We start from the raw sequence: 72,089 nt of genomic DNA on the forward strand, positions 1-72,089 counted from the left end.
TGTGGTCCAATCGTGAGACTCCATGGAGTACCAATATTTATCATCTCATATCGAGATAGTAGATTTACTTCACGCTTTTGGCAATCGCTTCAGAAAGCTATGGGAACACAACTAGACATGAGCACTGCCTACCACCCACAAACCGATGGTCAAAGTGAGCGAACCATTCAAACGCTTGAAGATATGCTTCGCGCATGCGTGATAGACTTTGGAAGGTCGTGGGATACCCACTTGCCTTTAATTGAGTTTTCGCACAACAACAATTATCACTCAAGCATCAAAGTTGCTCCTTTTGAAGCATTATATGGGCGTAAATGTAGATCACCGTTGTGTTGGGCTGAGGTAGGTGACACTCAGCTAGCCAGAGGATAGACACCAAACAATGCATTAACAGGACCAGAAATCATACGTGAAACGACAAAGAAGATAATTCAAATCAGAGCTTGACTACAAGCATCATGAGATCGACAGAAGAGCTACGTTGATAAACGGCAAAAGCCCTTGGAATTCCGAGTCGGGGATCGGGTGTTGTTAAAAGTCTCTCCCTGGAAATGGGTGATTCGTTTTGGAAAATGGGGAAAACTAAACCCACGATACATTGGACCCTTCGAGATTCTTTCCCGAATCGGTCCAGTGCCTTATAGACTGCAGCTACCTGCTGAACTCAGCAGTGTACACCCCGTGTTCCATGTTTCCAATTTGAAGAAGTGCCTATCCAATGAAACTCTCGTCATTCCATTGGAAGAAATCGAAATCAATGAGAATCTCCTATTCGTCGAAGAACCGGTTGAAATCATGGACAGGGAAGTGAAACGTACTAAACAAAGTCGCATTCCGATTATGAAAGTTCGGTGGAACGCGAAATGTGGACCGGAATTCACATGGGAACACGAAGACCAGATGAAGTAGAAATACCATCACCTATTCCAGCATTCTCAAATCTAGCTTTAAAAAGAATTTCAAGACGAAATTCCCTCTAACGGGGGGATGATGTCACAACTAGGAATTCTGATGCTTTGTAAACACTTAACAAGGATAACATTGTAACTAAAACTTGAAAGCGTGTATGATGCTTATTCAATGACAACAAAATTTCCATTAAACACTCTATACAAACATTCAAATAGTCAACAAAAGGTTGGAAATCCTAGAAATCCCGGTTTAAGTCCATTATGGACTAGGATTTCCTTATTGGGCCTAATGGACCAATAAGCTTCCAATTTGACTGTTTTGGGCTTAGGACCCTTAAATGGGACCTAATTGGACCTATTTGCATGAAACTTAACATTTTGGGCCATAATGGATCTAAAATGGATTAGTTTACCTATAATGGGCCTTATTGGGCCATAACAAATCTAATTAGCCCTAATGGGTCATAAATCTGTTCTTTTATACAAGATTGGGCCGTAAGCTACCCTAAGGGCCCAATAGGCCAAAAACCATCAAATTGGACTTCATATTATCGGACTCAAGCACTAAAGGCCCAAACCACCTCTCTCCTTTCTCCCGCTTGGTCTAACATGTATATAAAAAAAAGGAAAGGAAATGGAGGTTGACTTTGGAGGTACTACCTCCATATTACACAACAAATAATAAGACAATTGTATCTCATACTTCCATGCAAGATTATATGATCCAACATGCATCAAGGTTTCTCTCTCTCCTCTATTCTTGATATCTCGGCCGAGAGCCACAACCCACACACATAAACTTCTTCAAACATCTTCCTTAATCACTCTTAAGTATTCTCTTCCTTCTCCCTCCAAAAATCTTGAAGTGTTGCTTGTGTATCAAGGGGATTTCCACAAGAACATCATCATTTCTTCGTAATTTATACATATCCAAGAATTATATAACTCTTTTCTCATGTTGGATCACTTCTCTTAAACATTTTTGGTAATCATACTCCTAGAATTATCTCAAGTTCGAGATCTACTCAAAGGTGTTGCTAGGACCAAAAACCTCTTCATCTTTTCTTCAAAAACCGAACCCACAAACCCAATCTGAGTTCATACCCCTCTATTTTCGGTTTTCACATGTTTTATGGGGGAGAATACAAGTAAAAGGTGTAGATCTATGTGCATTTGTATGTTATGTGTGATTTCTTGTGTTTATGTGGTAAATATGTGCCAAAAATGAAAGATATTTCGAGATCTATAGTTCAAGGAGGAAAAATATGTGATCTAGGATGTATTACACTTAACAAGTTAAGAAAAACTACCATATAAGGTTTATAATAAGCATGTTACAACATAAAACTCATTATTGGACTATTTTTGTCAAATAAAAAAAAGTTGGGGAAAAAGTTGTCATTTAGAGTTTTTACAAGGATCAAAAAGGTCAAAACATTCAAAATAGAAGTTTTTATAAACACCATGCTTTTTAAAGGACTAAAAATGTAAATTTTAGCCTAATGGGCTAAAATTTTGGGCTTTTCGGCCCATAGGCCCAAATTTGCGAAAAATATGGTTTTAAGGGGGCTGAAATGGTAAATTTCTCAAAATAGTGGGTAGAAAAGTAAATAAATCTATTTCAGGGGTTAAAATGACCCTATTTGCAAAAAGGATTAAAAATGTAAAGTTTTTAGATTTTGGGTCAAATTTGTAAAAGTTGCGAAACGTTTGGATTATAAATGAAAATCTTTTTACTAAAGGGTCTGAAACTGCCAAAAAGTAAACATTGGGCTGAAAACATTATTTAAATAAGTCTTTGGGTCAAAATGTCAAGAAAATGGTTTAAGGACCTAAAATATCATTTTTTATAAAATGGGACTAAAATGGTCATTTTTATTAAAGAAGGGCTGAATAGGTCAAACCAATATTTTTGAGTCAATTATTTTATTATTAAGATATATGGTTCAAAAATACCAAATTATAACTTATGAATTTAGAATGAAAAATATACATATACTTTCATAAATTTAAATATTGTTATAAAACAATCGACAAACTTTGTGCCTTTGCGATTCAACAATTGTTCAAACAGAATTCCCGACATTTATACTATACAAAACAAGTAAACATTCAAATTGTTGGGCTTGAAAGATTTTAATCATGCTTATTGGGCCTTCGTGACCCATTAACATGACTTTTGGGCCTAACATAAATAATACATGTTTATTGGGCCTCCTGTGACCCAATTACATGCTTAAGGGACCCTCAATGACTTTTACATGCTATTAGGCCTCAGTGGCCCATTAGCATTGCTAGTAAGGTCCAAATAAATCATATGCGAAATAGGCCAATGCATCCTCCGTATACTCGACAGCCTAAAATAACAAACGTGATTAGTAGGACCTCGTGGTCCTCTTCTCCTCGTCTGTTAGGCTTACCTTCTATTCAAGTAAACAAAAATCAGGTCGTTAATCAAGGTTAATCAAATTCATTTGGATTAAGTGTGTAATAACGGACGACACCAATAAGTGTCAGTCGTAGTCTGAAGTTATAATCAAAGTCTCCTGGAGCGAGAGCGAGAGTTTGTGTATAGAGCTAAATGATGGGTTTTAGCCATATAAACTTTCCTATGTGCGCATGCAAAACCCTAATGCTTGGATCTAGGCTTTCTAATTAAACATGCTTTGAATCCAAGACTTCTAATGACTATTTAGGAATAAGAACAATGATAAACCAGATCTAGAATCATACTTTTGAATTCCTTGTTGATCTTGTTGTCTTGGAGCTTCTAGAGTCGCAATTGTCACTCCTCTAATGGCTTACAAACACCAAATAGAAAGGAGGATGATTTAGGAGAGAGGAGAGGGGAGGAATTCAGCCAGGGCTTCTCTACTTTAGGTGAAGGACCGAATTCCTTATGCCATAGGGTCTATTTATACTTGTAGACTCCTTAAGTGTTACAACCTAAACCCTAATTGGATAATCTTCTCTTAAAGCTATCCAAATCCATTCCTTAGATAACCCCTTGGACGATTTGAAGCTATCCTAGCTTCTAGAATCCGTCCAATACATATCTATATGGATTTACAGTCTAAAGTTTAACTATCAAACAATTGACAGTTTATACCCTCTTATTTAATTAATCTCTTTAAGTCACCAAATTAAGTCCAATTAATTCTATGACTTATATTAATCAAATAACAATATTATTATTCTTTATATTATTCTCATAATATATTAATAATATTTACTCTCTCTTAATAAATCATCCTATCAAGTTGCTATGGTGAAGGCAACCCAAAAGGACCATGCACAACCGGGTCAAATACTTGTCTAATATAGTTGCAGCCTTAGACACTATTCCAACAGTCTCCCACTTGGATAAGTCTAGTAACTATATGCACAAGTACAATTCGGTTTGCAATCGTAGCTCTCAAAGATGTTGTCAAACTCTGATCTAATCAATCTTGTCCTTTAGATAAGGGATCGTACAGTCCTCTGTTAGATATCATGCTGACAATCCTATGGAATGGTTAGTCAAGCATTTAGGTTTCTCGATCTCTGATTTATTTGACATAGAACTTAATCGAACACATCAATTTAGTTCTGACCGGGCCCGACACATAAGTCAAATCAAATCATCGAGCGGCCGAGATATCGCTTTTACCTTCTTAGATAAAAGTTACAGATAAACTTCGACTTATATGCATTTACTTATTCATTAACCAACTATACACAACAATGCGTTTTATAACACCGAGTTACTGATGCGTTTTCGCATTATCAATGTACAATCAATTAACAAATAACAAACCATATATCTAGGTTTTAAGACTATATGATATTATCGTCTTGCGGTCACCCTTTTATATCATATTCCATAAGGTGATTCCAGCAAGCGCGGGTTTGTTCCAATGCTCAAAACTTGTTCATAAGCACTCATGAACGTTGCAGCAACCCTTTGCTATGTCTAACACCATTTAGACAATCTACACACCAATTCATGACAATCTTCATTCATATCTACTTCCAACATATGAACAATTGTGGACAATTTGAACAATTCGATTATTCCTAATAAACTCAATTATTCTGGAAGTCAAAACATGCAAAGTGAAACAATAGTTAAACAATTAACATAAGAGAGTAACATTACTCATAAATAAAACTCCTTTATTTAATCATCAAATGTTAATTACATTTATCTATTACACGTTTCTAATACTATCTAATCTATGCTAATATCATCCTTCAGCCCAATACTCCTAGCATGCTGCAAGTGCTTAACCCTACTCAGTCCCTTCGTAAGCGGATCTGCTGGGTTATCTTCTGATGATATCCTCTTCACTACGAGTTGTCCTTCTTCTAGACGATGTCTAATGAAGTGATATTTTCTGTCGATATGTCTTGATCTACCATGATCCCTCGGTTCCTTGGTCAAGGCAACCGCTCCTTCATTATCACAGAAAATCTCCATGGGCTCCTTTATGGCGGGTACAACTCCAAGATCACCGATGAAGTTTTTTAGCCATATTGCCTCCTTCGACGCTTCGCTCGCTGCAATGTACTCTGATTCGCACGTTGAATCAGCTACGATTTCCTGCTTGGAACTCTTCCATGTCACTGCTCCTCCATTTAGGGTAAAGACTCAGCCCGACTGCGAACGGTAGTTGTCCCTGTCGGTCTGAAAACTGGCGTCACTATACCCTCGCACCTTCAAGTCATCACTCCCTCCGAGGACTAAGAACCATTCCTTCGTCCTCCGAAGGTACTTAAGGATATTCTTCACCGCAATCCAATGTGCTCTGCCAGTATTCCCTTGATACCTGCTAAACATGCTCAAAGCGAAGGCTACATCAGGGCGAGTACAAGTCATAGCGTACATGATTGAGCCAACTGCGGAAGCGTATGGTACTCGGCTCATTTCTGCTATCTCAGTTGCGGTACTTGGACTTTGAGTCTTACTCAACTTGGCATTACTTTGTATTGGTAATTCTCCCTTCTTCGAGTTCTCCATACTAAAAAGTTTTAGTACCTTCTCTAAGTAAGTGTTCTGATTAAGTCCAATTAGTCTCTTACTTCTTTCTCTTACTATCCTTATTCCTAAAATGTAAGAAGCCTCTCCGAGGTCCTTCATAGCGAAGCACTTCCCGAGCCAGGACTTAACTTCCTGCAGAGTCGGGATGTCGTTTCCTATGAGTAATATGTCATCGACATATAGAACGAGGAAGCTTACTATACTCCCACTGGCTTTGACATATACACATGATTCGTCTTCGCTTCGTACAAATCCAAACTCTTTGACTTTCTCATCGAAGCAAAGATTCCATCTACGAGATGCTTGCTTAAGTCCATAAATGGACTTCTCAAGCTTACACACTCTATTCGGATGCTTTGGATCCACAAACCCCTCTGGCTGAGCCATGTAAACATCCTCAGCCAACTTTCCGTTAAGGAAAGCGGTCTTGACATCCATTTGCCAAATCTCATAATCATGAAATGCGGCAATAGCTAGCATCACTCTAATAGATTTTATCTTCGCAACTGGTGAGAATGTCTCATCATAGTCAACTCCGAGAGTTTGAGTAAAGCGCTTCGCAACCAATCGCGCTTTATATGTGTGTACGTTTCCATCCGCGTCGGTCTTCTTCTTGAAGATCCATTTGCACCCAATGGTCTTACGTCCGGGCACATAATCAACCAAATTCCAAACTTGGTTATCATACATGGATTGGATCTCGCTATCCATTGCCTCTTTCCATTTCGCAGACTCCGGGCCTGCCATGGCTTCCTTATAGCTATTAGGTTCATCAAGGTTTATTAGTGTACCATCACTAATATACGTGTCCCCTTCGGTAGTAATATGAAAACCATAAAACTGGGGATGAACTCTAACTCTATCGGAACGTCTAAGAGGTATGGACTCGTCAATCGATTCAACCAGAGTTTCCTCCTCGGGTTGAGTGCCAGCGGTAGAGGTTCCTTCATCTATCGACTCTTGAATCTCTTCAAGCTCGATTTTCCTCCCACTGTCTCCTTGGCCTATGAGTTCTCGCTCTCGGAAAACTCCTCTCCTCGCAACAAAGACAACATTGTCCTTCAGTCTATAGAATTCCAAAGGATGTCTGCGGGTAGCCGATGAAAATACATCGCTCACTTCGAGGTTCGAGCTTGTCGTGAGTATCTCGTCTTATGAAAGCCTCTCAACCCCAAACCTTGATATGTGCCAATGAGGGAGCTTTCCCTGTCCACATCTCGTGAGGTGTTTTGGCAACCTTCTTAGTAGGGACTCGATTAAGGATATGGGCGGCAGTCTCTAAGGCATACCCCCAGAAAGAGATAGGTAGTGAAGCACGACTCATCATAGAGCGAACCATATCCAATAAGGTTCGATTACGCCTTTCTGCCACACCATTCAACTGCGGTGTCCTAGGAGGCGTCAATTGCGAAACTATTCCACACTCCTTGAGATAATCGTGGAATTCAAGACTTAGGTACTCTCCTCCTCGATCGGATCGAAGCATCTTGATTTTCCTGCCCAATTGATTCTCCACTTCATTCTTGAACTCTTTGAACTTTTCAAAGGTTTCTGACTTTTGCTTGATTAAATAGATATACCCATATCTACTATAATCATTGGTAAAGGTCACGTAGAAGCGGTTCCCATCCTTTGTGGTTGATCTAAACGGTCCACATACATCGGTATGTATTAGGTCCAATAGACCCTCACCCCTTTCACACGTACTCGTAAAGGGTGATTTAGTCATCTTTCCAAGTAAACAAGACTCGCATGTGTCATCTTCCCTAATGTCGAATGACTCCAACACTCCATCCTTTTGGAGTTGGGCCATGCGTTTCTTGTTGACATGTCCAAGACGATAATGCCACAAGGATGCTTTATCCATACTAGTGGAAGAATCTATATTCAAAACATCATTTCCTAAGTTATCAACAATCATAACAGTTTCAAAAATTCCATTACATGGTATAGCTTCAAAGTAAAAGACACCATTTAGATAAGCCAAAATAGAACCATTCTCATTATTAAAAGAAAATCTAAAACCTTGTCTATATAAACCATGAAATGAAATGATGTTTCTAGCCATTTCTGGCGAATAGCAACAATTGTTCAAATCTAAACATAAATTATTCTTAAGCACTAAAGAATACACTCCAATCTTGGTCACAAGCGACGATCTTCTATTCCCCATGATTAGATTGATCCTTCCTTGCTCCACATGCCTACTTCTTCTTAGTCCCTGCACATTAGAACAAATGTGGTAACCACAACTGGTATCAAGAACCCAAGAAATAGCATGATTAGAATCGTTAGATTTAATTGTATATATACCTGCGAAAGATGGCTTGATCTTTCCTTCTTTGATTGCTTGCAGGTACTCTGGGCAGCTTCTCTTCCAATGTCCTATCTTGTGGTAGTGGTGGCACTCTGCCTCCTTAGGGTTTGGGCAGGGCTTAGCGGGATCAACTTTGGTCCCACTAGAAGAGGCACCATCTCGGGCTTTAACCTTGTGATAGTTCTTAGACGAGGCCTTCCTCTTCTTTCCCTTTCCTTGACCAATAGCCAAGACAGGAGCAGCAGGTGGATTGGGAGTTGGTGCAACAGACTTGTCTTTGAAGTTGCTCTTAGCAACCCTCAAGAGACCTTGGAGTTTTCTTAGGGTGACCTCCTCTTTGTTCATGTGGTAGGTCATCCTAAATTGATTATACATCGGAGGCAAAGAGTGAAGCACCATGTCGATCGCCAAGTCTTCCCCAAAGTCAACATTTAACTTGCGAAGGCGGTCGACATACCTTTGCATCTTTTGCAGGTGCACGGTAAGAGATTCTCCATGACCCATCTTGGTGGAAATCATGTTGGTGAAAATCTCATAACGCTCTTGTCTCGCGTTCTGGTGGTATCTCTCCAATAAGTCTTGATGCACCTCGTACGGGTACATGTCCTCATAGGACTTTTGGAATTCGGAGTTCATGGTGGCTATCATAATGCAATGTACCTTCATTGCATCTCGCTCATGAGTTTCAAAAGCGGTAATTTCAGCCGGAGTAGCGATTTTAGGGTTGATCTTCTCGAGCCTCTCATCGAGGATATACTCCTTATCCTCATAGCGAGCAATGGTGCGAATGTATCTTATCCATTCGCTAAAGTTCGTTCCATCGAAGGTGACCTTTTGGAAAAGGCTCATCAACGTGAAAGAACTAGCAGCAGCGTTGTTTGTGTTCGACATCTACAAAAAGAAGAAAGGACAAAGATAGATTAGAATAAGAATTCCTAATTATCACCCAATAAGAAAAATTAGGGCTAGGATCCAAAAATAACATTTACATATTAGAAAAGGGATGCCGTAATCCAACATGCAAATAAATTGAAGGTAATTGAATGACGATTCACTAATTCTCCATTTCAAAAACTTAACTATTAGACCTAAATGTATTGAGAATTCCTAGGTTCGGATGAGATTCATTGAAACTATTCAATGGCATGTTTAAATCTCGATATGCCCCTCTTGTTTGTGACTGGGATACCGAGGATCACAAAGCGGGTGTGAATTACCATGCAAATTCACATGGTGCCTTCTTTGTGACGATCACCTATTCGATGTGCCGGTAAACCACACACGCTCCATCGAACTATGATAAACAATGAATCACCCTTTGCCACCTTTGCTTAGAACCACTTAGTGTGCGGGTAAACCACACACGCTCCACTAACTTCTTAGCAAGGGTGCAAAGTGTAATTTCATGGGATTGCATCAACTCACTTTTCCTAAAGTAACTAAGATTGGGAAATTTTTAAAAATGTGTAGTTACTTTGTATTACTTATTATACTTTTAATGAGAGGATGAAGTTGCCCTATCCTACCCGTTCGGCTAACGACCCTCCACCGATCAAGCAAGCGGTGGGTATGAGTGTACACCCATTAAGCGCCATTTTATAGGTCGTAACCTTATACCCACCTTATAGATCGGTTTCGTGAATGAGGCCTACTAACGGTAAGACTAGCATTTTAGTTATACATATATATATATATATATATATATATATATATATATATATATATATATATATATATATTATTCTTGTAATATTATATTAGTATAGGGTTGCATTTTAAACCTTTTAAAATCTAGGGTTTGAAATTTAAATTGTCTAAATTAAAACTTTTAATCACAAAATATAAATTTCAAAACTTGAGGACAAGTTTTAAACATTTAAAACATGGAGGATCAAATAACAAATAATTTCAATTAACAATGAATTTCCTAATTATCTATATTTGATTTATTCAAGATTTCTTTCAAGATAATTACCAAAATAATCAAAATAATTAATTAATTATCATATAAGGAAATTAAATATTTTATTAGTTGATAAATATCTTTAATTAGATCAAGATTATAGTCATATATATCAAAAAAATTGGATTAGGGTTGATCTAATATGATTAAGGTAAGTTTCCATAAGATAATCATGAAGAAATCCCGAATTTGGCCATTCCTGACGCTTGGACTCACGAGTGCACAAAGGGACTCGCCGAGTCCACTTTGGAACTCGCCGAGTCCATGACTCAGAAACACAAAAATCGAATTTTGTAGTTTAGTTTCAGACAATTAAGCAACAATTTAATGAAAACCAAGCTAGGCTCTGATACCACTGATGGGTTTTAGCCATAAGAACTTTCCTATGTGCGCATGCAAAACCCTAATGCTTGGATCTAGGCTTTCTAATTAAACATGCTTTGAATCCAAGACTTCTAATGACTATTTAGGAATAAGAACAATGATAAACCAGATCTAGAATCATACCTTTGAATTCCTTGTTAATCTTGTTGTCTTGGAGCTTCTAGAGTCACAATTGTCACTCCTCTAATGGCTTACAAACACCAAATAGCAAGGAGGATGATTTAGGAGAGAGGAGAGGGGAGGAATTCGGCCAGGGCTTCTCTACTTTAGGTGAAGTACCAAATTCCTTATGCCATAGGGTCTATTTATACTTCTAGACTCCTTAAGGGTTACAACCTAAACCCTAATTGGATAATCTTCTCTTAAAGCTATCCGAATCCATTCCTTAGATAACCCCTTGGACGATTTGAAGCTATCCTAGCTTCTAGAATCCGTCCAATACATATCTATATGGATTTACAGTCTAAAGTTTAACTATCAAACAATTGACAGTTTATACCCTCTTATTTAATTAATCTCTTTAAGTCACCAAATTAATTCCAATTAATTCTATTATTTATATTAATCAAATAACAATATTATTATTCTTTATATTATTCTCATAATATATTAATAATATTTACTATCTCTTAATAAATCATCCTATCAAGTTGCTATGGTGAAGGCAACCCAAAAGGACCATGCACAATCGGGTCAAATACTTGCCTAATATAGTTGCAGCCTTAGACACTATTCCAACACTATACGGGGGTGACGCCCCCACACCTAATTTGTTCGCTACAGTTAGACTCGGCCAGTCTAGGGTGACAAAATCTTAAGATCAATTTCAGCATTCACTAGAATGCCAAGACAGACGAACTAGTCATTATCATGCATGGTTATACGGACTCACATAGAGATCCAATACCATCGAAGTAATCAGGGGAAATCATATTCATTTGTTGTGATGATATAATAATACAAAACGATCACACTATTTTATCGGAAAACATTGGGTTTTTCGGGGAAATCAACATTATTCACTTGTACTTTCAATAACTATAATGCAAAACTTCTCATTTATACATGATTTGAAATCATTCATGCATATACCCATGGATCATCACACTTTTTGTATAAACAGTTACCGTTTCAGAAAATATCAGATTTTCTGGGTTTTATAAACTACACAAAACATTTTCATATCAAACCTGCTTATGAACTCACCAACATTCTATATGTTGACGTTTTCAAAATAACTTGTATTCTCAGGTAATAGATAAGTTGAAGAACAATACCAAGTGTGTTAGAATGTTATGTTTTGAAAACTCTCAAACAAGTTATGCTATGGATATGTAATATTTAGACAATGTACTTGATGTTAACAAGGTCAGTTGTAATGTATTAATGCAGGGTGATGTTTATGTTATGTTTCATGTATATTCATTGTGATGATATTTCAATTTAAGTCACGCGAGCCCTCAGACGTTTCCGCCGTCTGGTTCGGGGGTGTGATAGATATGGAATAGAATCAATCTCATTGTCTAATACTTTGTTTCCTGATTTCTAATTTGTAATGACATAGAACTTCTAATTGAACACATCAATTAAGTCCTAGCCAGCCCCGACACTATAAGTCAACACCAAATCACCGAGGGGCCCAACGACATCGCTTTTCCCGTTACGAAAAATAGAACAAATAAAATTTGACATATATGCTTGCACCATTTACTCATCAAATCATGCATACGTTTTATAACATCAAGTTACTGATGCGTTCATTTATCATCAATGCACAACTGATATGTAAACCACAACTCATATATCTCCGTTTCAAGATTATAAGATATTATCGTCTCAAAGTTACACGTGATAAATTCCATGAAGTATCTGAGCGTGGGTTAATCCAATAGTTAAATAACTATTTCAAAGTCTTATGAATATTGTAGCAATACTATTGCTATGTCTAAAACCTTTTAAACAATCTACAATCTAACTCATGACAGTCTTAGTTCACTACTTACTTCCAAAAGTAAGATTGACTATGGAGTTTTGAATAATCAAAATTATTCGGGAAGTAAAACATGCAAACCGAATACAATAATAAACAATTGACAAAAGGTAGTAAAAAAACTCATAAATAATTCTCTATTATTTAATCACCAAAAGTCAATTACATTTTTTTGTTACAAGTTTCAAATAACTATCTAACTACTAAAACTAATATCATATTTCACACCAATGCTCCTAGCATGCTGAACATGCTTGACCCTACTCATACCCTTTGTGAGGGGATCCGCAGTATTCTATTCAGATGACACCCGCTTTACAACGAGGTGACTCTACTCTATGTCTGATGAAATGGTATTTTCTATCGATATGTCTTGATCGGCCGTGATCTATTGGTTCCTTAGTCAATGCAACCTATCCTTCATTATCACAGAAAATTTCCATTGTCTCCTTGATGACTGGAACAACTCCAAGGTCTCCAATGAATTTCTTTAATCAAATTTCCTCCTTTTATGCTTCGCTCACCGCTATGTACTCTGATTCACAGGTAGAATCTACCATCGTCTCTTGTTTGGAACTTTTACAGGTTACCGCTCCTCCATTTAAGGTAAACACCTAGCCAGACTGAGAACGGAAGTTGTCTTTGTCTGTTTGAAAGTTGGCATCACAATTCCCAGTTACTCTCAACATGTCACTGCCACCAAGCACAAGGACCAAGTCCTTAGTTCTTCGGAAATACTTGAGAATATCCTTAATTGCTATCCCATGAGCTTTACCTAAATTACCTAGATAACAACTGACCATGCTTAATGCAAAAGCCACATCAGGAAGAGTACATGTCATAACATACATGATAGATCCAACAGCAGAAGCATATGGAACTCTACTCATTTCTGATATCTCTGCATCAATACCCGTGCTCTGAGTCTTACTTAGTTTGGTATTACTCAGTATAGGCAGTTCTCCTTTCTTGGAATTTTCCATGCTAAAATGTTTTAGCACCTTTTCCAAGTATGTACTTTGACTAAGTCTGATTATTCTTTTACTCTTGTCTTTTAAAATCATTATCCCTAGAATATAGGCAACCTCTCTTAGATCCTTCATAGCGAAACACTTTCCAAGCCAAGACTTTACCTGTTTCAAAGTTGGAATGTCGTTTCCTATACGAAGTATGTCATCAACATACAATACCAAGAAGGTTACTATACTCCCACTAGCTTTGACATATATACAAGATTCATCTTCACTTCTAAAGAAGCCAAACTCTTTGAACTTCTTGTCAAAGAAAAGATTCCATCTGCGAGAAGCTTGTTTCAATCCATAGATTAATTTATCAAGATTACACACTATATTTGGATACTTTTAATCTACAAAACCCTATAGTTGACTCACGTAAACATTCTCAACAAACTTTCCATTAAGGAAAGCGGTTTTGACATCCATTTGCCAAATTTCCATCCATGTCGGTCTTCTTCTTGAAGATCCATTTGCACCCAACTGTCTTACAACCTGGTATATTAATAACCAAATTCCAAACTTGGTTTTCATACATAGACTTGATCTCGCTGTCCATTGCCTCTTGCCATTTGGTTGACTCAGGGTCTGCCATTGCTTGCTTGTAGTTAGCAGATTCATCCAAATTTACCAGAGTACTATTATTGATAAACATATCACCATTTGTAGTAATATGAAAACCATAGAACTTATGTAACATTCTAAATCTACCGGAACACCTAAGAGGTAATGATTCGTCAATTGGTTTAACAGGAATTTCTTCCTCTGGTTGACCCTAGCGTCTTCAGAGGCTCCTTTATTGTTTGATTCTTGAATCTCTTCAAGATCAACTGTACTCCCACTATCCTCTTTTCATATGAGCTCTCTCTCATGAAAGACTCCCCATCGTGCTACAAAGACCATGTTCTCACTAGGTCTATAGAACAAATATCCAAAGGACTTATATGGATAGCCGATGAAGATACATATCTCACTTCGAGGTTAAAGCTTTTCATGAGTCTCTCATATTATGAAAGCTTCACAACCCTAAACCTTGATATGTGCTAACGAGGAAAACTTCCCAGTCCACATCTCTTAAGGTGTTTTGGCTACCTTCTTAGTTGGGACAAGATTATGAATGTGGGCGGTAGTCTCTAAGGCGGACCTCCAGAATGAAATTGGAAGAGAAGCTCGACTCATCATGGAAAGAACCATGTCTAACAAGGTTCAATTGCGCCTTTCATCCACACCATTAAGTTTTGGTGTCCTAGGTGGTTTTAATTATGAAACTATTCCACATTCCTTGAGGTAGTCATGGAACTCGATACTAAGATACTCACCGCCTCTATTGGATCTAAGCATCTTTATCTTCCTGCCAATTGATTCTCGAGTTCTTATTTACACTCTTTGACCTTTTCGAAGGTTTCTGACTTATACTTGATTAAGTAGATATAGCCATATCTGCTAGAATCCTCAGTAAAAGTCACACAAAATCGATTAGCATCCATTATGGTAGATCTGAAGGGCCCACACACATCTGTGTGTATGAGATCCAACAAACCTTCACCTCTTTCACGAGAACCAGTGATAGGTGAATTTGTCATCTTACCCAAAAGACAAGATTCGGATGTATCTTTTGACCTTAAGTCAATTGATTCCAACACTCCATCCTTTTGGAGTTAGGCAATGCATTTGTTGTTAACGTGTCCAAGACGACAATGCCACAAGCATTCTTTGTTCATACCATTAGACGAATTAATATGAAATACAATATTACCTAAATTGTCTACTGTGATATCCCCAATTTCACGGTCATTTTGAAAATTTTATTTATGCTTATTTAAAAATCAGAGTAACCATTTTGAAGAATAATATTGCGGAATTTGTTCCCAAAAAAACATGATAGATATATTATCAAAGCATATCCAAAGAAATGTATTTTGTTTATATTAAAAGTTTGGGATGTCATTGTCAATACAGAAACATAAGCACAAATAGACCTTACATTCATTTACACTAATGATTTACATATCCTTTAATTTATCAATGTAATGTGTCTCCGTATCAATACATGTGATACAAATAAAATGAGTGGGTTAGGTTGGGAAACCTGGTGAGTACATAGCGATTTCAACCCACAATAATAAGGTTATTATGTTTCATCATCAAACAATTAACCTAATTACCCATCCCCATTATCTTCTTTATTCTTAAGTATCTTCTCTAAGAATCATCTATTCCTCAATATTTATTCCTAAGGATTGTCCTAAGGAATAGGCACAAAGTCCATCGCTGCCAGGGTTTATGTAACAGGCACTAAGTCCATAGTTGCTGGTGTTATCTGTTAGGCACTAAGTCCATAGCTGCCAATGTTCATCTATAGGGCACTAAATCCGTAGTTGCCAACATTTATTTGTAAGGAACTAAGTCTATAACTTTCAATGTTTATTTGTGAGGCACTAAGTCAATATCTGCCAGGGTTCTTAGAGTACATCTGGTGAACATATCGTTTACAAAACCTATAGGTTGTGAGCCTGCTAGCGTTCCACTGGATTGTCTGGAATAATTTGTGGTTGTCATCCATACTCTGCTAGATGACTGGGCCATCGCTTGGGTCAAGGATTCTCATCATCTTTCACCTCTCATTATATATATCATCTTTCATCTACCCATCTTTACCCATCATAATTATAGGTATAAAATACATATACAGTTTAAATCAAGTAAAACATGTATAAATCGTTCATCTATCATAGATATCAAGAACACAGATAATATGCACACTTAGCACGTAATTTATTGTGACTAATTATTAGTCTAGATTTACAAGCATTATTGTTTTATAAGTTTTACACAATACTTTTCAACTACAATGTACAGACATGGGCCAAACATGAAACATAGGAAGGTAGGACCATTTTGGCATTTAAGCTGTTTTGAAATCCAACAACCCTATGTGGCCCTTCAAACCAGATTCCCCATACCACGAGTAGTTAAAAGGTATTATAATAACACTTTGCATATTTTATAATACATACGTATGTTGTTTATAGGTTAATAATAATGATAATGAAATTAAACATAAGCTATACTTATAGTAGGGTAAGAATAACTCACTTACAATGGAGTTTAGCGAAGAACCGGGCTCTGCACGGGCATAACTTCTAAGTTGAAAGATCTTCTTCACGAGACCTTCTGGCGCTCCGGGAGTCGCTACTAACTCCTAAGAAGGGCTTGAGAAAATCCTTAAGGCTTTAGGAGTGTTTGGGATAATAGAAATGGAAAGGTGTCAAGAAATTGGATGATTTGCGCCTCTATTTATAGGCTAGAAATGGCTCAATGCATCATGTTACTGAGCCCAACACATCGTTTTGGGGTTCCAGGTGTCATCATCTAATGGCAAGGCGTGGGGAAGAAGCAGTGGCTTAGATCATGCCATGTGTCACTCGTTGGTCATTCGAAAAACCAATTATCTTCTAAAATCCGTAACTTTAGCATACAGGATCCGTTTTTGATGTTCTTTATATGCACGCGTACGTATCGGCAGGATCTACAGCTTTTGTTTAGATTCCGTCAGATAATTTTGAATTCCGTTAAAAATTCATAACTTTGCCATCCGACATCCGTTTTCGACTTTCTTTATATCGTAGAGCTCCTATTAATGATATCTTCAATTCTCATTTAGGTTGTTTCGGCTCAAAATCAATCAGTCTAAAATTCGATTTCCAGGATGTGTGCTGTTATGCGAAATCTTAGAAAAATCTTAACTTCCTCATACAAAGTCAAATTTGAACGTTATCTATATGCACGCTCTCGGTTTAACGTCTACTATGACCTTCGTTAAGATCTCTAAGGCTAAAAGGTAGTTTATCAAAAATTCACTTTTTACGTTACACGGTGTCGTGCTTGTTTAGCCGTAAAACTTCGTGGGGTCATAACTTATTTGTTATAACTCGGATTTCAACGTTCTTTATATGTACGACACCCTTGTAACATATACTATAACTTGGTTAAGACTATTTATTCTAAATAATCTTCTATCAAAAATTCATTTTTAACACTTATTATCTCTAAATTGACTAGCCCGAATCTGCGGACGTTACAATTATCTCTCCTTTAGATTGATTACGTCCCTGAATCATCAACAAAACAAGGTTTGTGTAATGACTGAATACGTTATCTTTTCATCCTAGGTAATAATCGTAACTTTATGTCCTTTCAAATGAGTATCTAACTCTTGGATTTCTTGACTGTTGGTGGTGCTCAATCTTGCACCCGATCTTCATACTATGTTGGACTTTCAATCATAACCTTCAAGTTACAAACTTGATCCTTATTGAAGACCCCTACTTAACTTTAGATAAGTTCTTTACTTCTATTACCATAATACACCGATGTGTCATGTTCTAATGACTTCTCAACGTATGATGCAACGCTTAGACTCAGGTCTTTTAGAGTCAAATTCTAGAACGGAATATACCTTCCTTCATGTTCTAGTGTGATATAATCACATTCTAGCATGTAGCACTTCTAGATACAAGCTTTTTACTTTAACAACGATTGAGATACTTCTATTGATTGCTTCGATAATCTTTTAATTTAATCTTCTGGCTTAAGTCTGATGCTACATCGAACTTGGTTCTCTGAACCACATATAATACATATCTTAGTCGGACTCGATATGATATGGACACAAGGTTCAGAATAATAATCATCTTCTTAGTCATTACCAAAATGATGTTAACGACAGACATGAACAAAACATAATCAATTACTAGCTCCTTCGTAACCTTGTGACTTTCCCTGATCCAAGTGTGAATCTTGTGCTTCCGATAGAATAGGCATCTACTACCTTTCACACCTATTCATAATCGTCCCAAGTATTGTCTCGTAGTTCACCAAGTCACCATACATGTATTTCACAGTCATTTAACACATCATATAGTATAACTAAGGTTTATATTATTTGTTGAAACAATTACACAGATGTTCAAGTTCACCCTACACTAGCCCTCTTATAATAGGCTACACCACATGATACTATCAATAGAGATACTTCATATCTTGATCTTTGGATATATAGATCCTCACTCCTGATCCCTTGCACTGTCACCTGCTTCGTCAAGGATCATCTGGAATGCTCTTTCCTTTAGATTCAGCGGTGCATTTGGCCTTGCCGCTTCATTTTTCTTCGGGAAATCGTTTGACATATACACTTGTCTCCACATTCGTAGCATACCTTATCATTAAGCGTACAATCTCTGGAATAGTAACCGATCCTTCCACACTTGTAGCAAGTCACTTCTCCATCACATCTCCCATAATGCTTCTTCTTGCACGTTTCACACCACGTGGCTCCATACTTTTGGTCATCCATGTTGGATTTCGAGAATCTTCATTTCTTATCAGGTCTTGAGGATCCTTCAAGCTTCCTCTTTTCTCATGCCTTATCTTTTTCTAGACCATTTTCTGTTATCTAGGTCTTTACATTTTTAGCTGCCCAAATGGCGGCCTTTAAGGTGGTTGCTTGTTTGACCATTGGACCAAAGCCTACTAGTAATCCATTAGCAAACTTTTTGACCTTGGAGAGTTCAGTTGGAACTAAATAAGGAACAAGCTTCATCTTCTCCGTAAAACTTACAGCATACTCGCTGATGCTCATCCTTCCCTTCTTTAGATTCTGAAACTCGTTGTTGATCTCCAAAAGATCCTGCTCTGAGCAGTACTGCATTCTCAGTTGCACCAAAAAGTTCTCCCAAGAAATTTTATTATCTGCTCCTTTGGGCATGGTATCAGCTAGTAGCTTCCACCAACTTAATAGCCAGTCTTCAACAGTGTTATCGCAAGGGCGGTCTTATGTTTTTTGTTGCAGTCGCAACTTTCAAACATCATCTCCATCTCGGAGATCCAATCAATGACATATACCTGTCTTGGGCTTCCAGAAAGACCCGGTGGCTTGGATACCATGAAATCCTTGTACTTGCATCTACATCCATCATTTCCTCCATTGGGTTGGTTTCTTCTAACCACTCGTGGCTCAGCTTGACTGATAGTCTGACTATTTGACTGTTCAATGTTCAATTCAGGTTGTACAATGGGTACAGTAGGTTCATCCCTATTAAGCAACACTTTCCTCATTCCCTCCCTCTGCTCAATCATCATAGCGTGAATCATTGCTTGAACAATGGGTACAGTAGGTTCACTCCAAAAACTAATTATCTTCTAAAATCCGTAACTTTTACATACGAGCTCCATTTTGACATTTTTTATATGCACGCGTAGGTATTGATGGGGTCTACAACTTTAGTTTAGACTCTGACGGCTAATTTTGACTTTATTTTTAAAGTTATATTTTAACAGACTTAAACAGTTAAAGTCCATTAAAAATTCATAACTTTGTCATCTGACGTCTGTTTTTGATTGTCTTTATATCGTTGATCTCCTATTAATGAGATCTTCTATTATCATTTAGGTTGTTTTGGCTAAAAATCAATGGATCTAAAATTCGATTTCCGGACTGTGTGCTGTTATACGAAATCTTAGAAAAATCATAATTTCCTCATACGAAGTCAGATTTCGACGTTCTCCATATGCACACTCTCGGTTTTATGTCTACTACGACTTTCGTTTAGATCTCTAAGGCTAAAACGTAATTCATCAAAAATTCATTTTTTACGTTACGTGGTACCATGTCAGTTTAGCCGTAAAACTTTGACGAGTCATAACTTTTTTGTTATAACGTGGATTTCAGCGTTCTTTATATGTACAGAACCCATGTGACATATACTATAACTTGGTTAAGATTATGTATTCTAAATAATCTTGTACCAAAAAGTCATTTTTAACGTTTATTATCTTTAAATTGACTAGCCTGAATTTGCGGGCGTTACATCTACACACATTACAGTTTCATACACACCATCACAAGGTAAAACTTCAAAATGAAAACACCATTTTTATAAGAAGAAATAGAACTATTCTCATCATTAAAAGAATATCTAAAACCTTGTTTAAATAATGCATGAAAGAAAATAATGTTTCGTGTCATTTCTGATGAGTAGGAACAATTTATTAAATCTAATCCTAACCCACTCCTAAGCACTAAGCCATAAACTCAAATCTTGGTGACAAGTGAAGATCGCCTATTCCCCATGATTAAGATCGTCCTTTCATGCTCCACATCCTCATTCTTTTTATCCCCTGCAAATCAGAACAAATATGAAATCCACATCCTGTATCAAGGACCCAAGAACAAGAATATAATGAGTTATCAGATAAGATAGTGTAAATACTTGCCAAGGTTATCTTCACCTTGCAATCTTGGAATTCTTGCAAGTATTATGGGCAAATTTGTTCCCAATGCCCCTTGTCATTGCAGTAGAAGCAAGTGGTCTCTTTAGGGTCAGATACAGGGGGAGCATCAGAACTGGATTTGCCTTTGGGTCTATTGCTTGACGACCCAGCTTGGGACTTTCCCTTCCAGATTTTCTTGGGAGGACCTTTCCTCTTTTTCCCTTTCCCTTGACCAATAGCCAGAACGGGAGCACTAGTAGGAGTGGAGGCAACAACTTTTCCATTCATTCCTGCTTCAGCTGTTCGAAGGAGCTTGTGCAATTGAGACAAAGTAGTTTCATTGTTGTTCAAATGATATGTCAATATGAACTGATCATAACAAATTGGCAAATAGTTCAACACTAGGTCGATTACCAACTCTTCATCAAAATTCACATTTACCTTAAAAATTATGTCCACGTATCGTTGCATTCTCTGAATGTGGCTGCTAATAGACTCTCCCTCTTTCATCTTGCTAGCTATGAAGGACTTTACCACCTCATACTTTTCCTGATGAGCTCGCTTATGGTATTTCTCCATAAGGTCCTTGTTCATCTCGTACAACCAGTAATCCTTATAGTGTCTCTACAATTCTGGAGTCATTATGGCCACCATGATACAATCAACTTTTGTTGCATCATTGTAGTGTTTCTTGTAGGCGACCATTTATTCAGGAGTGACCTTTTCTTCGTTGATCTCATCCAATGGTCTCTTAAGGACATAATCCTTGTCCTTGAAACGAAGGGCCATTTTTATGTTGCTCATCCAATCATTGTAGTTGGTGCCATCCAAAAACACCCTGGAGAAGATGTTCAACAAGGAGAAGTTGTTGTTTGAGGAGGAGGATGGGGAACCAGAAGCATCGGTTGGAGTAGACATCTATAAAAGAAAGATAGTTTTTGGTTAGATAAGAATAATCCTCAATATAACACTCAATGAGATATCAAGGCTAGGATCTAACTAAAGAATTCACAACTTAGAAAAAGGATGTCATAATCTAATTCTAAATTATATAAAGGTAGGTAAATGACAATTTACAAATTCCACCACAAGAAAACAAAATTTGAACGAATTAGATTTTAATGAAAATTCTACACATGAGATTCATTGAAACTCTTCAATAGTATGTTTAATCTCGATTATGCACTTCCATTTGTGACTAGGATACCGAGGATCACAAACAAGATGTGAATAACCATGCAAACTATCTTGGTACTTTCGATGTCATTTATCATCTCATTTTAATGTGTCGGTTAATCACACACGCCCCATTTAATCAATGATAATTTTTGAGATATCCATTGCTACTCTTTATTAGTCCTCATTAGTGTGGCGGTTAACCACACACGCTCCATTAACGACTTATAAAGTGAATTGTGCAATTTCATGGGTTAGCATACAAATTCACATTTTTCCTAAAGTAACTAAGATTGGGAATTTTAATAAAAGGCTTTAGTTACTTTTTAATTCATTATACTTATTAATGAGAATTAATTTGTCCTAACAAGTCCGTTCGGCTAATGACCCTCCACCAATCAAGGAAGCGGTGGGTAAGAAGAGTAGACACCCATTCAACTACAATTTTATAGGCAGATTCCTTATACCCCCTTATAGATCGGCTTCATAAATGAGGCGTACTAACGATTCGACTGACTTAGTTTTATACGTATAGTAATAATTAAACATTTAATTCTACATATAGTATAAGATGTATTTTTAAAATTTTTGAAAATACTAGTTTATATTTTAAATTTCGAAAATTAAACAATTAATTTAAAATTAAAATTAAACCAAATAATATTTGACATGAATTATTAAGTTCAACTAATATCCAAATTAATTATTTATACATTTAAAAAATCAATCATATTAATCAAGTCAAATACTTATCTCCCAACTTCTAGGCATTTATTTTATTATGATATATATTCAGTAAAGTCGGATTTGGAAAGTAAATATAGCAGATAATTATCATATTCAAGCATATTACGCAGATAAGCATCGAAAATTCGGACTGACTGAGCTCACAGCGTGAGCACCAATGCTCACCTCGTGAGCAACGATTTTTCGAAAAAAATAGTTTCTTTTGTTTGATCAATTCACCAATGTGCAAATACATGAAAGATAGTCATAAGGCTCTGATATCACTGATGGAAAACGTTGGTTATGAAATTTCTATGCACTAAGCAGAAAACATGTAAACAATTCAAATTATTATGGCACATACAACCTAATAATGATCTATGTCTTTCATATATAGGCAAGATACTATGAACTATCATCCTACAAAACTTTTCTTATGAAAATCGACTTCAATAGAGTAAGAAATTTACTTTGAAGATTGTTATTGCAAACAACCTTGAATCCTTCTTCAAATTTTTTGGTAGCTAGCACCACAAGCGTCGTGACTCTGATGGTTCACACCCAAGACTAGAAACTAAGGATTATGGAGAGGGAGGAGGTGATTTTCGGTCAGATCTCTCATAGGGTTAGGAGTGTCGAAATTCATAGCCCTAGAGACCTTTTTATAGTACAGTCAGGAAACCCTAGATAAGCACAAACTCAATATAATAATATTAAATTGCACCGGATAATTATCCAACTTCCTAATTATCCACCAAGGATAATTCTAGAAACCCTAAGGCTCCTTAAAACCGTCCATAACCGTATAAAATCGCACCGCACCGTACAAAGCCGCACAACACCGCATATTGCAGTTTATATTGATTGCAATGCGGTTTGTGGTTTTCGAAAAACTCAAACTTCATATGCAGTATGGTTTGCGGTTTTGCCTCTAAACCGTACCAAATCGCACCACAAACACCCCTACTCTAAATACCAAAAAAATTTAAGAAATTCTTCTCCTAAGTATATTCGTGAGTTTATAGAAAACAAACATTTTTTCTAAAATAAACTTTTTAAGGGTTTCTTATTTTTATTTTTTAGAAATATTAGGTTTTATTTAACATAATGATTTTTTTTTTTCAAATTGAAGGAAAAGTTAAGTGTTATTCATAATTTACAATTTTTTTTTTCAAATATAATGTTTTTAAGGTGTCTCAAATTTTTTAAAAGAATTTAAGTTTTTATTAAACCTAACAGATGAAAATTTTGTTCTTTAAATCAAAATTTATTTTAAATCTTTCTTATATATCATATATAATATACGTTTTAAAAAGAAAATTTTTAAAAATAATATTTTCTAAGATATCACATTTTATTTTATAATATTACAAGTTTTTATGAAAATAATATTTGAAAGTGATATAATCAAAAATAAGATGATTTACTTATTATGAATAAACATGTTTGTGATTTTTAATTTTTATAATCCAAACATTATGATTCAAAAATGTTTTAATTCAAAACATGTTATGAAACAAATACTTAATTTAATTGAAAATGTTATGATTTAAAATATTATAAATCAAAATCTATGTGAAAAACATTATTAATTTGAAAATAATATAATCCAAAAAAGTTATGATTCCAATTATTTATAGTACATAGTAAATTTATTATTATCTAAAAATATTATGTTTCAAAAATATTATATTTTTAATATAGTGATTCAAAAATATTATGATTCCTAACCTTTAAACATTGAAATAACATATTATTAAAAAAAAGTAAGAAAAAAAAATAATTTCATGAGACAATGCAATTATGTATCATTTGCTTATGGTGCTTAACTTCGAAAAATAAATATTTAAATGTCATTTGTCGTACATGTTTTTATGCTCAATAATAAACATGCATCCCCGATCAAATCAAGATGGCATTTGTGTCTATAGATTAATATCAGTAAGATGTCAATCACTTAATATGTATGTATGTATATGTAATCGTTTAAGGAAATACTGTAACCAAAACCATAGTCATTGATTAAATACCAGTGGTCATGAGTTATAATGAGACAAAGCTACATGAATAAAACACTATTCGAGTATTAAACTTATATTTACTTACAAATTAATAGGGAATTTGACTTATTAAGGTAATTAAGTATTTCAAATGTTCGCATATGGGTAATATTGTTTTTTTTGTACTCATTTACCCAACTAAGTTGTTTCAGCCGTTCAAAAATAACCAACATTACCGGCTATTACCTGTTTTAGCCGGTAACATTGATTTAGCTCGGTTTAAAAGATTACGTGGAATGTTACGTGGCTATTACACCCCTTTCTCATTTAATTAGGTTTTGTCATCGTCAGCTAACACACCTCGATTACCTTCTTCTGTGAGAAATCAATCGATACATCAAATTAACGATTAGGGCTTGGAATTGAAGTCGACTGCTAGCATGGCATCCTCATCTACAGGTATGTATGTATCTGTAGATTTTCATTACAATGGATTCTTTTCGCCAAACCCATTGGTGTACTTAGACCCCGTAAAAACAAATGTACGTGATGTGGATTTTGGGGGATTTACGTATAAAGAGTTTCTTTTGTGGCTTACGAAATTAACAAATGGAGCATGTGATAATGTCTACTACTGTATGAGAAAGGAAAGCTTGTGTGAGGGTATTAGAAGAATCGACAGTGATGCTGATTATTGGGAGTTTGTGGAAACTGTTTATAGTCTGGAGAGTGATAGTCTTGAGAGTAAGTTAGATGTGTACATTGACCACCGAAATGAACCAATTCTTGATTGGGCTGATAACGAGTTCTTAGCAGATGGTAAAGGGTATGAGTCAGATTATATGGATGAAGAGGATGACAAGGATTCTGAAGTTTCAATGACAATGGAATATGAACATGAATGGGATGATGAAGAGGAACATACTTTTGATAAAACTGTTGGAGACCCATTCTTGGACAAACTTTCAGGGCATATTAGTGATGATGATGAAGAGGAAGCAAACAATGGGAAACTTAAGGATGTTGTGTTCCCTGTCCATAATGAGAATCAAGAATGGGAGCAAATGGTGCCAGTTTTGGGTATGAAATTTTCTAATCCATTGGAATTGAAGTTGTGTATCACCAACTATGCAGTCAAAAATGGATATGATTTATGGTATGAGAAAAGTGATCATGAAAGGTTATTGGTAAAATGTTGTAAAGGTAAGACAAATAAACAGGGTAAAGGTTGTCCTTTTAGGTTATGGGCAACCTGGATGAGCAGTGAAAAATCATTCCAGATTAAATCTCTGAATGATATGCATAATTGTGCAAGAGTGTTCAAATTTGGGTCCATTGTTACCTATAAATGGATAGCAAAGCATTTCATGAATCATATACTTCAGAAACCAAAGATGAGTATAAGGAAGTTGAAAGCTAAAGTCAGCAAGAAATTTAATTTGATTGCAAGTGTTGGTCAATGCAGAAATGCAAGGAAGTATGCATTTCAGGAGATAGAGGGTACTTTGAAAGAGCATTATGCAAAAACATGGAGCTATGGAGAAGAGATAAGAAGGACTAACCCTGGATCAACAGTGAAGATGGATGTAGATGTCATGCCTGATGGAACCACATATTTCTCAAAGTTTTATGTATGTTTCAAGGGACTAAAGGATGGATGGATTGAAGGTTGTAGGAGGGTAATTGGACTAGATGGTTGCTTCCTAAAGGGCATATGCAGAGGTCAGTTGCTATCTGCTATAGGTAGAGATGCAAATAACCATATATATCCCATTGCTTGGGCTGTTGTATCAGTGGAAAGTAAAGAAACATGGAAGTGGTTTATTGACCTTCTAATTGAGGACCTTGGAATGGGAGTTGGGCATGGACTAACCTTGATATCAGACCAACACAAAGTAATAAATTTCTATTATTTTCATCTTTATTTTAGCTTATGTTATGTTTATGTTGTTTAAATTTTGTGTCTATTGCTAACAGGGATTACTTGAGGCTGTGAAGGAAAGGGTCCCAGCAGCAGAGCATAGGCAATGTGCTAGGCACATATGTGCTAACTTCCTGAAAAGGTTTAAGGGCCAAGTGTTTAGAAAGCTTTTCTGGTATGCTGCTGCAGCTACTACCCCTGCAAAATTTGAACAACACATGAATGAAATCAAGAAATTAGAGCCACTAGCTTATGACCATTTGATGGAAAGGGACCCTAAAATTTGGAGTAAAGCATTTTTTCAGACTGATAGGGCTTGTGATGCATATGAAAATGGTATATCTGAGAGTTTCAACTCTGTGATTGAAGTTGCTAGGAAGAGACCACTAATCACCATGTTAGAAGAAATTCGAATTTATGTGATGGAGAGGCTTTATAGACAGAAGATTAAGGGGCAATCTTGGGATTTAACCATATGTCCTACCATTAGGCTGAAGTTGTCCAAGCTTAAGGATCTTCAAAAGTAAGTGCTTAAAACTGTTTGTCCTTATATATGTTTGTCTTTAAACATGTTTGTCCTTATATATGTTTGTCTTTAAACATGTGTATATGCACAGGTTTTGGAAAGTAATACCATCTGGTTATCAACAGTATGAAGTCAGACTTGGGTATGATGCATATGTTGTGGATATTGGTAGCAGGACATGTGCTTGCAGAACTTGGCAGTTAACAGGTTACCCTTGTGTGCATGGGTATGCTTGCATTGCAAGCCTCAACAGGGATGTAGAGGAGTATGTGTCACCATGGTTTACCACATCAATGTACCTAAACTGTTACAGGTATACCATTAACCCACTAAATGGTAGTGACATGTGGCCTCATGTAGACTACATCAACCCATTGCCCCCCAAAAGGAGAAGGCTACCAGGAAGACCATCAACAAAAAGGAAAAGGGATCAGATTGAGAGGGAAAACCAAGGAAAAAAGCATTCAATCACAAAAAGAGGTAGTGTGATGAAATGCAGCATATGTAGGGAAAGTGGGCATAATAGAACAACCTGTCCTCAAAAACCAATTGGGGAATCATCAAATGCAAGTTCAAAGAAAAAGAAATCCAAGAAAGCTGGTATGTTTGATATATTTATTTATATATAACTTGTATAACTTAACATATTTGGCATAACTTAACTTTTCAAGTAATACAAAACAGATAAAGTGAAGGTTGTATTGGCACATGAAGTTGATATTGACAGTGAAAGTGAAGTTGAAATAGAACCTGAAAGTGATGTTGACTCTTTTGATATTGAATTTGAAGAGGATGTGCAACCTGAAGTTGAAGATGGAGTAGAACCTGAAGTCCAAGATGGAGTGCAACATGAAGTTCAAGATGAAGTGCAAGCTGAAGTTGAACCTGAAAATCATCCTGAAGTTCATGATGCTAACCAAGTTGAAGTTCACCTTGCAGTTCAAGCTGAAGTTGAACCTGAAGTGCAAGTTCAAGTTGAAGATGCTAACCAAATTGTAGTTCAAGATCTAGTGGAAATACCAGCTTTTCAAGTTGTAGTGGGAAAGAGGGCAAGGAAACCTTCAGAAAGAATTACAAAACTTAAGATAAGAAAGATGTGGGAGGGAAAACAGGGCAGTAGTGATGACAATCCGTATGAGTTGGATTAACTTTTGGCTTATTGTACTGTTGTTAATGTTTTTGGCATCTTTGACTGACATCTTTTAACTTTAGAATCTTTTGGCACATCTTTTGAAAACTAGTTGGAATAGCTTAACTTTTTGCACATCTTTTGGGTGTAATGAATGTTTAACTATGTTATGTAAAACTTTTGTCACATCTTTTGAAGTCAATGTTCCCTGGAATGTCTATAATACATTACCATCTTTTGCACATCTTTCTAATACCATTTGTATTATTTATAATTTATTACCAACTTTTAGAATATCAACTGTAATCACAATTCCTTTACAGTGTAATCATAATTCCATTACATTGTTTGAACAATTCAATTCCAGTGATTAACAATAACATTACAAGTTTTGTACACTACCATTCCAATGATTCAATTACAATGATTCAATTCCATAACAATGTTTATTACTATCTTTTATACTACCAAGTTTAATACCCATTCCATTATAATATACTATTCCATTCTAATGATAGAATATAAGTTTTTTCATTGAAAACATCACAAAAGCATACATAATTTAGTCATACTACATCATAATACATAATTTAAAACAGCACTTTGACATACAAGAGAAACAAGAAAATTAATGCAAGTCTATGGGTAAACAATTTCCAGTTGACTTTGTCAAGTTCTTGTTTATTCCTGTTCTTCTCTTCTTCAATCTTCATCCTGCATATGCTGATTTCATTCTCCAAGGTACAAATTTTCAAGGTAAGATTGCAGCTTTCTTCTGCTTTCATCCTGTAATGCCCTCTTCCATCTTTCCTCCCTTCATCCTCATCCAACCATTGCCAAAATTTACAGCTTGGAGTTTTTCCATTCTTCAAGAAATTTATAAAAACATGTTAAATTGAAGGATGAAGAAGAAATAAAAAATATGAATTACCAGTGAGTTTTGACAAACTCTGAATTTCCTTCCAGGATTGTCTGGGGTTCTTGATGTCTTCACACGAGATGGCAAATCGCAATCACATGGATGATCCGATTGCAATTCGTCTTGTCGTTTGGAAGAAAAGGATGAGGAAGAAGATGCCATCGATCGATCTAGGGTTTTAATTAATAAGCTGTCGTATCTCACCCTTCTTATAATGTAAACAATTCTCAATGCCACGTAGGTGATGAGTATTGTAGCGTACAAGCCACGTAGATGCCACATCACCCAAAACCTACAATAGCCGGTAATGTTGGTTATTTTTGAACGGCTGAAACAAGTTAGTTGGGTAAATGAGTACAAAAAAAACAATATTACCCATATGTGAACATTTGAAATACTTAATTACCTTAATAAGTCAAATTCCCAAATTAATATTAATAAGATGCCAATCACTTAATATGTATGTATATGTAATCTTTTAAGGAAATATTGTAACCAAAACCATAGTCATTGATTAAATATTGTAACCAAAACCATAGTCATTATTAAATACCGGTGGCCATGAGTTATAATGAGACAAAGGTACATGAATAAAATACTATTAGAGTATTAAACTTATATAACAATATATTTACTTATTTAGCAATTATCAACGATAAAGTGTGTTTTTTGGAATTGTTAAGATTACAACTATGATCCTAAGATGTTTCTTGTTTGAAACATTGTGGTTATCTTTGTTAAGTTATTTTCTTTGTCATCCATTATATGCTACATTGTCTTATTCTCTATTTTTATTACAAAGGAATCTGTTTAATTAATTCTTGGACCCTTAAAAGTATTTTTAATAATAATAATAATAATAACTATTTCAGTAAATAAAAAACCAATATTGTTAATTATTAGAACTTATATGGGTTAATTTCAAGAGAGTTTTTATATTTTTATATGTGTTTGCTTAAAAGAGAGTTATATATTTTGATTAAACTTGGTGAATGTTCGTGGGTTGTGTAGATTAACTATGCAGTAATATTTTTGACACTATGTTCATTTAGACGAACGATATGATAAAATAAACAATTGTTATAATCAAATCTCTTAACAACATCTAGTCATGGTTTACATTTGAATTAATTAAAATATAATTCTTATATAGTGTTAATCTTAACTTTTGCTATGATCAAATGATTTAAAATCACTTATTTGACTATTTTATAAATTTTTAGGTATTATTTAATATATCAATGTTTATAAGGTAATGTAATAAGATAACGTAATGTAATTAATAATTTTATGTTATTGTAAATTATTATTAGTTATTTTTAAACTACTTATTTTTATAAATAGATTATAAAAAATTAAAACTTAGGTATATGGTTTTTTGTATTTATTTTACATTAATTACCCAATTTAATTATTATTATAAATTTTAAAGGTCATTATAGTTTCAAAGTAATAAGGTGCAATGAATTTTGTCTCTTTTATAGTATAGATATAAATATAGATATAGATAAATATAGATAAAGAAGATTTGGATATTGGAATATAAAATTAAGACAAAATTACACAGATGGTCCCTGTGGTTGGCACGAGAGACCAAAGATAGTCCTTATGAGGAATTTTGGACGAGTATGGTCCCTGTGGTTCCAAATTGTTGCACGAATAGTCCTTATGACATACTCCGTTTAATTGTTGTCGTTTATCTAAATCACGTGACCCTCACACAAGGGTATTTTCGTCATTTGCTTATCCCTTCTCTCTCATGATCTGCAAAAGATAGTCCTTTTCCCTATAAAAATTAAACCCCCATCACTTCCTTCTTTATTTATCGTCTCCTCTATTCTCTCTTCTCTCTTCTCTCTTCTGTGTGTTTGTAAGAAAATTTGCATAAGAATGGTAAATTGTTTTTGTGGAAGGCAAGCGGTGATAGTGACATCATGGACGGATCTCAACCCAGGGCGTAGGTTTTGGAAATGTCCTAGCAGTTGCGGTTTCATTGCATGGTTTGATGAGCCCATGTGTCGAAGGGCTGTGGCTGTCATTCCAGGTTTGCTAAGATCCAAGAACAAGCTTCAAGAATCTCTGCTGCAAGCAAGTTTTGAAGCAAAAAAAGTGAAGATGATGCTAGTTTTTAGTTGGGTTTTCTTTTTCATGTATGTGTACAAAAGATGCTAATAGTATTAGTCTGGAGATGCTGGTTCTTTTGCTTGTGGGTAGATAGATGATGGTTCTTTTGCTTGTGGGTAGAATCAGATAGTACTATTAATTTGAAGATTATTTCGTTTTTTTGTTTGTGATGTAAGAAATGTTCGTATGTATGAATGGAATGCTTTTTATTTGGGAAACTTTTAGTCTGCAACCATTGAAAAATATTGGTCTGGAACGTAATGAGTGTAAAATATTGGTTTGCAACTTAATGAACTATCCAGATCCATTAAAGTATAAAAAATGAAAGTGAAAGGTTTTTATAGGGTTTAGACCATTGTAGTATAATGTGTGAACCATTGTAAAGCCATAACAACATTAGAAATGTTCAAAAATAAAATGCAAACTTTTGCATAGTCATAAAGTTCATTACATAACCTTAAAGTGCAAAGTCATAATACCAAAAAAATATCAAAAGAGCTTGCAGACTAATGTATCATAACCAAAAGAACCATCTTAGTCTAGCACCCTGTGTGAACCATAATACCAACAAAAGATAAAGACACATAATAACCAACTTAGTCTGACCTTTCTAAGGTACCAAAACAAACAACACAAAAGACCTTTCTAAGGTTCCATAGCAAACAACACAAAAGACAACAAATCAAACTTTTTCCTTCATTTTGGATTTATCCTTAAGTTTGGTTTTCTCCTTCATTTTGGGTTTCTCCTTTTTTCCATCTCCCTGCTTCTTTGCCTTGCTAAGCTTCTTGCCCCCTACCACCACATTTCTAACTTCAGTTTTTCCCCCTTGTCCCTTGCAACTCCTAGAGTTGTGACCCTTGTTCTTGCATTTGCTACAAGTAACTGTAAGGAACTTCCTGGTCAAACTTTTACCTTGATTATTTGGTTCTTCAGTTTGAGCTCTCTTTCTCTTCTTTTTTGGTCTCCCCACCTGCATAATTAATAAATTATAAAACAATATAAGCGTATACTAACTTGTAAATTGAAAATTATTTACCTGTTTAGTATGTTTGGGGGGTGTTAGTGTTGTGGGGCAATCTGACTTTGGCCACATACTTCTTCCATTGATTGGTTGAACTTTGTACTTGTACATTTCATTCCATGTGCTTAACCTATAACATGGATGTACCCACTCCTCAAGAGGTGGGACATTTTTTGCCCCATGCTCAACCTTATCCCAAATGGCACTAACAAGATGAGAGCATGGTATCCCAGTGATCTCTGTATGCCTGCAACTACAGTTCCTGTCCCTCCAATTAACCACAAATTGTTCCCCCATTGTCCCAGTAACTTGAGTCTTCTCAGCACCATTAAATATGCAAGTGTATTGAGAAGCATCTTTCTTAACTCCATCTAAAAGTTTTGTGGCTGTTGGGGTAAGAGGCCCTTGAGACTTATCTATCACATTTTGCACAATACAAATTCGTTTCATTAAGTATTCCCTAATATATTCTAAACATGTAATTATAGGTTTGTCTCGAGCATCTAACAACTTTGAGTTGAAAACTTCACATAAATTATTCAACAAAATATCTGTATGTGCTCTTCCTGTACAATGCAACAAAATATCTTATAAGAATCTGTCAAAGTGTAAATCTTCATTGAATCTGTCAAGGTGTCTAACTGTTATATAAGGGTAAATATACCTGAAATATGTGCTCTGGCCCAATGTTTGGGTGGAATTTTCTTTAACCAATCACATGCCTTTGAATTGAACTTGTTAAAATCTTCCATGAATCTGTCAAAGTGTCTAACTGTTGTTGCTGTTGCACATTACCATAAATGATCTCTGTGCTCCTTCCCCCTCCATTATAGCTTCATGTTTTCGTGAATATGTCTTAAACAAAACCTGTGTTCAGCGCTAGGGAATAGGTTGGCAATGGCAGGTAAAATCCCCTAATAAACAAGTAACAAAAATGTTATTTTTTAAAGGTAGCAGACAAAATTACACAGATGTCATGAACAAGTATCATAAGAAGACTAACCTTTTGCCTGTCAGAAATAAATGTGAAGTTTGAATTTGTAGACAGCTCCAAATCTTCACCTAGACACTCTAGAAACCAACTCCATGAGCTTTTGTTCTCGGCTTCAACTATGGCATATGCTAGTGGGTAGATCCCATTATTGGAATCAAGACCCACAGCAGTGAGAACCTGTCCAGGGTAAGGTCCCTTCATGAAAGCCCCATCGAATCCTAACAAATCTCTTAAACCTGCCTTAAAACCCAGTTTTAATGCACCTAAACAGACATAAATTCTCTTAAACATCCTAGTTTCCAAGTTTGCATTTGGTTCACTATATACATCAATCTTCACAGTTTTTCCTGGGTTGCACTGTTGTAATTCTAGTACATAATCCCTGAGAAGGCTGTATTGCTTTTCATAATCTCCATGAACATGTTTCTGTGCAAGCTGTTTAGCCCTAAAGACCTTCATTCTTGACATCCCCACCTCGTATGTCTTTTGTAACTCTACACGCAAAGCTTTGACTGGGATAGTTGGGTTTCCTTCCACTTGTTGAAGAATGGTGGTTGCAAGAAACTTAGAAGTACACGCTTTAATAGATCTTGACTGCACACATCTATGCTCATGAACCAAAGTTTTCACCATCCAATCGCTTTCTTCATCAGATCTAGAAATTAATACCACCCAAGGGCATGTTGCTTTTTGTGAACTGATTGTTTTGTCCTTGCATTTTATTCTACTTTTTGTCCATGGCCCAGCTGTCATTTCTTGGACCATACCCCTGCATTTTGCCCTAATTCTTTGTTTATCATTTTTTGCAAAATAAATGTTTCTCCTAGTTCGAATTGAATGCATTTTAATGTAGTCCTTCGCTTCTGATGAGGAATTAAATATTTGACCCAGATAGAATGCAGTTTCATGTACTACTCCTGATGAACACGTGGTTGGTTTGTTTAACCTTCTCATTAACTTCTTCCTCTCATCTTCTTCTACACGAGCTGATTCAAACAACTGTGTATCTATCACCTCCAAATCGTCATCAACTGTGACATCAGGTGCATTGAATGATTGGTGGTTATCTAGATTTGGAAAAGAATAAACACCACTGTGGAAGTCTTTCATATTCACTTCGACATCCTCCAACATATTAAGTTCATCCACTAAAAAGTCACTATCCTCGCTTATATTTCCATTGGTACTAGTCTCACCACTAATAGCATCTCTAATTTCTTCATTGTCCCCCATCTGTTGGTAATCATCGTCCCCCATCTGTTGGTAATCATTATGATCCATATAAAAGAAAGGATCAAAGTCTTCTGAAGGTCCAACATCTTGGGCTTTGTTAAGCTCCTCACTTGCAGGCTGAACTCCAACATCTTTCAATACATCTCTATCAAAATGTCCAAAAGGTACAACGGACCTAGAAAAGTCATAGTTCTCATTCAAGTCCAATTTTCTACTACATGATCCTACCTCTGTACTTGTAAACTTTTTTCGATTGAGTTCCGGAGAAATAGGCTCATTGATTTCTTCCAATACGACCTTATTTGGAGAACATAAAGTATGTATGGAGTCTAGTAGTTCCATGTTCAGTATACACCATAATCTCTTTATGATTAGCGACATGCTTACTTAACAAAAGTACGTCTGAGTCATTACCTAAAGGAAGTAACCCATAATCGATTTCAATCTCTGGAATCAAGAAGTGGTAGTAGATAGGCTCACCGTTGATATAACCTATCTCCTTCATCATATTGTCTAAATCATGTACGGAGAACACGTCCATGTCTACGTAGTCAACATAGTCAATACTCCCACCAACGTAACGTCTTCCTGGGTATTTTGTGAACATACCCCCATGGTGAATCTTGAATGTGCAAAAACTACTTAACTCAACTGAAAAACAAATAAATAATGATATGAGGAAAGAATGAAGTCTCAAAATTGAATGTGCATAAATTACTTAACAAAATTGGAAGTTGTTAACTGATCACTCACCATAAGCTTTGATCAGGTCAAGATTTTCTGAGAATTTTGAACGGACATTCCACAAAGTTAGAACCATCGCAGATGATGAAGATGAAAACCCTAGTTTCCGTTTGATGTTTTGCAGTGACGAAGATGATAAACCAGAGGAGAAAAGAAAGGGACGATTTCTTGGGGCAACGTAAATGGCAGCTGGATGTAAGGATCATTTATGTATATGATCATTTCGTGTAACAAAGCAATAGACGAAAATACCCTCGTGTGAGGGTCACGTGATTTAGATAAACGGCAACAATTAAACGGAGTATGTCATAAGGACTATTCGTGCAACAATTTGGAACCACAAGGACCATACTCGTCCAAAATTCCTCATAAGGACTATCTTTGGTCTCTCGTGCCAACCACAGGGACCATCTGTGTAATTTTGTCTAAAATTAATTTGGAGTGTCGATATTGGTAAATGACTTAACTATCCTTGTTGATTTTCATAAATTATTATTTATTTTATAATTATATATCTCATCAAAAATATAACTACATACTTAAATAAACAACACTATAATTCTTGCTCGTAACTTTAAAACTATATTAATGAAATCCAACGACATACATTAAGCCTAAAATTGCATAGAAAAAATCAATGCACTGCCATATAAAATTAGCACATTAGTTATATCATTTTCAGATACTAAAAGTAAACACACATATTTGAATGCATGAATTTAAAAGTAAATAAATAGTTGAAGACTGAAGTTTGAAGGTTAATTCAGTGTTCTGAAAAAGATGAAAAATTGAGTTTAAATTATACAATTAAGTTTAAATTATTTAGGTATATCTCAACAATTGCGTCAAATGCTTGAGAAAAACGAACAATCTTTAAACTGATCTTTTTAGCAAACTGCTAAACTTGTCCCCATGGTTTGCAATTTCTTTGGATGTAGTTTAGAAAGATTCCAACAGTGAAAATGTTTGATTGATAAAGTTTTATTGTGGTTTTGGTCTATGACTTAAACATTTTTTTTTTGCATTAGCTTGCTAAATGTGCTCACATACCCATTCTACCCTCCTTCAAAACTTTATTAAATTATTTATTATTAATAAATATTACTTATATTTGAATACCATCAAGACCTTAATAAAACCCCAAGTACCATCCCCTCTGCGTTCCATCTCCCACCTTCTTCTCTGTTTTTTAGTATCCTCTGTTTTTAGTATCATCAAAACCTTATAGCAACTTAGTTTAAAACTTGTAAAACTACTAACTTCTTGATCTTGATCTTCTTGATTTCTTGATTGGGATCTTGTAACAGCCACCTTGCAAGGATGAAATGACCCAATGTAGGAATCCCTATTTTCCTTCACACCCGATACACCAAATAGCAAGAAAGAGAACCCATGGGAGAAAGAGGATTTTCGAAAAGTTCTATAACCCTAGAGAAGGGTTATAATTTTCATCAGAGGCAAGAGAAATAAGGTGCTGGAGGATTTTAGAAGAGGTAAGGAGTATCAGGGTTTGATTCCTAACATCCTATTTATAGTCTCCTACTTAATCCTTAAAAAATTCAATAACCTAAGGATGATACTTATACTTATCTTGAAATCATCCCCTATTAATTCCTAGAAGGTTCTAGAATATTCCAATTAAATACCAATAAACTAATTAATATTTAAGCCATTTAATTAATTAAAACTATTTAATTAATTCAAAGATAATTTCTAATTAATTTATTAAATCATAATAAATTAATATACTTATTTTCTCCTAATTCCTTATTGCACAAATTGATCATGAAGGCAGCCCAAAAGAACTCTGCTATTTTTAAAATTATTACTAATAGTTAATGACCTTGTACATTCAATCCAATAGTCTCTCACTTGAACAAGTCATCAATTATATGATGTCCAATACATCTCTAATAATCAAAAGAGAATATGGCATCCAATGCAACTATCGAGCTCTGATCTAATCAAGATTCGAAAACTTAGATAAGTGATCAGTTATTCCTTTATTCTAGATATTTATATAAACCTGATATATGGATAGGTATCAATCTCTGTGTTCAAGATTATGTTTCACGATAAATATTTGTGACGACTACATTGGACTACTAAATTGAACACATCAATTTTCGTCAGGGCTTTACCAAGCACTTTATATACCAGCACCAAATCATTGAGGGGCCCATAGATATCGCTTTTCCTATTAAGGTACAAGGAACTAATAAATGTTGACCTCATAGTTTTTGTCTACTCACTATACCTTTGATGAACATACCCTTTATTACTTCCAGTTACAGATAGTGTTGGAATCGACCAATTCACAATAGATTTGTAAATCAAAAACCCCATATGCATCTCAGTTTGCGAATAAAATATATTATCATCTTAGAATTATTTGTGATTTGATCCATGAAGTAATTTCTAAATGCAATTTGTTCCAATACTTAAATCTCTATTAATTACTCACAAGTGTTAGTGCAATCTGTCTAATCTCTATAGACAGTCGACAAGCGCTCACTACTTACTTCCATGAGTATGACCGATTGTGAATGTTTGAATAAATTAATACTCAAAAGTGGGTTCTAAACATGCAAAAGTGAAACATATAAATAAATGAACAAAAATGGTAGCATCACCAACTTTTTATTTAATCACCAGAAAATAAACACCGAATTGGTTAAAATTCATATTGTTATATGTTTCAAAATAATCAAACCGTCAACTAAAAATTAAACCATATCACTAGAAAATATCATGCCTATTGACACAGTATGATTGCCATGCTTGGTCCTCGATAATGTCTTTGTGAACGGATCAACATGATTCTCTTCTAATGATACTCTATTCACGATGATGTCTCCATCCTCAACTCGCTTTCGAACATAGTGGTACTTCCTGAGTATATGTATCAAAATCCCATGATCCTTAGGTTATCTAGTCAACATGGCAGCACCCTCTTATCACATAAAATTTCCATGGGATCCTTGATGCTAGAATGACACCAAGATCACCAATGAAGTTTCATGTGAAAGGCGCCTTCTTTGTCTTTCCAAGTTAGGCAGAATCGAATACATTATTCGAGTCTAGGTCAAATGATTCCAAGATCCCTTCCTTTTGGATCTTGGCGATGTGTTTCTTGTTTATATGGCCAAGTCGAAAATGCCATAGACATGATTTATCTAAAACATTTGAATTGGAATAGTCAACATTCAACATTAGATTATTAGTGTTGCCAACACAAACAACACTTCCATAAACACTTTGCATGGACTAACTTTAAAAACAAAAGAATTATTTTTGTGAACTAAAATATCACCATTATTATTATCAAAAGTGTAATGAAATCCACCCAATAACAAAGCATGAAATGAAAAAATGTTTATTGTGATGAAGGAGAATATCAACAATTAACTAATCTAATAGAATATTCATCACTCAACGAGAGAATGTATTCCCCAATCTCTGTAACATGTGTAGTCCATCGATTACCCATGATCATGTTCAACTCTCCAGCCTTTAATCTTCTACTTTCCTTTATTCCGTGTAAACATGATCAAATATAAGTACCAAATCCCATATTAAGAACTCAAATATAAGAAGTTGAGACTCTAAGAAGTACGATCATGAAAATACCTAACATGCTAGCTCCTTTTGCGGTGTTCTTCTTATGTCCTCAAGGTATTTCGGGCAGCTACATCTCTAGTGACCTTTCTCTTGGCAATAGAAACTAATGGCCTCCTTTGGGTCAGTATTAGGTGCAATCTCATATTTGGTTTTTCTATTAAGACCTTGATTGTGAGAAACAAGCTTATACTTACCTTTAGCATTACAAAACTTCTTCTTCTTGTCTTTACTACCATACCCAATGGCCAAGACAGGAGTAGTAGGGTTGGAGATTTTTTTCTTGATCATACTTGCTTCAGATGCTTGTAACATCCCATGAAGCTACATGGTCTTGTCAAGATTGTTCATATTATAGTTCTGTTGGGTTTTGAGCATTCTAACACTCCTAAGTATACATGCAACCCTAAATACCTTGGATCTATGTTATCTCTATTATACATGCAAATATGAACTTTCAAGGGTATTCATCCTAACTAGCATAATAACATTGATTCAAATGAATATATCAAGTTAGAATTACATACCTCTTTGATGTAGATTGTCTTCATGAAGCTTGAGTGCCTAGTGCCCCAAGTGTGACACCTCAAATGGTTCACACAACACCAAATACACTTGGAATAACTTGAGAGAACATACACACTTCATGAAATCGGCTAGCCCCTTTTATCACACATAGTTGCTGATTTTCCCAAGAATATGATCTTTATATAGTGTAACAATTAGGGTAAACGCTAATTGTTATGGCTTTCCATTTCCTTGGATCCATGGGTTCAAATACACCATGGAGCATCCTATGGGTTTTAGCCCAACTTGATAATCCATGGAGTCTTAGCCCACTATACAAGTATGGATGATTTACACAATCAACCCATATATTTAATTAGTATTCTTTTGATCACTTAATTAATTATAGATTAATTCTTGATCAATACTAATTAAATAATCTTATTAATATATTAGAACTTATAATATATTAATAAACCTTAAGTGTTATTTCTCTCATTATAGTCTATCCAAATGCATGATGCCATGCAACCCAAATGGACCATGTCGGGTCGGGTCAAGTCTTACCAATTATAGTTATGGACTTAGACAATAATCCAACAGTCTCCCATTTGGATAAGTCTAAAACTATTATTGCGTATGACTTCAAGAACCGATTGGCAATCGTAGCTCTCAAAAGCTTCTATCGAACTCTGACCTTGTCAATGAACTCTGACCTTTGTCAATGACTTTTCCATTAGATAAGGGATCATACATTCCTCCATTCTAAATATCATATGGACTGAGACATGGATTATAATCATTCTCTCTGTCCATTTGTTGTTTCCCGATTTCTGATTTATGACGACGGACTAATTGAACAAATCAAATCAGTCTAGGCCCGGCCGAGCACTTACATTTGTCATCACCAAATAATCGAGGGGCCCACAAATATCGCTTTTATCCCGAAGGTAAAAGGAATGGATAAACTTCAACTCATATGGCTTGTTCTACTACTTGCTGAATCATACACAAAGGCACGTTTTATAACATCGAGTTACCGAATGCGTTTTCGTGCAATCAATGTACAAACAACTCATAGTAACAACTCATATCTCTAGGTTTGAAGAATATAAGATATTATCGTCTCATGATCACTTGTGATAAAATCCATGAAGTGAATCCAATGAGCGTGGGTTGAATCCAATACTTAGAAATTATGAGCACTCATGAGTGTTGTAGCCCTTTGTCCAACATCTTAGACCTCTACAAACCAACCCATGACAGTCTTAATTTATATCTACTTATAACATATGACCGACTGTGGATGGTTTGAATAACTTAGTCATCCAGAACAATGACCTAGCTATTATGGAAGTTAAAACATGCAAAGTGAAACAGAATAACAATTTAATCCAATATGGTATCAAAACCTATGAACATAAATAAAACACCTATTATTTATCACCATATGATTACACATTATTCATTGTATACTGTTTCAGCTATCAACTTTGTTCTTGAATTTAAAACAATAGTTGTCCCATGCTCCAAGCATGTACACTATGTTTTCTAAACACTAGTCATGCCATACACCACGTATGCATACTATGTTTGTCTATGATCTTTACTTTGTGAAATAGATCAATTGAACATAACTCCAATGATCCTCTTTTCATAGTCCCAAATCCTTACTGCAAATGCAAGAATTCCAAATTCATGCCATTTACTGAAATCTGTTAGATTCTAAACTTATATGCATTGATCCTCTTATAATGATTATGCACAAAGTCAGAAAGACTTGACAACAACCATTACAGAGCATTCCAAAGCAGATCAGCTCCTTGGAAACATCCTTCTTGCATTAAGTTTCCTAATCTTACACTGATTTATTGAACAATTTCTAACTTTGAAACATTTGCATATTCCATTTTGACTATCACTTCTGAAAAAGAGTTGCCTCCTTACAGATTATGTCAATATGGTCCTTCCAGAATTATCACTATACTTCCAACTGTCCTTGAGCAGCCAATCTTTGGTAAGCCTTAGATTGTCCTCCACAATTGTTTAATCGTTTTAGTCATATCCAATTCTAAACCTTTTCCCTTCTTAATGCCCCGGGCATTTGGAAAATTTTAGAAAGGATGAATATTATAGCACATGTAATTGATCCTATATCTGAAGCATATGAGACACGATTCCAGATGTCTCACATAAAGACATGATACTAGACCAGTCCTTTTGCTACAATATTTCTATTTTCCAAGTTCTCATAATTTCAGATTATGAAAAGAGATGCCGTAATCATAATCGAATTTGAGAACGCAAATAATAGACCCATATACAGAATTTCCTTATGTTGAGCCATTCCAACATGAAATTCATATATATATATATATATATATATATATATATATATATATATATATATATCCTTGACTAAATACGATTAAAACCTCAATCTAAGCTTTTAGATTTGAGATGAAGTATAATTTCCTCTCCCTTAGTTATAGCAAAACAACTTTTTCCCAATTGAGACCTTTTGTTTTCTATAATTAACATTGCTAACTTGCAATTTTTATCATAATTATCATGATCCCACTAACATGATGATTATTAGCATAACACTTATGCTCCCACTAACTTTGACATGTACTCAGAAATCAGCTAAAAAACAATACTTTATTGACTTTCTTACCAAAGTTCAGATTTCTAATACTAGATTGCATTGATAAAACTTTATCAATATCATACACCTTATCTTAGATAGCTCACAAGTGTGTCTAAACAATTTTAAGAACTATGAAAAGGGATATTGTAATCATAGTCTTGATTGTTTAGACCTTTGCCACTTCTCACAAGTCCATGTTAGTGTGCCGGTAAACCACACACGCTCCACTAACGACTTTAAGAATGCAAATATCACAATTGCTATCTAGCTAAAATCTACTTAGTGAAAGGGTTTCCTCACCATCATTTTCATGAATCGGAGAGAAACCTTATGACACTTAGATTTTATGGTGTATGTGTTCTTATCCATGTGAATTTGTCAAACCATAATCACAAGACTAGGTTAGTGACAAATCCTAACTCATATGGATTGAACTTCTGCAATCTTAAATTCTTGCCACCTGGCATCTCAAGGACCTGCCATTGCTTCCAAGTTGTTGTGCAACCAATTGAGAACTCTAAGAACTCATATGCAAAGCCATCTTTAATTGGAAAGGGCACAGAATATGTCAACCCGATAGGTTATAAACCTCAAGCCGTGTGCTAGTGAAGAACTTCAGATTTTATTCCTGATTAGTTCTTGAGAGTTTCAAGACCGTTAAGACTCCCACTGTTCTCTTGACATATAAGACTTTCTTGTCAGATATACAAGAGATAGAGTGGATTCTAATCAAGACAAACACTTCATACAATTGGCCTTAGTTGGTCTTTGTTTTATCCAAATCACAACTTACCAATTTCAAATGTACAAGAGTAGGATACTTTTACTCTTACATTTGACTTGTGTTATAAAACTTCTTTAAGAAATGTCACTCGAGTTACAATCTTAGAGTATAACTCTAAGAATTGTTTTTGGAACAAAGTATGAATCATCTTCTTGATTTAACCACTTCAACAATTCATGACACATCTTTTTAGCCATAAGAATGCACTAAGATGTCCTTAGAAGACCAATTGTAATATGGTTTCTTAATCATCAAGATGATCACAAAACATGATACTAAAGTACTCTCCCATCTTTTCAGATTTGAGAAACTTTTATCTTTCTGCCTAATTTGAGTCTTCTTATTCGCTCTGCCATACATTGGAACCTTTTCCAATGTCTCAGAATTACACTTACGCTTGTAAGTATAACCATATTTACTGAGCTATAGTAAATTATGACGAATAGTCTTATCGATCTTTTATGGTGGACTTAACCAGTGCACAAGAATGTATAGTCGATCCCTTAGTCCTTTACTTGACTCACACATCCATGTGAACAAGTAATTAGTCTTAATTTTCCAATGCTTGAAAGTTATCATTCATCATGCTAAGAAACTTGCATGTTTCCAAGTTTCTATCCAACTGAAACTTGGGTGACAAGAATCTTTCCTTATTTGGTAAATTTAGACATTACCACAAATGAGAGAATCAAATTCACTTTCCAATATTGCTATCAGTGGAATCTTATAAGCAACAATTTTCCACAAACACTATTATAAGGATACATAAAATAAATAAAATAAAAAATTTCCTTTTATTTTAAAACCTTGCGGAAAAACTTATCCTTACAATCCATATGAAAACTTGTTGTTATCTATTCATAAGCAATATCTTATAACTCCTAAGAAGTAACTCAAGAATCCGATCTTCAAACTATACGATAGAAATCCATCTATGCGATCAGATTCAACATATTCTTTCTTTAAGTTTCTTCACTTTTCTTTGATTCTTAAAACATCACCATGTGACCCAGTCACATCATGTATTAAGAATCTCAGAATAGAAACTTAGCAGAGTTAGATAGTGGACTTTACCTGAAGTAGAGTCAAACTTATTGACTTTAACATCCTTAGGTAAATTTGGCAGCTTCGTAATCAATGCCCCTTCCTTTGGCAATTTAACATATGGACGCTTTGGTAATGGAATATGGGACTATCACAGACTTAGCCTTTCTCTTTACCATTTGGTCAACCGAGTCGACTATGGCCGATCCCTTTCCATTGGGAAGAGAGAGCTTTACTGGATATCCAATGTCATTATTGTCAATGTCCACAAGTTTTAGGAAGTTGATCTTAGCAAATAGATAATATCATTAAGGATCTTGTCATAGTCTGTTTCATAGGAGTCCCAAAGGAACTCACTATGTGGCTTAGAAAGTAGTTGAGCCACCAACTTTCTCAAGACTTTGACACCCAACTCTTCTGGCTTGTCAATATGTGACTACATCTCCAAGATGTGATCACACATAGACCTTTGCTTTCCAATAGGGCTTGAGTGACCTTAAACTTTTCAAGAACTTATGGGTTAGGGAGAATAATTGGAGGAGGTGAAAGAAGTATGATTTCCATGGGACATCATCTTCGTTTAGGAAAGCTTGTTTCAAGAGATTTGGGAAGATCATAAATGTCTAAACCAGACATCTTTTGGGAGATATTCAAGATAGTTGATTTCAAGTCCTTAATATAACACCCAATATGAAATATTAAGGCTAGGACCCAACACAATACTTTTATAACTTGGAAGAGGGATGCTGTAATCCAAGCTATAAAATATTTGAAGGTAGGCGAATGACGATTCACCAATTTCCACCATGAAAACGAAATATATATTATTAGGTTTTAATTAGTTTTTGAAACTCCTAGATCTTTAAGGGTCATTGAACCGTTCAATGACATGTTTCAATCTCGAGTGTGCCCTTTAGGTTTTGTGACTGGGATGCCGAGGATCACAAAACAAGTTGTGAAGTAACCATGCAAATTACTTTGTACACTTAAGTGTTTACCCCTCAATCGATGAGTCGGTTAACCACACACGCTCCATCGATACTATGATAAACATTAAGTTACCCTTTCCCTACCTTGTTAAATACGAGTTAGTGTGCCGGTTAACCACACACGCTCCACTAATCGACTTAAACAAAGTGCAAAGGGTAATTTCGTTGATTAGCACCTTATTCACTTTTTCCTAAGTAACTAAGATTGGGTATTTATATAAGTTTTAGTTAGTTAGTATTTATCATTAATACTTTCAATGAAGGGAGAATTCTAGTCCTTATCCTACCCGTTCGGCTAACAACCCTCCACCGGTCAAGGAAGCGGTGGATGATAGTGGACACCCATTAGACTGCCATTTTATAGGCAGTAATCTTATACCCCCTTATAGACAGGCTTCGTGAATGAGGCCTACTAACGGTAAGACTGACTTTACTCTTATACATATATATATATATATATATATATATATATATATATATATATATATATGTATATTATTAACTTATAATATTATAAAGTATAAGGGTTGAATTTTAACTTTTAAAATTCTAAGGGCTAACTTGGAATTAAAGTATTCATAAGTGAAAACTTTCCAAATTCCAAAACTTGAGGGCAAGATTTGAAACTATTCAAAAGTAATTAATTCCATAACTTATGTGTTTAAAGTAGTTTTAAATAAAAAATCCTTCAATTTCCATAACTTGAGGACAAGTTATGGAAGACTTTAAACTAATAAAAGAATGTAACTTTTCTTTATTTTGTAAATTATGGAATTAATTAAGGTTACACATTTTATTACTTAATGAAGTGACTCTTGAACCTCCATAACTTGAGGACAAGACTCTTAATTTTTTTTTGTAACCATTGCCAACTTTTATGAGTTTTATGAAACTTAAATGTGACCTTTCATGTAAGTTGAGGACTAGTTACACAAACACATTTTAGAATCATCTCTTAGATTAAAATGGATTGAAAACACATAATCAATTAACTTATCTATTAATCTAAGCAGCTCATATGAACAAAGATAATTCACATCAAACTTTTTCATGTAATTAGCATAACTTTTAAACTAATACAAAACATGAATCTATTGACAATTATCTTTGAAATTGGATTAGCATGAACATTACCACATCAAAAACAAGTTTATAAGGTCAAAAAAAGCTTAGGGTAATGTTCCTAGTCCAATTCCAGCCAAAACAACAAACAACAAGCTGTCAGCACCCAAAACTCGTCGAGTTCCTTAAGAAACTCGTTGAGATCATTCCCAAAATGATGAACTCATCGAGCTTTTGGCATAAACACATCGAGTTTTATGGTTTGGACAGATTCAACTTTGAAAAAACACATTTGCATCAAGTATAAGAGAAAGCAAGCCTAGGCTCTGATACCACTATTGGGTTTTGAGCATTCTAACACTCCTAACTGTACATGCAACCCTGAATACCTTGGATCTATGTTTTCTCTATTATACATGCAAATATGAACTTTCCAAGGTATTCATCCTAACTAGCATAATAACATTGATTCAAATGAATATATCAAGTTAGAATTACATACCTCTTTGATGTAGATTGTCTTCATGAAGCTTGAGTGCCTAGTGCCCCATGTGTGAGACCTCAAATGGTTCACACTGTTGGGTTTTGAGCATTCTAACACTCCTATGGTGTACATGCAACCCTATAAACCTTGGATCTATGTTTTCTCTATTATACATGCAAATAAGAACTTTCCAAGGCTTTAATACTAACTAGCATACTATGAGGTAACTATACTACAAAGACTAGTTAGATGACATACCTTTTGGTATAGCTTGATGTCTTCAAGCTTTAAGAGCTTAGCCCCAATAGTGTGGAAGCCTCAAATGGAATCACAAATCACCAAAACACCTTGGAAGACTTTAGAGAATATGGATACTTGGTTCTCTCTAGTGAAATTGGCTAGCCCTCTTAGTGTACCCACACTAGTGCCCATTTCACCAACCAAGGACATTTTTATATAGTGTGGAGGATTAGGGTTAAACCCTAATACCCATGACCTTTCATTTCCTAGGATCCATGGGTTACAGCTCCATGGACTATCCATGAAGACTTAGCCCAACCTAAATGAACTTGGCCCACTACACATATATATCTAAGAGTCCATATTTAATTAGTTCATTTTGATCACTTAATTAATTATAAATTAATTCTTGATCAATAATAATTAAATAATATGATTATATTAATATATTAGAACTTATAATATATTAATATAAATCATAAATATATTATTCTCAAAATACTATCCATATAAATTGTGCCGGTGAAGTACAACCCAAATGGACCATGTTGGGTCGGGTCAAGTACATACCAAATATAGTTATGGACTTAGACATTAATCCAACATTCTCCCACTTGGATAAGTCTAAAACTATTATTGAGTATGACTTCAAAACCTAACTAGCAATCGTAGCTCTTAAAGCCGTTGTTGAACTTTGATCTTGTCAACGAACTTGTCCATTAGATAAGGGATCATATATTCCTCCATTCTAGATATTATATGGACTGAGACATGGATTATAATCATTCTCTCTGTCCATTTGTTGTTTCCCGATTTCCGATTCATGATGATTGGCTGATTGAACAAATCAAATCAGTCCTGGCTTGGCCAAGCACTCACATGTATCATCATTAAATCATCAAGGGGCCCACAGATATCGCTTTTATCCCGAAGGTAAAAGGAATGGATAAACTTCGACTCATATGGCTTGTTCTACTACTTGTTGAATCATACACAAAGGCATGTTTTATAACACCGAGTTACCGAATGCGTCTTCGTGCAATCAATGTACAACCAACTCATAGTAACAACTCATATCTCTAGGTTTGAAGAATATAAGATATTATCGTCTCATGATCACTCGTGATAAAATCCATTAAGTGATTCCAATGAGTGCGGGTTAATCCAATACTCAGAACTTATGAGCACTCATGAGTGTTGTAGCCCTTTGTCCAACATTTTAGACCTCTACAAGCCAACCCATGACAGTCTTAATTCATATATACTTCCAACATATGACGGACTGTGGATGGTTTGAATAACTTAGTCATTCCAGAAGAATAACCTAGTTTATTCTGGAAGTCAAAACATGCAAAGTGAAACACAAGAATAAATGAATCAAATATGGTATCAAACCCTATGAATATAAATAAACACTTTTATTTATCACCATATTGATTACTCATTATTCATTGTTTCGGTTTTATCAACTTTATACTTGAATTTAAAACAATAGTTGTCCCATGCTCCAAGCATGTACACTATGTTTTCTAAACACTAGTCATGCCATACACAAAGTATGCATACTATGTTTGTCTATGATCTTTACTTTGTGAAATAGATCAATTGAGCATAACTCCAATGATCATCTTTTCACAGTCCCAAACCCTTACTACAAATGCAAGAATTCCAAATTCATGCCATTTACTGAAATCTGTTAGATTCTAAACTTATATCCATTGGTCCTCTTGTAATGATTATGCACGAATTCAACCAGACTTGGCAACAATCATTACAGAGTATTCCAACGGAGATCAACTCCTTGGAAACATCCTTCTTGCATTAAGTTTCCTAATCTTACAGATTGAATACTTTCTAACTTTGAACCATTTCCATATTCCATTTTGACTATCACTTCTGAACAAGAGTTGCCTCTTTTCAGACTATGTCAATATGGTCCTTCCAAAGTCAACATTATACTTCCAACTGTCCTTGAGCAACCAATCCTTGGTAAACCTTAGATTGTCCTCAACAATTTCTTAATCATTTTAGTCATATCCAATTCTAGACCTTTTCCCTTCTTAATGCCCCAGGCATTTGGAAAATTTTAGAAAGGATGAATATAGCACATGTAATCGATCCTATATCCGAAGCATATGGGACACGATTCATGATGTCTCACATAAAGACTAAACCAGTCTTTTGCTATAATATTTCCATTTCTATTTCCCAAGTTCTCATAATTCAGATTATGAAAAGGGATGCCGTAATCATAATCGAATTTTAGAACGCAAATAATGAACCCATATATAGAATTTCCTTATGTTGAGCCATTCCAACATGAAATTCATATGTATTCTTGACTAAATACGAGTAAGACCTCAAGCTAAGCTTTTAGATTTGAGATGAAGTATAATATCCTCTCCCTTAATTATAGCAAAACAACTTTTTTCCCAATTGAAACCTATTGTTTTTCTATAATTAACATTGCTAACTTGCAACCTTTATCATAATTATCATGCTCCCACTAACATGATGATTAATAGCATAACACTTATGCTCCCACTAGCTTTGACATGTACCCAGAAATCAACTGGACTTCTACAAATCAATATTTTATTGACTTTCTTACCAAAGTTCAGATTTCTGATACTAGATTGCCTATATAAGACTTTATCAAAATCACACACCTCTCTTAGATAGCTCACAAGTGTGTCTAAACAATTTCATAACTATGAAAAGGGATGTCGTAATCATAGTCTAAATTGTTTAGACCTTTTGCCATTTCTCATAAGTCAATGTTAGTGTGTCAGTTAACCACACACGCTCCACTAACGACTTTGAGAACTGCAAAACTCACAATTGCTATCTACTTAAAATCTACTTAGTGAAAGAGTTTCCTTACCATCATTTTCATGAATCGAAGAAAAACCTTATGACACTTTGATTTTATGGTGTAAGCATTCCTATCCATGTGAATTTGTCAAAACCATAACCACATGACTAGGTTAGTGACAAATCCTAACTCATATGGATTGAACTTGTGCAATCTTAACTTCTTGCCACCTGGTAGCTCAAGGGCCTTCCATTGTTTCCAAGTAGTTATCCAAACAATTATGAACATGTAGAACTCAAATTTATATCCATTTTAAGTGGAATGGGCACAAAAATGTCAACACGATAGGTTATAAACCTCTAGTTGTGTGCTAGTGATGAAATACAGGTTTTTGTTCTTGATTACTTCTTGAAACCCTTTCAGGATCTTTTAGACTCCCACTGTCTCCTTGACCTATAAGACTTTCTTGCCAAATATTCAAGAGATAGTGTGTGGATTCTAATCAAGATTGACACTTAACACAATTAGCCTTAGTTGATCTTTGTTTTATCCAAAACATCACAACTTACCAATTTCAAATGTACAAGAGTAGAAAACTTTTACTCTTACATTTGACAAGTGTTTTAAACCTTCTTTAAAACATGTCACTCAAGTTACAATCCTAGAGTATAACTCTATGAACTGTTTTTGAATGAAGTATGAATCATCTTCTTGATTTAACCACTTCAACAATTCATAACTCCTTTTCTTAACTCTCAGAATGTACTTAGAGGATGAATTGTGATAAGGTCTCAAAATCATTAAGATGATCTTAAAACATGATACTAAAAGGACTCTCCCTTCTTTTCAGATTTGAGAAACTTTTATCCTTCTGCCTAATTTGATTCTTCTTATTCGTTCTATCATACATTGAAAATTTTTCCAATGCTTCAGAATTATACTTAAGCTTGTAAGTATAATCATATTTACTAAACCTTAGTAAATCATGACGAGTAGTCTTATCCATATTTTGTGGTGGACTTTGACAAGTGCACAAGAAAGTGTACTTGATCCCTTAGTCCTTCTCTTGACTCACACATCCATGTGAACAAGCAGTTAGTCTTAATTTTCCAATGCTTGAAAGTTCTCATTCATCATACTATACAACTTGCATGATTTCAAGTTTCTATCCAACTGAAACTTGGGTGATGTGAATCTTTCCTTATTTGGTAAATTTAGACACTACCACAAATGAAAGACTCAAATTCATATTTCCAATATTGCTATCAATGGAATCATATAAACAACATCTTTTTTTTTTAAATGCCATTATAAGGATATTTTTTTTAAAATAAATAAAATTAAAAACTTTACTTTTATTTTAAAACTTTGCGGAAAAACTAATCCTTACAATGCAGATGTATATGAAAACTTGTTGTCATCTATTCCTAAGCAATCTATCATAACTCTTAAGCACGTGCTCAAAATTCTGATCACCAAACCATGCGATCGAAATCTATCTTCGCGATCAGAATCAGCATATACTTCCTTTAAGTTTCTTTACTTTTCTTTGATTCTTAAAACATCAACATGTGACCCAGCCACATCATGTAATAAGAATCTCCAAGTAGGAACTTAATATAGTTAGACCATGGACTTTACCTGAAATAAAGTCAAACTTATTGACTTTATCATCCTTAGGTAAGTTTGGCAGCTTCATAACCAAAGCCCCTTCCTTTGGCAATAGAAATATATGGATCCTTAGGTAATAGTATATGGGACTATCTCAGACTTAGCCTTTCTCTTTACCATTTGGTCAACCAAGTTGACTATGGCCAATCCCTTTCCATTGGGAAGAGAATGCATTTCTAGATTTCCTGTGTCACTATTGTCCCTGTCCATAAAGTCTTGGGAAGTTGATCTCCTAATCAAATTTGCTTTACTAGTACACTAAATCATATCTGATTTACCAGAACCAAGCAAATAGATAGGATCATTAAGGGTCTTGTCATAGTCTATCTCATAGGAGTCCTAAAGGAACTCATTATGTGACTTAGAAAGTGATTGAACCACTAACTTTCTCAAGACTTTGACACCCAACTCTCCCGGCTTGTTAGCATGTGACTTCATCTCCAAGATGTGATCACACCTAGACCTTGCCTTGCCAATAGGGCTTGAGTGACCTTGAACTTGTGGGTTAGGGAGAATAACTGGAGGAGGTGGAGGAAGTGAGGTTCCAAGATATTTGGGAAGATCATAGATGTCTGAACTTGACATCTTTTGGGAGATATTCAAGATAGTTGATTCAAAGTCCTTAATATAACACCCAATATGAAATATTAAGGCTAGGACCCAACAAACTATTTTATAACTTGGAAGAGGGATGCCATAATCCAAACTATAGAATATTTGAAGGTAGGTGAATGACAATTCATCAATTTCCACCATGAAAAAAGAAATAATTAATTAGGTTTTAATTGGATTCGAAATTCCTAGATCTTTGAGATTCATTGAACTTTCAATGGCATGTTTCAATCTCGAGTGTGCCCTTCAGGTTTTGTGACTGGGATGCCGAGGATCACAAAACAAGGTGTGAAGTAACCATGCAAATTACTTGGGACCCTTAAGTGTTTACCCCCTCAATCGATGTGCCATTTAACCACACACGCTCCATCGATACTATGATAAGCATTAAGTTACCCTTTGCTTACCTTGTTAAATACGAGTTACTGTGCCGGTTAACCACACACACTCTACTTACCGACTTAAACAAAGTGCAAAGTGTAATTTCATGGATTAGCACCTTATTCACATTTTCCTAAGTAACTAAGATTGGGTATTATTAAGAGTTTAGTTACTTATTATTTATCATTAATACTTTTAGTGAAGGGAGAATTATAGTCCTGTCAAACCCGTTCGGCTAACGACCCTCCACCAGTCAAGGAAGCGGTGGGTGAGAGTGGACACCCATTAAACTGCCATTTTATAGGTAGTAACCTTATACCCCCCCTTATAGACCGGCTTCGTGAATGAGGCCTACTAACGGTAAGACTGACTTTACTCTTATACATATATATAAATATTATTAACTTATAATATTATAAAGTATAAGGGTTGAATTTTAACACTTTAAAATTCTAAGGGCTTAACTTGGAATTAAAGTATTCATAAAAGAAAACTTTTCAAATTCCAAAACTTGAGGGCAAGTTTTGAAACTATTCAAAACTCTTGGATATTCATAACTTATGAGTTTTAATTAAAGTATTAAAACTTTTAATGAAGAGACTCTTGGACATCCATAACTTGAGGACAAGTTATGGAGCCATAAAAACTATTTATAAGAAAAGACTCTTTATTTTTTGATAACCTAAGGCATTTTTATGAGTTTTTAAGATTCATAAATGTGACTTTTCATATAACTTGAGGACAAGTTACAAAAACACATTTTATGAACAACTTTTAGATTAATTTGGATTGAAAACATCTAACACATATTTTTCATTAATCTAAAAAATAACTCATAAAACAAGGAAACATAAAACTTCTGGTAATCCATAACTTATGGAGTTAAATGTTTGTTTTATGATGAAACTTTTCATGTTCCATAACTTAAGAATAAGTTATGGAATTCTTTAAAACATTAACACCAAATTTTGTAACTCCATAAAAACTTTGAATCAATTTTTTTTAAACCTTTTCATATCCATAACTTATGGAGGTTTCAAAAAATTCTTTAGATCAAACTTTTAAAACTAATAAAATAATCATATCATTTTATCCTTTACTAAATTTGACCTAATTCAACTCATATAGCAAATGATTCAAATTTTACAAATAATTAGTTTTTCAGAAAAAAAAAAGTAATTATCTTAAAATTTGACAAACGTCATGTTTTTTTTCCTTTTTTTTCAACTTTGAAAATAAAACATTTGCATCAATATAACAGAAAACAACCTGGCTCTGATACCACTGTTGGGTTTTGAGCATTCTAACACTCCTATGGTGTACATGCAACCCTATAAAACTTGAATCTATGTTTTCTCTATTATACATGCAAATAAGAACTTTCCAAGGCTTTAATCCTAACTAGCATACTATGAGGTAACTATACTACAAAGACTTGTTAGATTACATACCTTTTGGTGTAGCTTGATGTCTTCAAGCTTTAAGAGCTTAGCCCCAATAGTGTGGAAGCCTCAAATGGAATCACAAATCACCAAAACACCTTGGAAGACTTTAGAGAATATGGATACTTGGTTCTCTCTAGTGAAATTGGCTAGCCCTCTTAGTGTACCCACACTAGTGCCCATTTCACCAACCAAGGACATCTTTATATAGTGTGGAGGATTAGGGTTAAACCCTAATACCCATGACCTTTCATTTCCTAGGATCCATGGGTTAAAGCTCCATGGACTATCCATGAAGACTTAGCCCAACCTAAATGAACTTGGCCCACTACACATATATATCTAAGAGTCCATATTTAATTAGTTCATTTTGATCACTTAATTAATTATAAATTAATTCTTGATCAATACTAATTAAATAATATGATTATATTAATATATTAGAACTTATAATATATTAATATAAATCATAAATATATTATTCTCAAAATACTATCCATATAAATTGTGCCGGTGAAGTGCAACCCAAATGGACCATGCTGGGTCGGGTCAAGTACATACCAAATATAGTTATGGACTTAGACATTAATCCAACACACACAACACCAAATACACTTGGAATAACTTGAGAGAACATACACACTTCATGAAATCGGCTAGCCCCCTCTTACACACATAGTTGCCGATTTTCCCAAGAATATGATCTTTATATAGTGTCACAATTAGGGTAAACCCTAATTGTCATGGCTTTCCATTTCCTTGGATCCATGGGTTCAAATACACCATGGAGCATCCTATGGGTTTTAGCCCAACTTGATAATCCATGGAGTCTTAGCCCACTGTACAAGTATGGATGATTTACACAATCAACCCATATATTTAATTAGTCTTCTTTTGATCACTTAATTAATTCTAGATTAATTCTTGATCAATACTAATTAAATAATCTTATTAATATATTAGAACTTATAATATATTAACAAACCTTAAGTGTTATTTCTGTCATTATAGTCTATCCAAATGCATGATGCCATGCTACCCAAATGGACCATGCCGAGTCGGGTCAAGTCTTACCAATTATAGTTATGGACTTAGACATTAATCCAAAAAGTTCATGATGAACTAATGATACGAACTGGAAAACAAGTTCAAGACCATGTCAATGGCCAACTCCTTTGGAAACTCGACATACACCAAAATTTTCCATCAATGTATGGCTTCATTTTTCTGAACGTGCATACACCAAAATTTTCCATCTTGATGTTTGCATGTCATCAAGGATTTGACAATCTCGAATCTTTTGTGTCGAGCTTGCTCTTGGAACATTTCCTTAAGATACTCATTAATTTCAAACGCCCTATAGTTCTCAAAGCTATTTTGAAGCTCTTGTGACATGGTCACCAACATGACGCAAGAAACTTTGGTAGATTCTTCATCGTGTTTGTTGTAAGAAGCTAGATGTGACATCCCCATTTTCACGGCCAGAAAAGACCGATTTTTTTTATGCTTGTTTGAAAATTAGAGTAACATTTTACATAAAAGTGTTGCGGAATTTGCTCCCAAAATAAAAATATGATAAAGATTTATCAAAGCATTTACGTAGAAATGTATTTTATTAAAAAGACTTGGGATGTCATGTTCGATACAGATCAAAAGCATAACCAGTACATTATAAGCCTTACAACAATTATTTACAACTACTGTCCTATAATCCAAAAATCCCTCATCATCATCCAAAATATAAGTTTAGGGGTGAAAAGTGGCAAATTTCTAATTCTAGCCGGCAAGTCTCGCACCCCCTATATATAGGGTGCGAGACCGAAGTTCGAAAGGTTGAGAAGACTCCACGTAGCAGCTGCGAGGCTCGGACCGGAGGGGAGACATGGCTCGGATGCGAAGGCGCGTCGGAGGCTGGTAGGCGAGACGTGGCTCACTTCGGATAGGCCACACATGCGACACACGTCGATCTCAAACTGGGCCACGACTTGGATGACGCAGCTGCTTCGGACATGGTTCAGTAGCGAGGGCGAGGGTGACGTGGTCGGCTCCAATCCATGCAAATTTCTCGGAAATTGCACCCAAACCTACTAAAATCCATAACTTTCTCATACGGGTTCCATTTTTTACGTTCTTTATATGCACACATAGGTGGGAATATATTATACAACTTTCGTTTAGACTTCGTCGGCTAATTTTGACTTAATTTTTAGTATTTCTATTTTTAACAGACTAGGAGAGGAAAATCCGTTAAAAATTCATAACTTCTTCATCCGACATCCGTTTTCGTCTGTCTTTTTACCGTTGTACCACTATTGACGAGACCTTCAATTCTCGTTTAGGTTGTGTCGGCTAAATATCGCTCGATCTTTAATTCGAGTTTTTAGTTGTCTACTGCTAAGCTAAAATTTAGAAAAATCATAATTTTCTCATACGAAGTCAGATTTTGGCGTTCTTTTTATGTACGCTCTTGGTTTAACGAACACTACGACTTTCGTTTAGATTGCTAAGGCTAAAAATCACTTTATCGTAAATTCACTTTTTACGCTTCTCGGTGCCGTGTCGGTTCCGTCGCGAAACTTCGACAGGTCATATCTTCTTCGTTATAACTCGGATTTCGGCGTTCTTTATATCTCCGGAATCCTTGTTTCGGCCACTAAAACTTTCTTATAAGATATCGGCTTTATCTAATATTTATTTTCAACACTTATTTTTATTATTAATTAATTAAATCATAATAATTAAGCAAATAAGCACATAATTCACATAGTATTCACATAATTCCTCTTTATTACTTCAAAATGAGTTACAAAAGTTGACCTAGACTATTACACCATTATTAATGCTTTAGCCCAGAAACACGGGCGTTACAATTCTCTCCCCCATAGGATGATTCCATCCCCCGAATCATACATCAGCAAACAAATGCGGGTAGCGACTCATCATGTCACTCTCCGTTTTCCAGGTGAGATTTGGCCCATTCGTATGTTTTCATTGCACAAGCACTAAATCGACCATCTTGCGTCGCAACTTTTTAGTCTTACGGTCAACGATTGCCTCTGGTTCTTCGATTAGCCTCTTGCTTTCATCCAACCTTAACTCAGAAATTGGAATTATGTCGGGAATATCTCCCGTGAACTTCCTCAAATAACACACATGGAAAGTGTTATGAACACCATCTAGTTCTTCTGGTAGTTCTAGCTTGTAATCTTGATCCACAATCCTCTGAAGAACTTTAAACGGTCCAATAAACCTTGGACTCAACTTTCTCCTTTTACCAAATCTTATAAGTCCCTTCCACGGCGAGACTTTAAGCAAAACCAAATCACCAACTTCGAATGTTATCGGTTTTCCTTTCTTGTAAGCATAGCTCTTTTGACGATCCTGAGCTTCTAACATCCTTTCCCTAATCACTTTCAACTTTTTAGCAGTCTAATGGACTATCTTAGGTCCCATAAACTGCTTTTCTCCATCTTCAAGCCAACATGACAGCGTTCGACACTTTTGTCCATACAAAGCGTGATAAGGTGCCATCTTGATGGTTGAGTGGAAACTGTTATTGTAGAAAAATTCTACCAAAGGTAAATGTTCTTCCCAGTTACCTTGGAATTCCAGGGTACATGCTCTCAGCATATCCTCCAGTGTTTGAATCGTTCATTCTCTCTGACCATCGGTTTGCGGATGGTAAGCTGTACTCAGACACAATTTCGTACCCAATTCCTCTTGTAGACTTTTCCAAAACCTCGACGTGAAACGATTATCACGATCCGATACAATAGTTTAAGGCACACCTTGAAGTCTTACTATCTCCTTCACGTAAGAATTAGCAAGTTTATCCATAGACCATTTCTCATTGGCTGCTATGAAGTGTGCACTTTTCGTAAACCGATCAACGACCACCCAAATCGTGTCGTGATCGTTCTTCGTTATGGGCAGTTTAGTCACAAAATCCATGGTGATGTCTTCCCATTTACCCATAGGTACAGGTAAAGGCTCTAAACTCCCATATGGTTTCTGATGTTGTGCCTTAACTCCCGCACATGTCACGCACTCGGCCACATACTTTGCAACAGCGAGCTTCATCGTCGGCCACCAATAGTAGGGTTTCAAATCCCTATACATTTTAGTGCTACCGGGATGAATCGAGTACATGGTCTTATGAGATTCTTCCATCAGAAGATCTTTTATTCCTCCTGTCTTAGGTACCCAAATTCGATCTTGGAATACCTTCAGTCCTTGACTGTTTATACCGAACACTAACGTTTTGCCCAAACGTTCTCCCTTTCGGTCATTCTTCTCTGAAGCTTCTTCGTGATCTTTATTTATACTCTCCATAATTGTTGAGACAACTTCAATTCTCAACACTCTTGGCCTTTTCTTTTCAAGGTTTACCTTCCGACTGAGAGCATCAACGACAACATTGGCTTTACCGAGGTGGCAAAGTATCTCACAGTTGTAGTCCTTAAGCAGTTCCAGCCTGCGTCGTTGCCTCATATTCAATTCCTTCTAATTAAAGAGATATTGGAGACTCTTATGATCAGTGAACATTTTTCACTTTGTGCCATAAAGATAATGCCTCCATATCTTTAGGGCGAACACTACCGCTGCCAACTCCAAATCATGAGTGGGGTAGTTCTTTTCGTGCTCTTTCAGTTGTCTTGATGCATATGCTATCACCTTATCCCGCTGGGTCAGAACTCAACCTAACCCAGCTCCATATGCATCACTATAAACTGCGAAGTCTTCAACTCCTTCTGGCAAAGAAAGAATTGGTGCTTCACGTAATTTCTTCTTTAACTTCTCAAAGGCTTCCTTATGCTTTTCACTCCAAGTATAAGTAGCTCCTTTGTGGGTCAAAGTTGTCAATAGAGAAGCTAGCGAAGAAAAGCCTTGGATAAACCTTCGGTAATATCTAGCTAATCCCAAAACACTTTGAATCTCCGTGGGACTTTTCGGTTGTTCCCATTTCATTACAGCTTCAATATTTGCTGGATCAACCATTATTCCACCTTGGTTGACCACATGACCCAAGAATTGGACTTCCTGAATCCAAAGATCACATTTGGAGAACTTATCATATAGCTTCTCCTTTTTCAATACTTCTAACACTTCTTACAAGTGCTTACCATGCTCTTCCTGGATTTTCGAGTAAATCAAAATGTCATCTATGAACACTATCACGGATTTATCGAGGAATGGTTTACAAACCCTATTCATCAAATCCATGAAGCCTGTTGGAGCATTGGTTTGTCCAAACGACATAACCAAGAACTCGTAGTGTCCATATCTTGTTCTGAAAGCCATCTTCTAAATATCTTGCTCTCTTACCTTTAGCTGATGATTTCCTGACCTTAGATCGATCTTCGAGAAATAACTCGAACCTTGCAACGGGTACTTGTTCTTTATTGTTGCCTTGTTCAGCTCTATGTAATCAATGCACATTCTCATGCTCCCATCCTTCTTCTTTACGAATAACACTAGAGCTCCCCAGGGCGATGAACTAGGTCTAATGAAACCTTTGTCCAATAACTCCTGAAGTTGTGCCATAAGCTCCTTCATCTCTGTTGGTGCTAATCGGTATGGTGCTTTTGCTATTGGTATTGTTCCTGGTAACAAATATATTCTAAACTCCACTTGTCTATCAGGGGGCAATCCAGGAAGATCTTTGGGAAAGACTTCTGGAAAGTCACACACCACTGGTATCTCCTGCACCTCCTTTTTTTCCTTCTTAGCATCAATCACAAATGCTAGATATGATGTACATCCCTTAGCCAAACACTTTCTGGCTTTCATTATGAAAATGATACCAAAACTCACTCTGCGTTTGTCCCCATACACCATAAATGACTCTTTCCCTTGCGGGTTTACTTTTACTATCTTCTTCCTACACAATATTTCGGCATCATTGGCGCTAAGCCAATCCATTCACAGCACAATGTCGAAACCATTGAACTCAATAGGCAATAATTCCTCGTGGAACTTATTCCCATTCAAGTCTATGAAGATGTTTTTCATGCGATAGCTAATAGGTATAAACTTGCCACTAGCAACCTCGACTATTAAAGCATTATCTAGTCTATCAACAGGCAAAGCTAGTTTTCTACCAAATTCATGCGAAATAAAGGAGTAGGTGGCTCCAGAATCAAACAAAATTTGGGCAGGCAATTCGTTTAAGAGAAAAGTACATGAAGCGACATCCACTTCCTCCTTTGCAGCTTCAAGTGTCATTTGGAAGGCTCTGGCTTTTGGCTTTGGTGGGAGATTGGACCTTGCTTCCCCATTCTTCTTTGGGCAGTCTCTCAAGATGTGCCCTTCCTCACCTCACCCATAGAAAACTTTCTTGATGAGGGTACATTCATTGGCATAGTGCCCATGCTTTCCACATTTAAAACATGTGACCTCTTCACCACATTTCCCATGGTGCTTCTTCTTACATTTTTCGCACCATTTGGCTTCTCCTCCTCCTCCTCCTCTCAAACCAGACTTCGAGAATTTACTTTTCTTGTTGGGCCTCGAAGGTCCCTCAAACTTCCTCTTCTCACCAATATTTGTCCTTTCTAGACCCTTCTCCCAGATCTGGGTCTCAACATTCTTAGTAGCCCAGATGGCGGCTTTCAATGTGGTTGCTTGCTTAACCATTGGACCAAAATCCGCTGGTAAACCATGTGCAAACTTATTGACCTTAGAGAGTTCAATTGGAAATAAGTATGGAATAAGCTTCATCTTTTCTGTGAAACTAGCAGCATATTCAGTAACGCTCATTTTTTCTTGCTTCAAATTTTGAAACTCATTATTGATTTCCAGAAGATCCTGCTCAGAGCAGTATTGCAATTTTAGTAGTACCACAAAGTCTTCCCAAGACATCTTGCTAGCTTCTCCCTCAGGCATCGAATCAGCTAGTAACTTCCACCAGCTTAACACACCAGATTTTAACAGAGGAATTCCAAGTGCGGTCTTCTGTTTGTTGCTGCACTCACAACTTTCAAACATTGTCTCCATTTCGAAGATCCAATTTATAACTTCCACCGGTGTTTGACTTTCGGATATACACGGTGGTTTGGATGCCATGAAATCTTTGTATTTGCATCCACGTCTATCACCTCCTCCATCCTGGTTGTTTCGTCTAACTATCGGTGGGTTGCCTTGACCAACAGTCCCACTGTAGTTCCCTCCTTCTGATTGCCCTTCATTCAATTCGGGCTGTTCAACAGGTATCATAGTTTTTTCCCTATTATGTTGTAGTAATCTCATTGTCTCCTGCATTTGGCGATCCAACATCATCTACATCATCGCTTGTACCCCACCCATCGTCATTTGCTCAGGTGCAGCTCCTGCAACAGGTACTTACTCAAGTACTGGGGGTTGATTCCTATTCCCATTTGTATTCCCAGCTCCACTGCGGTTTCTTGCCATCTTGATCTATACACCGAATAGGGTGAATTTAGATCTTTATTCACTATAGACTCCGAAATGTTTACATGCTAGTTCTAATATCGTAGTCATACGCTTAGAATCCTACACACATAAGGTTTTCAGATCCGGTCGGCAACAGACCATAGATTCGAACAATTAATGGCATATATGGTAAACATATAGCATTTAGCACATAAAAGCATTTTAGGCAACTATCCTAAAATATACTAGTGCTCGTGTCTTAAATATGGTAGACACTTATCTCACAATCATCACTTAGCATTCTAAGTTTAAGTCTAGAAATCCTACAAATTCCTAGTTCGCTTAAACTATTGCTCTGATACCAACTGTGACATCCCCATTTTCACAGCCAGAAAAGACCGATTTTGTTTATGCTTGTTTGAAAATCAGAGTAACATTATACATAAAAGTGTTGCGGAATTTGTTCCCAAAATAAAAATATGATAAAGATTTATCAAAGTATTTCCATGAAAAATGTATTTCATTAAAAAGACTCAGGATGTCATGTTCGATACAGATAAAAAGCATAAACAGTACATTATAAGCCTTACAATAGTTATTTACAACTACTGACCTATAATCCAAAAATCCCTCATCATCATCCAAATTATGCTCTGGGTCCACTACCTGTAAAACATAAAGTTGAGTGGGTCAGGCCTGGGAGCCTGGTGAGCATATAGGGTTTTCAACCCACAAATAATAATAAATTTATTAATTACATCGACCGACAATAAATTTATTAATTTTATCAAACCAATAATAACCCTGATTACCCATTCCCGTTATCCTCACCTTATGTCCCTAAACACCTATAAAAGGGACCTAGTCTAAGGATTTTATCATAGGGATGGACTTTACTGCTAAGGGGATTCCTCAGCCATATATGTCCGTAAGGCAACCATGTGGGGGATGGAGTACACCGGTGAACATCAAGCCCACAAACACCTACAGGTTGCAAGCCTGCTAGCGTTCCACTGGACTGTCTAGAAAAGTCTGTGGTCGCCATCCATACTCCGCTAAGTGACTGGAACAACAACAACATCGAGGCCTCTCATCAATTTATCACACCAACTATTTCATCTACCCATGTTATACCCAACATATTTGTAGATAATATATATATATATATATATATATATATATATATATATATATATATATATATATATATATATATATATATAGTTTAAATCATTTTAAAACTCGTATAAAACATTCATTCAACAACCGTCTCAAATAAACAATCAATATATATACACATAGCACATATTTATATAAAATACTTCATATCTATGTGTAAGATGAAAGTGACTATCCACTCACTTGATTTAATGATAATCGGGCAGCACTTCGTTTCTCAAAATGATCGTTTATGATAAAACCGGGGGCTTTAATGAAAAACTAGGCTCTGCGAGGTTCGAGATTCAAAACCGAAAAGATAAATTTTTCTGGGTCTTCGAGCACTTCGAGACGTGTTTCGGGTATTGGAAATGATTCTGGGCTTCGGGGGAAGTCAAAATATCAGTTTAGGGGTGAAAAGTGGAAAATTTCTAATTCTAGCTGAGAAGACTCCACGTAACAGCTGCGAGGCTCGGATCGGAGGGGAGACGTGGCTCGGATGCGAAGGCGCGTCGAAGGCTGGTAGGCGAGATGTGGCTCGCTTCAGACAGGCCACGCATGTGACACGCGTCAGTCTCGGATTGGACCACGACTCGGATGACGCAGCTGCTTCGGACATGGGTCGGCAGCGAGGCGAGGGTGACGTGGTCGGCTCCAATCCATGCGAATTTCTCGGAAATTGCACCCAAACCTTCTAAAATCCCTAACTTTCTCATGCGGGCTCCGTTTTTGACGTTATTTATATGCACGCGTAGGCGGGAATATATTCTACAACTTTCGTTTAGACTTCGTCGGCTAATTTTGATTTAATTTTTAATATTATTATTTTTAACAGACCGGGACAGGAAAATCCGTTAAAAATTCATAACTTCTTCACCCGACATCCGTTTTTGTCTGTCTTTTTACCGTTGTACCACTATTGACGAGACTTGATTCTCGTTTAGGTTGTGTCGGCTAAATATCGCTCGATCTTAAACTCGAGTTTTTAGCTGTCTACTGCTAAGCTAAAATTTAGAAAAATCATAACTTCCTCATATGAAGTCAGATTTGGGTGTTCTTTTTATGTAAGCTCTCGGTTTAACGAACAGTACGACTTTCGTTTAGATTGCTAAGGCTAAAAAGCACTTTATCGTAAATTCACTTTTTACGCTTCTCGGTGCCGTGTCGGTTCCGTCGCGAAACTTCGACAGGTCATAACATATTCGTTATAACTCGGATTTCGGCGTTCTTTATATCTCCGGAATCCTTGTTTCGGCTAGTACAACTTTTGTAAAAGATATCGGCTTTATCTAATATTTATTTTCAACGCTTATTTTTATTATTAATTAATTAAATCATAATAATTAAGCAAATAAGCAAATAATTCACATAGTATTCACATAATTCCTCTTTATTACTTTAAAATGAGTTACAAAGGTTGACCTAGACTATTACACCATTATTAATGCTTTAGCCCATAAACACGGGTGTTACACTAGACCTTCTAGTTAAGAGTTATCATCCATAAAAGGGAGATCCTCATAAAGGACATACTCTTTTCCTTCGTAACTTAAGGCAATCCTTATGTTATGAATCAAATCCAAATAATTTTAACTAGTAAGTTTCTCTTTGTGTAAAATCAAGAAAGCGAAAAGTTTAAGTTAGTTATGGGATGAGGATAAGGGGGATGAAGTTTGTTTTCATTAGACATCTCTTGATGAAATGAATGTAGTTAGTTCGAGTTTATCCTTAAAATAATTTTCAACCCTAAACGAACTATTAACAAGGTTAGGATCCATATTTCACTTTGCAATGTGTAAAGGGATGTTGTATATACATAACAAGGTTATTTAGGTAGGAAAAGCAACTTGCTAGTTTCAAACTTTCGAAACTCCTAGATCATTTGAGATTCATTGATATTCAATGGCATGTTAATCGTGATTGTGCTCATCTCAAATTTAATGTGAGGTTTCCGCAAACCATTAAATAGATGGTGAATCAACCATGCAAAATCGCTTGAACCTCAACATAAAATTGTTTTCATATTGAGGGGCCGGTTAGCCACACACACGCCATCGAAAAAATAATTTTACGAGCGACTCATCATTTAAAAATTATATTCTCACAAATGACATCCCGGTTTACCACACACACCCCATCATTAGAGTATAACCAAAATATGTGTTTTCACTAGAAGCACACGACTCACATTTTCGAGTTATATAAAATGGGAATATTTTGTTTTATTACTTAATTAGTACTTTTAATCTTGATAGACAAAATAAAATTGAACCCTTTCGCTAACTCCACTCTCAAAATATTATAGGTAGTGAGGGAGTAAGCGTGAAACATATTAAAAACCGACCTCATTAGGAATCAAAGAGACATCCTTCAACAGAGAATTAGAGCGGGTGAGCCTAGTCTTGATTCAATGGCAATGTCTTTTATTATTAACATGTGAGGACACATGTGGTATTAACGTTTTACGTATAGTAAATGATACCATATAGTAAATTTAATCTTTTAAATTTATGTTATTGACTTTTCTAATTTAATTTTCTTATTAAATAAAATTCATGACGGTAGTCAAATTTTAATTGTAGTTCAAAAAATGTTAAAATATAATTAATTAACATTCAAATTTAAATTCGAATTCAATAAATATTTCAAATTAATTATCAGATTTAAATATTCTAATTTTAACATTTAAAATAATATTTTAAATTAAGGTTTATCCCTAGATTTTTTCAAAATTAGTAAAAATCCCAAAAAACTTGAAAACCTAGTAGGCGCGTCGCGCCTACGACATACAAGTTTCTTTCGATTTCCGTTCTGCACAAAGATTTGAACCATAATTAAAACAATTAGGTTATGATATCAGTATTGGGAATTGTTAACATCAAGTACACATTACATAGGTAGCAACAAAATAAAAACTTGTATACCTAAATGCACATGCAACATAAGGATATGTGTTTACTATTATAGCTTCCTACTTTGAACAATGACATAGAGTGGAATTTACTAACCTCTTGATGATTCCCTTGTGACCTCATACATGCCAACTTGGTTGCAAGATGAAGGATCTAAAGGAGAACCCCTCTAATGGAATCTGAGCCACAACACCAAAAGCAAGAAGGAATTAATCCAATTTAGGGTTTAAATGAAAATCACCAAAACCCTAGAAGAGGGGTTTGATTTTAATCCAAGGATAATGGAGAGAAAATGGGGACTAATTTTTGGAGGTTATGATTAGCCTCTAGGGTTTAACCCTAGCAGTCTTTATAGAGGCAGGCAAAGTGTATTCCAGAAGGATATTAAATCTAGGGTTTTATCCTAATCCTTTCCTTATTTCAAACTTGTCGTATCCCTATAACATGGACATGAAAAGCCGTTTACCGCTCTCTCCAGAGGGTTTTGTAATATTGCAATTAATCCCTTGATTAATTAATAATCAACGTGTTTAATTAATTAAATCCTTTTAGTTAGTTTATCAAATAATTTCTAATTGATTTATTAATTCCTTAATAAATTAACACATTATTAATCCCCATTTCATTATGCTATTTGGATCATGAGGCCAACCTACAATGACCCTGTTATTGTTGGAAATATTACCAAAACAGTTAATGGCCCTATACACCATTACCAACAGTTGCATGGGTAGAAACCGTTTCTTATAATATTTCATTTTAAACCTATTTAAGATCTTATACAATTATCTACTTTGGCTAAGTCTTATTATACATTTTAATCTATCCCAATAGATCCTTATACCCAATATATGTTTCATCTCCTATGTCCGTCATAGCGAAACATTTCTCAAGCCAAGTCTTTATAGTTTGCAACTTTGGGATGTCCTTTATAGTGAAACATCTCCCACTAGCTTTCGCACACACACGACTCATCTTCACTTTTTGAAAATCCAAACTTTTTGACCTTTTCAAGAAATCAAAGATTCCAGCTACGAGACGCTTGTTTGAGTACATAGATGGACCTTTCAAGCTTACACACTTTATTTGGATACTTAGGATCTATGAAAACGTCAGGTTTTAACATATACACATCCACTATGAGTTTTTCATTAAGGAAAACGGTTTTCACACCCATTTTCCATACTTCATAATAATAGAAGGTAGTTATGGCAAGTAATATCCTAATAGATTGATATTAGCTATCGGTGAAAACGTTTCCTCATAATCATTTCCATGAGTTTAAGTATAACCCTTTGCAACCAACCAATCCTTAAACTTTTGCATATTCTCATTTATGTTAGTTTTCCTCTTGAAGATCCACTTACACCAACGGTTTTAAGTCCAGGTGTAAGATGAACCAAATTCTAAACTTGGTTATCATACATGGACTGAATCTTTATATCCATACTCTACTTCCATTTGGAAGCATTTGGGCATGTCATCGCTTCCTTATAGTTGGATGACTCGTCCATAGTAACCAATGTGCTTTCACTTGTCACTATGTATCCTTCTGTAGTAATATGGAAACCATAAATTTCAGGATGAAGAGGACTCTATTATATCTGTGAAGAGGAGGAGTTAGAGTTACATCGTTTTCCTCAACATGTTGTTCTACCTCAAGCTGAGTGCTAAATTATAGGTACATCTTCATTTGAATCTTGAATTTCTTCAAGATCTACCGGGCTCCCACTAGCTTTGTCGGACATTAGCTCCCTCTCAAAGAAGAAGCCTCTTCGAGCTACAAACACTTTGTTCTTGGGTGGTTTGTATAATAAGTATCCAAAAGACTTTTTCTGATAACCCACAAAGTGATATTTCTCCGATCTAGGTTCTGGTTTATCATTGGTCTTGAAACGAATGAAAACTTTGTAACCCCAAACTTTTAAATGTGAAAGAGAGGGAGGTTTCCCACTCCATAATTTAGATGATGTCTTAGCAACATTATCAGTTGGTAAAAGGTTATGTATGTGGGTTAATGTCTCTAGGGCATAACCCCAAAAGCTTATTGGAGGTGTAGCTTGACTCCTCATAAATCGAACCACATCTAATAGTGTTTGATTTCTTCTATCAGAAACACCATTAAATAGTGGTATTCTTGGAGGAGAAAATTGTGAAACTATTCCATAATCCTTTATATGATCAATGAATTCAATACTTAAATATTCTCCCCCGTATCGGATCATAGCATCTTGAACCGTCTTCCTAGTTGATTCTTTACTTTGTTTTGAAATTCTTTGAACAATTCATAGGTTTTCAACTTGTGTTCAATTAAATAGATATATACATATCTACTAAAATCATCATTAAAAGTCACAAATTATCGTTCACCGTCTCTTGTGGCAGTTCTTCACGGTCCACAGACATCTATGTGTTGGCCTATGTGTCTAATCAAATAACTAAATTGGTATATACTTGAATTAATAACAGAGTCCTTTTGGCTTTCCCTTAAAACTAGTCATTTATAGAATGACTTTTTAGAGAAAGGGGATGATTTATTGGTTTATTATAAGATTAAAAAATAGTAATAAATAATTTATTAACATATTATGAGATTAATATATTAATCAAAAATAGTATTATTTAATTAATAATTAATCGAAAATTAATTTGAATTAATTTTGGGATTAATTGGATTAATTAAAAGTAGAAGGACTAAAGGTGACAATGTTCAAAAGTTAAGCGTTGAAGAATTCCAGAACCTTCCCTTAGAGGGATGGTTTTGGAGGAGGGTTCTAGGGTTTCTTAGAAGCCTTAGGGAGCAAGAAAACAGATACGGGTTATCCAATGAAACCTTCCTTATCCGAGCCTCCTTACTCACCAATATAAACCCCTTATGGGTTCATAATTTTGGACATCCCATTCTAAGAGACTTAGAGTCAAAATTCCTTCCCCTCTCCACTCTCCTCTAAAAGTCTTCTATTTCTAGGGTTTAGGCACAATCCATTAGAAGCACAATATTTCTGGTGCTTGCTTTTTGAAGCCTGGTCAAAAAGGAATTCTTATCAAAGTCTAGGACCCAAGTTGCAAGACAAACAAATGGTTAGGTATCTTTATCCCATCCATTTGAATTCAACTCGGTAGATATCGATTATCAATTATATCTTACTATATAATTCCTAGATTTATGGGATCGCTAATAACAAATTTAATTAAGTATGTTTGGTCCCATCTATGCCTTAGAACTCTGTTGCTTAGGTATCCTTTATCACAAAAGATTTCCGGTCAATTCGTCCAATTTGAAAAACATGTGTAATTGGCCTATAACTTGGTTATAGAAATCGCGAAGACACCTTGGTCATCAAAAGACAACACTTAGCGGTTAGGTATCTTTTATCCCACTAGTGCATACAAGAGACGTGAGGGTGTTTTTTTCAAAAGAATTGTATAGATTTGAGGTTTGTAAAAGGGTCTTTATATGTTTTATAATTCTAGTTTAAAAAACATATGTTATCATGATTATTACATGCATATAATAAACCATGGTATTAATTTTTCAAAAGAAAATCACTTTTTAAGGTTCAATATAAAAAGCTAGTTTTTATATAATTTGACGCAATTTAATTTTAATAATCGTTATTAAGTTTGAATGCATTTGAACCTTTTATATTTTTAATAAAACTTCATTTTAGTACTTACATATTTGGATTTTGTATAAGTTACAAAAATCACCATTTTAAAACTTATAACAGAGTATGTCAAAATTTGTCGTTATTAACGATTTTATAAAACCGGGTTTATTTTAAAATAATAACTTGTTACATCTTATGTCCAATTTTGAAAACTCAAACTACATGTGATATTTATTTTGTCCAAAATTATTTTAGCATGTGAAAAACTAATTTTACCAATCACACAAAATAATGCATAAAATAAACAATACAAACATGCATAAAAAGATATGTGCATAAACATAACCAACTAATGACAATTTTGTGAGCCAACACAAAAATGTCAAGTTCATTCCTAAAGGGATATTTAAGGGCACCAAAAAGTCTTCTTGTAATGTTGTTGAAGAAGATCTCATTTGAGTAAACACCCATTTCTTGCCAAAGATAGGAAAAACTTCTTGAAGGCTAAAATTCAGCAATTGTCGCTAAAAGTCTAACAGCCCCTTGTTAACAACATTAGCGACACTTTTCAGAAAAATGTGACTGAAAATCTTGCACACCTTTTAGACTTGAAAATTGCTCTTTTGTCTTCAAAAAATGGTTCCAACTTGATTTCTTGTTACATTTTTGTGCAAATAAATTAATTCTAAAAAACTAATCTATTACTTTACAAAAATAACCAAGAAAAGCTAATCTATTTAATTATTACATACCATATGAATAAAATAAATTATTACAACCATTTTATAATAAAAATAACCAACACAACAACATAACAACACATTGGTCCTTGGATAGTTTATGCACATCATATACATCAATATACACATCAAACACCCTTTGTTTTTCTAAGACAACTTTAAATGACAAAAGATGCATGAAGCTTTTGTCACATAACATAACAGAAAAAAATTGTCATAGAAAATACGTATGAACTTATTTTTATACAAAAACAAGTTATCCATATTATCCAAAAACTAAGATTTCCAAAAATCAAAAAAAAAAATCGAACCAAACTTGCAACGTGACTCTAATACCAATTGTTGGGTTTTAGTTCAAACATAGTTTCATAAACTAGAAAAATATGGCAACGAAATACTTTAATTTTTGAAATAACATAAACATTTTATACCCACCAAGGATCTTCTTGCAAGTTATAGAAAGATTAAAACACCAACCAAAGAAGAGGTAAAGAAATAACAACTTTTGTAGTTCTTTGGGTCCTCTTGGGAGGCTTGGAAGTTGATGAAGAATGTGGAACCTTTGAGACACCAACAATGACTCAACTTGATGTAGATGCTAGTCTAAAACTCTTAAACCCTTAAGCTTTAAGTTCATAACCAATATGAACTTAAAGAAGGCTTGAAGATGCAAGTGTTCTTCAAGTTTTCTAACCAAAACTAGAGATAAAGAGAGGGACAGAAGATGTTTCGGCCATATACCTCAAGGAAGGAATGAGCAAAGAAGCCAAGTGCAAGCCCTCTTATTTATATGCATAAAGTGAAGTTAATAACCATTAATTCCTTCAACTTTAGACAACCTTGCCCCAATTGTCATGAGTGTGTCCCCCATGCCTTTAAAGCATGGTTTCTTTTCAAAAAACCCATAGCAAGCATGCTCACGTTTTTTGATGATTAAAAGGAAGTCAAACTTGGTAAATTTTATAAAGTCTTTTATAAAATATAAAAAGTCCTTATGGTCCAAAATGTTGTACATGACTTAATAAATCATACCATATGATATATTATGTTACTTGCTAATGAAAATTAATTATTTCCTAGAAATAAATAATTTCCAATTTAATTATAAGAGTTTTATTGAATATTTATTAAAATCAATTTCAAATAAATAATTAGTATGACCTATTAGTATCATATGTTATTTAGCAATATCACTTTAATATGACTCTTGAGCATACTAGAACTTTCACAATTGTTTGTTGCAAAAAAAATTGTGAAAACATAGATCCTTTAGGTTACATGTGAAGTTAGGATTAAGTGTTTGCGCCACATATTTTTTTGTAACCTATAAAACCTATCACTATGTAGATGAGGTCTAATATTCATTTCCTCTTTCACAAATACATGTGAATGGAGCCTTTTTCACCTTGCCAACTATGGAAGACCTGCATACATCATCTGGTTGTATGTCATATGATTCCAAGATCTTACACTTTGGAGTTTGGCGAAACATTTCTTATTTATATGGCCAAGACAACAATGCCACAAACATGATTTATCCAATACTCATTTGGAAGAACTAACATTCAGTATTATATTATTAGATTTGCTAGCAAAAACAACACTTTCATATGTCATTGCAATGACTAGCTTTTAAAATAAAACAAACTATTTTTATAAACTGAAAAATCACCATTGTTATTATCAAAAGAAAAATGAAATCCATCCTAGAACAATGCATAACATGAAATAATGTTTTGAGCCATATCAGGCGAATATCAACACCTTAATAAACTAATCGAACACTAATATTAGGCCTAACCTTGTAATCATCAATTCTTGCAACAGATGGAGTGTTTCTGTTTCCTATGATAAGGTTGAGCTCCCTATGCTTTAGCCTCCTACTCTCCTTTAGACCTACATATCCAAGAAAATATGAGTACAACATCCGGTATCATGAATCCAAGAATTATAAGTTGACATACTATGGATTTCAATCATAAAAATATCTTAAATGACATACCCTCTGGCCTTGTTCTTTTCCAGTTCCTCCAGTTACTTCGGGTAGCTACGTTTCCAGTAACCCTTCTCTTGGTAATAGAAACAGATGACTTCTTTGGGGTCAAATGTAAGAGCTATGTAACGCTCGCAAAATCGGGTTGGGCATTTCAGATACAATATAACTTTCGTTTTTAGAAAAATAGGAAAAAAACCGAATCATCCGTAAATCGTAAAAAGAAGTGCGCCAAAGCACAAACACACACACACACACACACACACACACATATATATATATATATATAATATTTTGAAAGTATACATCGATGTGATCCCGTAAATATAAATTTCATAGAAATCCGAGTTCATATGAAGGAGATACGAATTTTATAAAAAATAAAAATCAACTGTGTAATTAAAAATTATTAACGTCAAAAGGTATGAAGAGAATGGTTGACTTTTGGATAAAGTCACCAAAATGAAAGTCATCTACACCTTAAGATAATAATTTTGGTAAAAGGAACACCAAAATCGGAGTCCGTACAAGAGAGTTATGATTTTTTCAAAATCATTTAATCTTATAAAAATAAGAAAGGGATTTACAAAATCTGGGA

General features: G+C 35.1%; 1 protein-coding gene across 1 annotated transcript; it reads right to left on the bottom strand.

The window, feature by feature from the left end:
• Positions 1–32,073: 32,073 nt before the first annotated feature.
• Positions 32,074–33,224, bottom strand: LOC111875889 (uncharacterized). Its single transcript, XM_023872418.3, has 3 exons — positions 33,080–33,224; positions 32,431–32,981; positions 32,074–32,364 (listed from the first exon to the last, which is right to left on the bottom strand). Exons 1-3 carry the CDS (start codon positions 33,165–33,167, stop codon positions 32,074–32,076), a joined length of 930 nt encoding a protein of 309 aa, XP_023728186.2. The 5' UTR covers positions 33,168–33,224.
• Positions 33,225–72,089: the final 38,865 nt, after the last annotated feature.

The sequence above is a fragment of the Lactuca sativa genome, chromosome 4 (genome assembly GCF_002870075.4).
Source record: "Lactuca sativa cultivar Salinas chromosome 4, Lsat_Salinas_v11, whole genome shotgun sequence".
Taxonomy (NCBI): domain Eukaryota; kingdom Viridiplantae; phylum Streptophyta; class Magnoliopsida; order Asterales; family Asteraceae; genus Lactuca; species Lactuca sativa.

Coding starts and splice junctions, on each gene's coding strand:
- LOC111875889 (XM_023872418.3), bottom strand. CDS start 33,167: ATGGAAGATTTTAACAAGTTCAATTCAAAGGCATGTGATTGGTTAAAG. Junction 32,982..33,079: donor GGCCAGAGCACATATTTCAG/GTATATTTACCC, acceptor TGCATTGTACAG/GAAGAGCACATACAGATATT. Junction 32,365..32,430: donor CCCCCAAACATACTAAACAG/GTAAATAATTTT, acceptor TTAATTATGCAG/GTGGGGAGACCAAAAAAGAA.